General features: G+C 49.2%; 2 protein-coding genes across 2 annotated transcripts; one reads left to right on the top strand and one right to left on the bottom strand.

Annotated features, from left to right (window-relative positions):
* The first annotated feature begins 31,448 nt into the window (after positions 1–31,448).
* sstr1a (somatostatin receptor 1a) lies at positions 31,449–34,507 on the top strand. Its single transcript, XM_038780941.1, has one exon. It carries the CDS (start codon positions 32,215–32,217, stop codon positions 33,322–33,324), a length of 1,110 nt encoding a protein of 369 aa, XP_038636869.1. The 5' UTR covers positions 31,449–32,214; the 3' UTR covers positions 33,325–34,507.
* A 566-nt stretch (positions 34,508–35,073) lies between these two features.
* On the bottom strand, positions 35,074–37,385 carry clec14a (C-type lectin domain containing 14A). The gene has a single exon (XM_038780927.1). The coding sequence runs from the start codon at positions 37,287–37,289 to the stop codon at positions 35,961–35,963; it is 1,329 nt and encodes a 442-aa protein (XP_038636855.1). The 5' UTR covers positions 37,290–37,385; the 3' UTR covers positions 35,074–35,960.
* Between the last annotated feature and the right edge of the window lie 34,704 nt (positions 37,386–72,089).

Raw genomic sequence — 72,089 nt, forward strand, 5'->3', positions numbered from 1 at the left:
TGAACATGAAAAAGAATCTGCTGACTTTTCTGCATATAATTTTCAATCTGTGTACACATGCACATACGTAGATAGGAACTCGGAGCAGGAGTAGGCCACTTGGCCCCTGCTCCGCCATTCAGTAAAATCATGGTTGATCTGATTGTAACTTCAGACTCATATTCTTGCCTACCCCCTTGTTAATCAAGGATTTATCTTGCTCTGCCTTATAAAAATTCAAAGGCTCAGCTTCCACTGCCCTTTGAGGAAGAGAGTTCCAGAGACTCACAAAATGAAAATATTTCTCCTCACCTCTGTCTGAAATGAATAACGCCTTATTTCCAACCAGGGAGCCTGAGTTCTAGATCTGTACCGTATTGGGACGGTTTACACTTGACGTGCTGGAGCTAATGCTCGAGTGAGCCACCTAACTTGGGAAATAGGGAGCGTTTTAAACTCATAGTGGGGAAAGGGGTCAAATTTGGGAAGATGTGGCAAACTGAAGAGTAGAGAGAACGCAGGAGTGAAAACTACTATTGTGGGAAATGATAAACAGACTGTGGGAAGAATGGGAAAGAAAGTACATTCTGAGAGTAAATCAGGTAAGGACAGATGCGATAAAACTCAGAAAAGCACAAAACTAAAGGATCTGTGTCTCAATGCAGGTAGCATTCAAAACAAAACAGATGAACTAATGGCAGAAATAGAAATGAATAACCACCATCTGATTACAGACCTGAGCTATTACAGAGATATGACTACAGGATGACATAGATTGGAGCCTGAATATTGAAGGCTGTGTGACATTTAAGTAATGAGGGTATTAGCACATTAGAGAAGGATGACCGAAATTCACAAAACCAGGATGGAGAAGCAATCTGGGTTCAGATGAGAAATGATAAAGAAAAGAAGTCATTTGTGGGAGTGGTATGCAGGCCTCCTTATTGTAACTTCATATAAAAGAAGAGCTTATGGGAGCTTGTCAGAAAGGTACTGCATGGGGGAATTAATCTGCGTTTAGATTGGAAAAATCGGATGGGCAAAGGTAGCGTTGATGAGGAGTTCACTTTGAGGGCATGAAAGTGGAGCTAGCAAAAGTGAACTGGCAAATGTGCTTCAGGGAACGATAGAACAGTACAGCACAGAACAGGCCCCTCGGCCCTCGATGTTGTGCCGAGCAACGATCACCCTACTCAAACCCACGTATCCACCCTATACCCGTAACCCAACAACCCCCCCCTTAACCTTACTATTAGGACACTACGGGCAATTTAGCATGGCCAATCCACCTAACCCGCACATCTTTGGACTGTGGGAGGAAACCGGAGCACCCGGAGGAAACCCACGCATACACGGGGAGGACGTGCAGACTCCGCACAGACAGTGACCCAGCCGGGAATCGAACCTGGGACCCTGGAGCTGTGAAGCATTTATGCTAACCACCATGCTACCGTGCTGCCCCGATCAATAGATTTTCAGTGGCAGACATTGAAAGGGATGTTTCAGAATCACAGAATTGACACTTTCCAATAAGAAATAAAAATTCTAAGGGTAGTTAACTAAAAAAGTTAAAGATAGTATTAAACCTGAAGAAAAAGCGTGGGCGCGATTCTCCCAGAGGGGGAGAAATCGTAAGGCTGGCGTCAAATCCGGGCGGGTTTGACGCCAGCCCCCCCCTCCCCGACCGGGAACCGATTCTGGTCCCCGGTCGGGGCTAGCATGCCGCCGCCGTAAACTCCGGCATCGCGGGCTTAACGAATTTCGTTAAGCCCGCTTGCCAGAGTTTGAGCCGGCTGACGCGTCATATGATGTCAGCCGCGCATGCGCGGATTGGAAGACTCCAACCCGCGCATGCGCGGATGACGTCATCGCGCATTTGCGCGAAACCCACGCATGCGCGGGCCGGGATGCCCCTCAGCCGCCCCGCGAAGTGATACAGCGGGGCGGCGGAGGGACAAAGAGTGCGCGGGCATCGGACCCGATGCCCACGATCGGTGCCCACCGATCGCGGGCCCATGGCACCCTTGGCACGGCCGTGGTACTGCCGTGCCAATCGGTGCCATGGTTTTAAAAATCGGCACTTTACAGCCGTTTTTACGAACGGCCAGACCAGGTGTGTTTGCCGTTCGTAAAAACAGCCGTAAAGGGCTGGGAACTCGGCCCATCGGACAGCTGAGAATCGCTGCTGGCCGTAAAAAAACGGCGGCAGCGATTCGTATCGGGAGTCGGGCGTTGGGGGGGGGGGGGGGAGAATAGCGGGAGGGCGTCGGACTAGCGTGGCCGTAAAATTTTACGACCCCCGCTATTCTCCGCACCGTCGTGAGTGCGGAGAATTGCGCCCCAAATCTTTGTGCAGAAAGTGGCAGGTCAGAAGATCGGAAAGAACTTAAAGAACATCAAAGAATTTCAAAAAGATTGATAGGGAAGGAAAAACTGGATTACGAGAAAAAGCTGAACCAGTAGTAGAAAGGTGGACAGTAAGAGTTTCTCTAGATATTCAAATAAGAAAAGAGTTAATAAAATGAGCGTTTGTCCTATAGAACGTTCCTCGGGAGAATTGATAATGGAAGATAGGGCTATGGCGGATGAATTAAACAGTTATTTTGTTTGTACCTTCACTATGGAGGACAGCAATAACATCCCAGAAATAGCTGTAAATCAGGAAATAGAAGGGAGGGAGGAATTCAGAAAAGTTACAATCACCAGGAAGTGGTATTGCACAAATTGTTGGGGCTGCAGGTGACAACTCCCTGGATCCGGATGGACTTCACCCTAAGGTCTTGAAAGGAGTGACTGATGAGATAGTTGGTTTTAATTTTCCAAAATTCCCTAGATTTATGGAAGATTCCATTAGCTTGGAAGATAGCAAACACAACTCCTTTATTCAAATAGAGAGGGAGATAGAAATGAAATGAAAATGAAAATTGCTTATTGTCACAAGTAGGCTTCAAATGAAGTTAGTGTGAAAAGCCCCTAGTCGCCACATTCCGGCGTCTGTTCGGGGAGGCCGATACGGGAATTGAACCGTTTTGCTGGCCTGCCTTGGTCTGCTTTAAAAGCCAGCTCTTTAGCCCTGTGCTAAACCAGCTGCTAAATCATGAAACTACAGGCCAGTTAGTCTAACATCTGTCATTGAAAAAATGTCAGAAGCTATTATTAAAGATGTTATGGCAGAGCACTTGGAAAAGTTAAAGGCAATCAGGCAGAGTCAACATGGTCTTGTGAAAGAGAGATCTGTGTACTTTAATGAAAGGGAAGATGCTTTAGACAATGTAAGTGGTGCTTAAATTGGCTGGGCTTCAATAACACAACACATGAAGCTCATGTGTAGAAAACCACCCTTGAAGCATTTCACAATGTCAGTTCATTATTAATCCCAATCTGGGGATTTTAGTTTAATTCAGCCTGAAATGCTTATGCATGTGCCACGGGAACACTGCACTGTTGGAGGTGTTGTCTTTTGGATGAGACGTTAAACTGAGCTCCTGTATACCCTCTTATCCATGTATAAAATCAGACCATCCCTACAGTTTAGAAGAAGGCCATTCGGCCCATTGAGTGTGCACTGACTCTCTGAAAGACTACCCTACCTAAGCCCCAAACCCATCCCAGTAACCCCAACTAACCTTTAGACACTAAAGGGGAATTTAGCATGGCCAATCCACATAACCTGCACATCTTTGGACTGTGGGAGGAAACCCACACAGACACGGGGAGAAAATGCAAACTCCACACAGACAGTGACCCAAGGCTGGAAACGGACACGGGACCCTCGCGCTGTGAGGCAGCAGTACTAACCACAGTCCCACCGTGCACCTGTATGAGATCCCATGACACTGTTTCAGTGAAGAGCAGGTCAGTATTCTCCCACGGCGGCACAGTGGTGCAGTGGTTAGCACTGCTGCCCCACAGCGCCGAGAACCCGGGTTTGTTGATCTCGGCCCCGGGTGACTGTCTGTGTGGACTTTGCACATCCCCCCCGCCACCCCGTGTCTGCGTGGGTCTGACCCCCACAACCCAAAGGTGTGCAGGGTAGGTGGATTGGCCACACTAAATTGCCCCTTAATTGGAAAAAAAGGAATTGGGTACTCTAAATGTATTTTTTTTAAAGGAGGGGATTCTCCCTGTTCCCCTATTTAATATTTTTCCCTCACCCAAAACAACAAAACATGGACTGTCTGTTTATTACCATAATGCTTTTATGTCAGACATTGCAGAGTGCAAAAACAACAGTTTTATACAATTAATTATCTAAGTACTTTGGGATGTGCAGATGTCATGAAAGGTGCTATGTACATGCAGGACTTGCTCTCGGATAGATTGGAAAGATCAGTGCATGGTCCACAACACCAGCTAGTTTCCATGGCAATAGAAATCTTTGGATGCTGCTTCAAATTCTGGAACATAGCTTGGTTAAGAATTTGTGATTTTAGTGGAATATTGCAACAAAACCTAGAAACGATTTTTACTTTGCACAGTCTTATCAAAACAAGTAAACAAAGGACGTAAATGCATTTACTTCCTGAAGAATTGCAATCAACACTAGTGTCAACACTCGTGCCCATGGAATTACCCAGGGATTGACTGCAGTTGGTGAGTCAGCCCTGGCCTTTGGTCATCATTCAAATCGATTTTATACAAAGCTGGTATGTCTTGTTGCAGAATAAAGAGTTATCCAGACTTTCTAACTGATGGTACCATTATACAAATATGGAAACATAGAAAGTAAGAACAGGAGGAGGCCATTCGGCCCTTCGAGCTTGCTCTGCCATTCATTATGATCATGGCTGAACATCCAACTCAATAACCTAATCCCGCTTTCCCCTATATCCTTTGATCCCCTTCGCCCCAAGTGCTATATCCAACTGCTTCTTGAAAGCATACAGGGCTGGATAATCTGTTTGGGAAATTATGGGCTGGATTCTCCGATTCTGAGGCTATGTCCACATGGCGGCGTGGGAACAGTGGCGTTTTACACCACAAAAAATGGCGTAAAGCGGCCACCAATTCCCCGTTGTGCTGGGGGCTAGCAGGAAGGCAGCGTAGTCCCCCCCCCTTCGGCCGGCTCACGGGCCCCGGCCACTCCCCCACAGTGCCCCCAGCCCATATTGAAGTCCCCCCACCCCCTCCCCACCCACGGATCGGCCCTCCCCCAACTGAGTCCACAGCCGCCATGCCGAGTTCCTGACAGGTGAGACCATGAGAGACCCACGCCGTCAGGAACTCGGCCGGTTGGGGGTGAAGCATCGGTAGGTAGGCCTCAGGCAATGTCAGGCAATGTGATTTTGGCATCGGTGACCAGAAAATCTATGTTCTCCTGGCGCAGCTGAATTGCCCCTGGTGGTCGTAATGCGGGATGTAATTCAGCTTTCCACACCATGCATCCCGCCACCGATCCTAATTTTGCCCCGATGCCCGATTCTCTGTCCCATCAGGAAAAGCATTCCGGGCATCCCAGGGACAGAGAATCCCACCCACAGTGTTTTGGCCTCAACTACTTTCTGAGGTAATGAATTCCACAGGCTGATCACTCTTTTTTAAAAATTTTTTAGTGTAGCCAATTATCTTTCGTTTCCAATTAAGGGGCCATTTAACGTGGCCAATCCACCCCACCTGCACATCTTTGGGTTGTGGGGGTGAAACCCATGCAGACATGGGGAGAACGCAAATTCCACACGGACAGTGAACCAGAGTCGGGATTCAAACACGGGTCCTCAGCGCCGCAGTCCCAGTGCTAACCATTGTGCCACATGCCGCCCCAGGCTCTTAAGGTGAAGACATTTCTCCTCATCTTAGTCCTAAATGGTTTATTCCCTATCCTCACACTGTGACCTTCAGTTCTGGACACACCCACCATCGGGAACATCCTTCTTGCATCTACCCTGACTAGTCCTGATAGAATTTTACACATTTTTATGAGATCACCCATCATTTTTCTGAACTCTGGTGAATACAATCCTAACCGACTCAATCTCTCCTCATATATCAGTCCTGCCATCCCAGGAATCAGTCTGGGTAACTTTCTCTGCATTTCCTCTATAACAAGAACACCCTTCCTCAGATCGGTTGTCCTATAAGTTCCTAATAAAACTCTGGCAGAAGGCACAGAAGGCAAAGATTATATCTTCCCTGCTACTTCTCCACTCCCTGCTATTTTCTCACTATAGCAAGTCAAACAGGTGCAGGGATAGAAAAACCCACATTTGACAGGCATTTCAGAGCCTCCAGTATTGGAACACTAATTGGCTCCTTCATCTCCACTGTGAAATGCAGCAATATTTTGCCAGTGTAACACTGTTTAGTGGCTTATTTCATATCTTATTTCTGTCTTGGCTCTGTTGAGAAATGGATGAAGTAACACCTTATTTATAAAAATCAATTCTGAAACCTCTGTCTGCCATTTTGAAATGCTCTAATTCTTACAATATTAAAATTGACTTCCATAAAAAATGTGATATCAGCTCAGGAGTATATCCACTCAGATTATTATTATCTCCACCGTTGCAGATGGGCAAAGGTAATATTTTCACCTGTTTTTTTTGTCTGTAAACAATTTATCTCAAAAAATAATGGATGGATTTCAATGAAACACAGAACACAAGGAAGAATGGATTCATTTTTAACAAAGATTTGGACCCAGATTTAGATCTTGGAATTTTTTTAAAGGATCTGTTAATATTGGGAAATTGGGTGAATTGATTTTTTTTTAAGAGCATTTTGCATTGTTTTATTTAGAATGTTGCTGAAGATTTTCACTTCATTGCAGTGTAAATGTAAGGCTACTTGTGACACAAATAAAGATTATTATTATTATAAGAAACAGCCCCAAAATGTCACTTGCTTAGGACATATGTACGTGATTCGCTGGGCCCCTCCCACACCACTCACACTTATCTTCTATACCCAGAAACAACCAACTCATCTTTGTCCTCATTAAGTGTGCCCGATGCACCAACTTCAGTTGTATGTGCCCAAGCCTCACACATGACAACGTGGCATTCCCTCTCCATAGGGCCTCATACCACACCCCCTCTTCCACTTCACCCCCAGCTCCCCCTCTGACTTTGCCTTAATCCCCTCCAGGGAGGCCTCGTCCTCCACAAACAGCCTGCCATAGAAATTTTACCCTCCTCCAACCCATCCAGTTACACTACCCCCTCCACCAATGACACGGATGGTGCAACCGGAAAATTCGAATAAATCTTCTTTGCAAAATTTTAGACTTGCAGGTACCTGAATGCCTCCGAATGCGCAAGCCCGTACTTCTCCACTAACTCCCCAAACACGTAAACCACCCCTCCTAGAACAAATCCCCCATTACTGCCACCTCCTTATCCTCCCATCCCCAAAACCTGGCATCCACCCCAGCCAGCTCAAACATATAGAACATAGAACAGTACAGCACAGAACAGGCCCTTCGGCCCTCGATGTTGTGCCGAGCAATGATCACCCTACTTAAACCCACGTAACCCGTATACCCGTAACCCAACAATCCCCCCCATTAACCTTACACTACGGGCAATTTAGCATGGCCAATCCACCTAACCCGCACATCTTTGGCGTGTCGCGTCTTTTCGTCCGACGTCATTTCGTCCAACGACACTTCGTCCACGTCTTTTGGTCCAACGTCTTTTTGTCCGCCCGTCTTTTGGTCCAACGTCACTTCGTCCAATTAACCAATTACAAATCAACTCCGTATAAAAGCATTTAATTGATAGAAAGCAGGCACAATACAGCAAGTGAATTTAATTGCTAAAATGCAAGTAAAATGCAAGCTGAAAAATGCAGTTAAAAAGTTAAAAAATCTAAAAATGCATTTAAAAAGATCTAAAAGTTTACTAAGGATGAATTCCCGAAATTACTTAAAATTGATGTAAATTGTGAGCAACATTCCTCAAGAAATCAATTTTCGCTGTAGGAACATATTCAACGACCAATCTTTTGAGGCGTTCAGTTATTTTCTTGTATCGCGTACATGACGTCGACTGATCTCCCCGAAGAATTTGAGCCTTTTTGCCTATTATTAGCCCTTCCCTGAACTTTGCCATTTCTGGATGGGCGAATTCGGGATTAGGAAAGAGACCGATAATATCTATCCTTTAACGAGGCTCGTTAAAGGGGAGAGAACGATAATAACTATCCTTTAACGAGGCTCGTTAAAGGAAAGAGGCTGGTAATAAAGATCCTTTATTGTATATTATGTGCATTTGAGAAGATTTCTATTTACAAAAGTTAAAGTGGAGTGGAGTGCTACTAAGCAAGTTTGGTCATGCTAAATTACTATGCTACTAAAAAAGTCTTTGACAAAAAAAATCATCCGACAAAAACACGTAAAAAGTCACAAAAATTCTTTGACAAAAAAAATCATTCGACAAAAACACTCAAAAAGTCACAAAAATTCTTTGACCAAGAAAATCAACCGACAAAAACACGTAAAAAGTCACAAAAATTCTTTGACGAAAAAAATCACCGGACAAAATGACGTTGGACCAAAAGACGAGCGGACAAAAAGACTTTGGACCAAAAGACGTGGACGAAGTGTCGTTGGACGAAATGACGTCGGACGAAAAGACATAGCACCATCTTTGGACTGTGGGAGGAAACCGGAGCACCCGGAGGAAACCCACGCACACACGGGGAGGACGTGCAGACTCCACACAGACAGTGACCCAGCCGGGAATCGAACCTGGGACCCTGGAGCTGTGAAGCATTGATGCTAACCACCATGCTACCGTGAGGCCCCATTCTCTGGCACGATTCTCTGTCACCAGAATCATGAAAGGCGATTGGGCAAAGAATCGGTCTTAACGCCAAATCGTGGCAAGCGTCGGGTTCACACTAAATCACAATTCTCCAGTGCCTCAACAGCAGCATCAATGCATTCCACTTCGCACATATCATTAGCAGGCCTGACATGGTATTCTCCGCGTCCTCCGCGATGCTCCATCTCCGCTGGGGGGAATCTCGACAGCAAGATTCACTTGTGCTTTTTAAAATCGGTTACAGGCGCTGTGGCTGATGAGGGATAGAGAGGAATTAGGACATGTAGAGGCGCCACCATGACCTGCTGGTCCTGACACTGGCCGGGTTGGCTGAAGGGGGGGGAGATGCCCTACCAGGGCTGGGGGAGGGGGGTTGACCAGGGAATGGGCAGTGGGGGTTGGTGTGACCCCTCACAGAATGGGGCGGCATCCAGGCATGGGCCTGCTGTGAGTTCCACAATATCGAGCAGCAGAGGGGCAGCATGCTGGAGGAGGATTAACGCAGGCCTCATCCGACGGGGAGGTTGCAGGGAGGGTGAGGATGGGCAAGACATGGAAACATCCCACCACCACCCATGCAACCTCACCCCGCTTGCAACCCCCTTCTTGATTCCTACCTGACTCACTGTGAGGTGAGGGCCCTGGGTTGGCAGCAACAGCGGGTCTGACCCATGGGATGGAGGATGGTGACAGCTCGCTTTGCGATGAGCTCTGGTGCTCCGCATCATTTGACAATGTCTGACCCTTGCCCACAGTGGCACTTTCCACTGTCCACCAGCGTGATCCTTGCATGCAAGCTGGACATTCCATCACGTAGTCCCATTGAATCCCTGGGGTGGTGAAGCTGGGGACGGAGGGGGGTGTGGGGTGGAGGTGGGGGATGGGGTGGGATGGGGGTGGGACACCAGAGTGGCGAGCGCTGGCTGAACTGCGGTCCCTGTGACAATCCACTCACAACGTCCATGCTCGCGGTCATGGAACACAACAACCCCCCCAACATCTGCGCCCCCTCTACGACCAACCCATCCCTCACACCCATCTGACAGGCACCAAAGCAGGTTGTAACGTTGTGCAAGGGTGTTTAATATGAACAAATATGTACAGCTTTGTACCCTAGCCCCAATCACTATATTGTGTCATGCACCCATGTCAAAGTAACTGGTGTCTGCTATTCAAGGCCCAAACGCTACGTCTAGGTGGATCCTCAGACAGTACATCAGGAGTGGAGGAGGCACGCAACAATTCCCACTTGTGACCAAGGTCCCCTTTGGCGGCCATCTCTGGGCTGAATGGGTCCGGCCGCTGCTCGGTTGTCTCAGGTAGCAGGTTCTGCTCTGTTCTTCCCACTGCCCATGTGATGCACCAGGGACAGGAGGTGCTGCAGTGTTCTGGTGCCTCCCCTGAGGTGGTCACTGGCAGGGGCCCGATCGCCTCCTCCTCCACTCACAACCCCGGGCTACTCCATGGGACGGGGTTACGAGCGGCACTAACCCCTGAGGCTCCCCCGCCACCTGGCACTGCTAGTCCTGGAGGCCCGGTCTTCTCTCAATCAGGATTTGCATGCTCGCGACCATGGAGCACAGGGAGTGGGCCATCTCCGTCAGGGACTGTGCCGCATCACGCTGGGGCAGTGCCACCACCTTCTGGGTCTGTGCCACATCAGCCAGTGACTGTGCCTTTTCCCTCTGCGACTGGGCCACCTGCCTCTAGGTCTGTGCCACATAGGCCAGTGCCTGGGCAATAGCCCGATGCTCTCAGCTGTGACCTACTGTGACTGGGCCACGCTCAGGAGCGCCGCTGCGATGTCCAGATGGCTCTGGTACATGGCTGCCTGTGATAGGGCAGCCCTGTCCTGGGCCTCAGTCACCGTCTGCACAGATTGCCGCAGGCCTTGGACATCTTGATCCATGGCTATAACCTTTGCCCCAAGGCCTCCACCGTGGATGCCACCTATGTTGTGTTGGTCTGGGTGGCACGCATGGTTGGCACCACCTCCTGCTCCTGCACGTGGTTGGACTCCTCCAACTGCACCTGCAGCTCCTGGATGCTCGCTCACAACTCCTCATGTAATCCCTGGCTCTGCGTCTGCATCTCCACAATCAATGGGTTCATTCCAGATGGGTTTGCGGCATCTGGAATGGACGGCAGCTAGTCCCTGGGGTCGGTCTACCCTTTGACCGTCTGCCCCGTCAGGAGTTCCTCCCTCCACCTGCTGTACCGGAGCATATGTGTGGTGTGCTACAGATCGTGTCCCAGGACCCTCTGGACCCAACCAAGGTGAGTGTCTCTGGGATATGGAAGGTATTGGAGGCAACTGTGACAGGAAGTCAGTGTCTTTCCTGGACTGGTGGTCTGGGGTGTCTCGGGATGCGAGTCGAGGGCTACCGTCGTGTCAGTCTCATCTTCGTTGCTGGTTGAGACATCGGGTTCTGGTTGGAGTTGGGGGCAGGGGCACCAGGACGGTCCGCGCCATCTCTAGCAGCTCCTGCAGGACACAAGACAAGACTCATGAATGCATCGTGGGTCAACGGGGAGTGGGGCTGGTGGGGGGGGGGAGAGGTTGTGTGGGGAGTGTGGGGGGTAAGGGTTGTGTGGGGAGGGCGATGATGGTAGAGAGGCCCTGTGGGGGTGGTGGGGGTGGTGGGGGGGGGGCAGTGACACACATGCCATGGGAACCGCAACTCAGCGGGGTCTCAATTCCTCGCCCAATGCCGGCCTCCGCACCCCGACTGCCCTTTCCTCGGGGCCTCCGGCCACATCCAATGCACTCTGTTCTGGTGCGTTGAGGGGCCGCAGGTCCGACGGTCCCACTCCAGCCTTATCCCACTCCCAACGGTTGTGCGCGGCCTTCTCCTTGGGGAAGGCGGGATGCGGGGGACGGAGCAGAAAATGCACAGTGTTAGACAGTCCGACGCATGCAGCCCAGTGTGTGGGTACCTGATGGCTTCAGTGGCCAGGGTACAAGGCCATGGCAACTGGTATGTGGTGTAGGGTGGGTGTCCGGCTGCCTTCTGGTGCGGGGAGTGGGGTTACGGATGTGTGGGATGAGGTTTAGTGCCTACTCACCCTGGCTGTCCTGAGGAGGTCATGCATTGGCTGGGATGGTGCGTATGGGGAGTGCAGTGTGTATGTGCAGCTATAACTTGTCAGTCTCCTGAGTGTCCATCATGGACCCGGCGAATCTGGCACTGTTTCTCACTGGAATCAATTGTGAACCACATGGCGCTGGTGTTAACCCCTTGACAGTTGTTGAATTGAACCAGGTGTGGAGCCAGTTTTGAACATAGAACATACAGTGCAGAAGGAGGCCATTCGGCCCATCGAGTCTGCACCGACCCACTTAAGCTCTCACTTCCACCCTATCCCCGTAACCCAATAACCCCTCCTAACCTTTTGTTTTGACACTAAGGGCATGGCCAATCCACCTAACCTGCACATCTTTGGACTGTGGGAGGAAACCGGAGCACCCGGAGGAAACTCACGCAGACAAGGGGAGAATGTGCAAACTCCACACAGACAGTGACCCAGCAGGGAATCGAATCTGGGACCCTGGCGCTGTGAAACCACAGTGATAATCACTTGTGCTATTGTGCTGTTGTGGAAGTCCCCTAAACCTGCTCCGGCATCAACACTTAGTATCAGGAACGGAGATTCCAGCTGATGGATGTCCCTGATCGGTATCATCCTCAACACTCAGCCCGCTTTGTGGCGTGCTGCCGTAATTGCTTCTATTTTTGTAGTGTAGCCACCACCACCGGGTTCCGCAAAAAAACTTCTTCGGGAAGAGTGCGAGCCGGCTGTCACCAGCGCCCGCAATCCCGTCCCCTCACATGACATGGCCTCCAGCTTTACACAAACTGACTCTGATCCCTCCACCAAACCCAATACCTTCTCCTCATTCGCCGCCCAATTCTAGCAAAGCAGGTTTAGCCGCCCTAACCCCACTGACTGACAGTCCTTATGTAGGACCACTCTTCTGATTCTCGTCACTTCCCCTGCCCATATAAATGACTCATAGAACATAGAACAGTACAGCACAGAACAGGCCCTTCGGCCCTCGATGTTGTGCCGAGCAATGATCACCCTACTCAAACCGAAGTATCCACCCTATACCCGTAACCCAACAATCCCCCCATTAACCTTACACTACGGGCAATTTAGCATGGCCAATCCACCTAACCCGCACATCTTTGGACCGTGGGAGGAAACCAGAGCACCCGGAGGAAACCCACGCACACACGGGGAGGACGTGCAGACTCCACACAGACAGTTACCCAGCCGGGAATCGAACCTGGGACCCTGGAGCTGTGAAGCATTTATGCTAACCACCATGCTACCGTGCTGCCCCAAATCCCTCAATGACTCAATCATTGCACTTCCGTAACTAACGACAGTGGGAGACTATCCAATCTCTGCAGATCTGCATTCAGTCTGCTCACCAAGCTTGTAAAATTTAGCTTCTGCAGTTGCGTCCAATCCTTTGCCAACTGTACCCCTAATAATAATAATAATCGCTTATTGTCACAAGTAGGCTCCAATTAAGTTACTGTGAAAAGCCCCTAGTCGTCACATTCCGGCACCTGTTCGGGGAGGCTGGTACGGGATTGAACCCGCGCTGCTGGCATTGTTCTGCATTACAAGCCAGCTGTTTATCCCCTAAGTACCTGAAATGTGAGTTTGTCAGCCTGAACAACAACAACCCCAAATTAGTTCCCCTCCTCGGTGTGAAGTGAAAACATTCACTTTTGTCCCAATTCAGTTTATACCCGGAAAAAGCTCCGGTCCGCTTGAGTATCCCCATTATGACCCCCATCGTCGGGAGCGGATCCGGGATGTACAGCAACAGATCATCTGCATACAGAGACACCCTATGCTCCTCCCCACTCCCTCATTCTCCCCCTCCACTTATGTAAGTCCCTCAAGGCAATGGCCAAAGGCTCAATCGCCAACGTGAATAGGAGAGACAACATAGGGAACTTCTGACTCAAAGAACATAGAAAATACAGCACAGGAACAGGCCCTTCGTCCCTCCAAGCCTGTCTCGGTCCCTATGCAGTTAGAAGTAGCCCAAGCTTACATTATTTCGCTGGACACTGGTCTTTGGCTCCGGTACAGCTTAATCCAAGAAACAAACTGCGGTCCTATCCTGAATCGCTCCAGCATCGTGAACAGATATCCCGCTCCGCCCTATCAAAGGCCTTCTCTGTATCCAGCGCCGCAATCATTTCCTGCTCACCCCCCTCTGCCTGAGACAACACCACATTCAACATGTGCTGCACATTGGAAGACATGGCCTACCCTTCACAAATCCTGCCTGATCCTCCCCAATGGCCTGCTGGAAATACTCCTCCAATCTCGGCACCAAGACCTTTGCTAAAATCTTTGCGTCCACATTCAACGAGGTCGGTAAGACCCACATTCTATCGGGTCCACATCCTTCTTCAAAAGAACGTGAAATGGAGGTTTGGCTCATTGTGTCTGGGAGCAGTTCCAGAACCACCACATCCTCAAACGCTTCCACCAGCACCGGGACAAACCTATCCACAAACTTTTTATATAACTCCATTGGGAACCCATCCGGTCCCAGTGTTTTCACCGTCTGCATATTCCCAATTGCCTTCCTGACTTCCTCTACCCCCAGCAGCTCCTCCATGTGGTGAACGTATTGCATTAATCATTCACCATGTATGTTACTGTATCACACTGTTGCCCACCCATGTGGGCTCCACCTATGGACCATTGTACAATATTACATATAATGTATCAGGTTGGTGCTGTGTGGGCTCCGCCCCCGGCTCCTCCCCTTGAGGGGAGGTATAAAGAGCAGCAGCCCTGTCGGCAGCTCTCAGTAGCAGAGCAGTCGCAAGCAGGCACTGTTCTAGTCGATTAAAGCCACAGTTTACATCTACACTCTGTTTCGCGTGAATTGATGGTCACATCAATTTAATCGACTACAACACCACAATGGAATTGGCCCACAAACCTGACTGACTGGAACTCGACCCACAAGCCCCGGAGGCCAAAGGGATTTCTTTGCTTTGGGACTCTCTTGAGGATAAAATGGAGGAATGAAGGGGGTCCTTTTGACCTGTTCTGAGTTCTGCCTGACAAAAAACCTGGGTGACTTGGTTGTTAAAGGTTTTGGTTGGAGAGTTGGGGAGTTGTCTTACTGAGAAGTAGGTGTGAGATAGTCACACCCATAAACAATGTGCTGATGGTGAATAAACTATTAGTCTCCATGTCACAAGGAGGTGTTAGGAATGGCAGGTTTTGTAAATAGTTATACTTTAAACTGTCTATTTAATTCCAAAATATTATGAAGTTGGATGTCTAAAGGATGGTTCATTATTTCTACATTGATACAAGACCCAGGTGATTCACATTGACATGGAAACTGGCTTTAAAAGGGGAAGAGTCCATAGCAAGCTATTTTAGTTTTGGGTTACAGGGTTTTTCTTAGGATGTCCCTGAACCTCACAGATAGGCCAGTGTTCAAGAATCCAAGGGAGAGAGTGTGTGTGAGAGGGAGGCAGCCAGTTTATGTTCTTCATCATGCAAATTGCGAGTGAGAGCTCATGCTCAGATTGAAGAGACCCAAGTTCAAGAGGATTTAAATGAGGCTAAAACCTTTGCCCAGTTTAGGCGAGAGAGAGGAATCTGCAGGGTACCCTCACTCTGAAAGTCAGTTCAGGGTTAGATGTGATCGACTGAAAAAGAAAATGGGAAGCAAGCCAGTGGCAGCTGAGAATAACTCTGGACTAATTCCTGTGGAATATAGTAAAGTATGAATGTGATGGGGGATGTTTGGACATTTAAAAAGTTTTTTATAGAGAATAAGATATCTACAATGTAGTGTTTAGACAATGTTGTTTTTAGTTTGTTTATTGCTGCAAAAGTCTTACAAGTTAGAACCCAATGTCTGTTTGAGACTCCCTTTGTTAAATTGGACTGTCTGTGACAGGGGGCACTGGATTGGCTGCATTCAGGAAACTTTGTAGGAACCAATGATGGCCACCACCAAAAATGTACATTTTACACAAAGAGTACCTGAATGTGGAGCAGCAATCCTCCATGTGCAGTTCGGCAATGTCGGACAGTTGCTGGCCCCCTCCTGTTCACTCGTCCATCCCAACATTGTCACCCACTTTGTTCCATTCACTTCCCCCTCTCCATCCCAGGGCATATCTGAAGGATGGTGATGCAGCTGCCCAAAATTTAAAGCTTCTTCACTTTCCAGCTGCTTTGGGTCCCATATATATGAGGCCCGAGGTCCAATATCATCTGGCCCTCAGGCCGAAACATTTTGACACGGGGAGCATTCCCTCGGTGAGATTTGAGCCAGACTGCTGATTAAATTTTAGGCATGTGCATTTATCAATCATTGCAGAAGAAAGGAAAGTAAAATATCTGAGATGTTTTTAAAGAGGAGGTTTCCCCGTGAGTGCCAGAAATAAATGTCTATTTCAGTTTCCTTACTGTCTGATGAAAGCTTGTGAAATCCTGGATTGGATTAATTGCTGTACATTCGATCCAGCTATTGTTGGCGAATAGCCTGAACAAAATAGCAGCCTGAATAGAACGTGTTTATAATAAGAATATGTGCCAAGCAAGTACCGGTGGTCATTTTTCTGGAAATGACTGAAATATTAGAGGGGGATTTGAGCCTTGAACTCAATACAGTCTGAGTTGAAGGCCATTCCTGTTGCAACTAGTTGCTCCTATTGTCTAGTTATGTTGGTGTTGCACGTTTTACTATGGGCGTAAAACGCGTTTATTGGAGTGTATTAACACGCCTCCGAGTTCGACGTGTGCTTAACACTGCTAGGCTCTGCTCTATGTAATTATTTTAGCTCTGGAGTCGCCAGTTGCCATATAGGCAACGTCACAAGTATTCCAAGGTCAAGTTCAAAGTAATAAAGACGATACACCGATTAGTAAAGTTCAAACGATCAATATTTATTATACAGTTAATAATAAATACTCATGCACACACTAAGAGACTAAGCTACAACTAAACATAAGCAAACAGAATACTTATCTAACAGGAACAGGCAAGGTCAGAGAACGAGGCCTTCGTCCTGGTTTTGTCTGCAGCCTTCAGCAAGCGTTCTGGCACTTGGGAGTCTAGCGGGCTTGGATCGCGTAGCGAGCGTTGAACTTACGGTTTCGGCGGCTGGTGCTCAACGGCTGGAGTCAGGATACCAGGTGTCAGTCGGGGCCGGAGCACGGGTTTAACAGACCGGACAACACGAGGTCCCTATCTTTTATAGGGGTTCCGTTGTCCTTCCCTCTTCTCGGGCGGGCTCTACCTATTGGATCAATTTCTTATCGATACTGGATTAATTCCCCAATGCGAGGGGGTCTCCGTGATGGAGGGGGCGTTTCTTATGTCCTTTTGTTCGGAGGTTTCTGGTGCCTCGATGTCTGGGTCTTGATTGGAATGTGTCCATTCAGAACCAAATGTATCTATTGTGTGGGTGTTCAAGTCTGATGGCCTCATTAGCATGCAAAGCGTTTTGCCATTTGCACCTAGCTAAGGTCTTTTCACCTGAGCCCAAACTGGTTTCTGCTGCTGCAGAATGCAAACTGCTCTTTGCAGACTGCTGTTCTGGCTGAACTGTCTGTTTCTCAGCAGCCTTCCATTTTAGTTTGGCTCAGTGTCCATTTTGCGTGGCCAGCATGGCTACATTCCCTCCTTGTGATCCTCACAATCATACTATTGTGAAGGATCACCTATGTACTTTGCCTCCTTGTGTTCTGACCTCTTGCCAGTTCCTGTTCTACTCTGTTCTAAACTATGGGAAGAAGAGAGAAAAAAATTTTAACTAACATTTCTATTTGGCCCTATGTCAAAAGGGGCATGCATTACTACAACTGGGAACCTCTACCTATCACTATTAACCTTAACTTAAACATTTAATCACTCTAAACCTTAACCATTCACACCACAACATCACACTTCCCAACTCGGCAGTCGAGTATGGAACAATATAATACATGGCTGAATTTTATTTACAGAGTGTTGTAATCAGTGAGGGGTTGAGGGGTTTGGTGGAATCCGAAGATGGGGGATTGCACTCTATAGATGGGTGAGGTGCTGGAACGAGAGGCTCTCCTCTTCCATTTCCTCAACCTGAGGGTCTGCACTAGGATGATGAGGATCGCGATCACCAACAGTGATTCGATTATGTAGGACATGGAGTACCACGTCATGAATTTAGTACACCAGGTCTGAACCTCGCTGATCAGAGCTGAGCACTGGGGGTTTGCTGTAATGGAAACATTTACGGTGGGGGTTGTGGGGGAAACGTGTCTTGTTTCCACACATATACATATGACATTAAACAGTAATAAGTGGGCTTCCATCATCTTGCTGTTCTTCCTCTTTCTCTTCCTTCTTCCTCCGGTATTGACAATCCTGGCTTCGACCTCTGTCTCGTCCTTTGAAACCTTTGGGATCAAGCACAGTATCTGTCAATACACAGTTTAAGACCTTTACTTGTTAGTGCATCTGTCTTTCAAAACCCAATTGACCCTTTAAAATGACTGGCTAAGTCACACCCTGTGACTCCCCTCATTTTTTTTCAAAAAGCGAATTTAAAGACCAGCATACACCTAACAATCCTTCCTTCTGCGAGCCGTCTCGCAGGCTTTGCTGATTTACCATCCGAATGTTTCCGGATGTAAATAGCATGTGGGATGGCGGCCGAAGGGCTACCTAACGTAAAATGAAAACAAACTTGGAAACAAACATCCGAATGAGTTGCGTATGGGCCGCTACGGGTACGAGTTGGATGGGATCCCCGGGTAGGGCGTGCTGTGCCATACCCGAGTTTGGCTGACCAAGGGTTGGTTCTCAGACAGGGCGGGTCCTCAGTGCCGTTTGTCCACTGCCTGAGTAACCTGGAGAAAACGGGTACGAATGTGTTTACCATGACTTGCAGCCTCTATTTCGCCGAATAGAGGGGCACCTAAAAAAAAACCAAGGGAGCCAAGATGCTCCGTTCTGAAAACAGGGAACAAGTCGTGAACCGTGTCGGTTCACCAGAGGATACAACTGAAGTTCTCAGAAATATCTGCAGATAAACTATTTGGCGTGTGGCCTTACAACTTTGGAAAAGATCTCCAATCAAACCGAAGTTCTCAAAAGTATCTGCGGACAAACTAACGTGCATGTGAGGTGGTCACAATCTTTTCAGCTGAAAAGAAGATGTCCATCCTCCAGCTGAACAATGTACAATCCTGAGACAAACAAACATGAAACGAAGACAAACATACGTGCAGGTTCCATCAGAAAGGACATCGTTTCCCTCAAACGATTCCTATCTTACATCATCTGGACACCTCACTTTGATTCTGCCTCTGTGAACAGGGTCACAAAGGGGTTGCCGTGTCGGGAGTCAGACACCGTGTCGTCCTGCTCTCCCGGATCCCACACCCTTGTGTGGATCAGGCATGCTATTTTGGAGTTGTGTGACCGGGGGTCACTTTCATCATTGCGGACAAGTCTGTAGGAATTGTCCCTGTGCCATTGTGTAGCGTCGAGTGTGTTGTCGGGGTAGTCGGGGTCGAGTGGTGGTTCTGGGTTTTTGAGGTAGGTGACTTCCATGGGGTCACTGGAGTCGGGGTCGTAGTTGGTGCAGTGTGGGCTGTATGGCTGTGTGGTGTCGCTGTCTTCAGAGGCAGTGTCTGTCCTACTGTCTCTGCTGTGGCAGCTTGTGGGCGTGTCGGGGCGTGGTCTGTAGTGGTCTGTGGGCGGAGTCGTGGGCGAGTCCGTGGATGAACTGGTCTGTGAGGGGGATGGTGGAAAAGTGTCTCTGGTGGGCGGGGTGAAGTGTTCTGCTGCGTCTAGCAGGACATGGTGGGCATGGTTGGCCTGTGTTCCATATGCCTTTAACTGGTTGATATGGAACCACGCGGTCTTCCCATTAGGATACTTTATTCTGTAAACGGAGGGGCTAATTTTGTCCGAAATTGAGTAGGGACCGGAATATTTTGGAGCCAAAAAACTGCTGGGGTTATAAACAGATAACATTACCTGTTGCCCAACCTGGAATTCTGTGGTGTGTACGGTCTTATTGAAACAGGCAGTACGTTGCTGTCGGCGTTTCCCTAGCTGGACTGCGGCTGCGAGCTGTGCAGACCTCACAGTCTCAACTAGATCTGTAACTGCCTTTTCATGTGTGAGGGCCGTCACTTCGGGGCTTGTCATGTCCAGTCCTAAAAGGAATTCTGTACCTTTCATAGGGCGTCCGGTCATGAGTGTGTGTGGTGTGTATCCTGTTGATGTGGAGACAGTGTTCCTTATGAACATAAGTGCAAATGGGAGCACTGAATCCCATGTGGAATTGTTCTCTTGAACCATTTTCCTAAGGGTAGTTTTTAGGGTCCGATTCATGCGCTCCACAATCCCGCTGGACTGTGGATGATACGCAATGTGGAAGTTCTGTTTGATTCCGAATATTGTCAGGACGTTCCTCATGACCCGTCCTGTAAAGTGAGATCCCTGGTCCGAATCGATACTTCGGGGTAAACCCCATCTCGTGAAGATGTGGTGGGTCAGGATCTTTGCAGCTGTCTTAGCTGTGTTTGTTCGTGAGGGAAATGCCTCTACCCACTTGGTAAAGGTATCTATCACCACCAGAACGTATTTATAGCCATTCCTACAAGGGGGCAATGGACCTATAAAGTCGATCTGGAGGTTTGTCCAAGGGCCGTTAACTGGGCGAGTATGCCGAAGTTGTGCCTTCTTAGAATACCTCTCCGGGTTATTCTGAGCACAAATCAGGCAATTCTCAATGTAGTGCGTTACATCAGTCCTGAGATTAGGCCACCAACAGAGTTGCCTGAGGTGCCTCGTTGTTGCATCAATTCCCTGATGCCCGTGTCCGTCGTGGAACAAGGCAATCATCTGATTCCTGTCCTGCTGTGGGACCACATAAAGTTGGTCCTTAATGATCACACCCTCATGTGTGGTCAGTGCGTGTTTAAAGTGCTCGTAAGCAGGCACAAAGTTTCCCTTGAAAACCTCCCTGAGGTCTCCGTCCTGTTTTTGTGCTGCCACGAGATCTTTAATATCAGTCTGTGAGACTTGGACTGCGCTCACAGGGGCGCTAGCTGGTGCGCTAGCTGGGGGGGTCCATAAGTGTCCTCTCCTGGAACCTGCCTTAGCCAATGCGTCGGCTTTTACATTCCCAGGGGGTGATGACCTATGGTGGCTTCGAACTTTTATAATGCCGAAGGTCCTGTCCTTCGCTTTTGCTAAAATATGCTGGAGTAGAGGGGCTGATGGAAGGGGTTTTCCGTCTGCGGAGACAAAACCTCGTGTCCTCCACAGGGGCAGAAAATCTGTTAGGCTATTGCAGACATATAAGCTGTCTGAATATATGTCTGCTGGGCTGGGAAAAGAATCGGGGTGGTCCACTATGTACGCTATGGCTGCTAGCTCTGCTGCCTGCGCGCCTAAGTGACCTGGTAACTTAAGAGCTATCTCTTCGAGAGCGCGCCCCTGCGCGTCCTCTACATAGATGCCGCATCCTGTGATACGCTCACCATTTAAAACTGTGGAGGAACCGTCTACATAAATCCTCAAGGGGCCACACGTGTCTGTGGGCTGGGGGCTTTGTTTCGGGTTCCCTATCTTCCTGGGGGGTGTTTTTGCTAAAAAGGGTCCTGTGTTATGCAGGGGAGCTACAATTTCACAGTCATGGGGCTGTCCGGGGTATTGGAGGTTGTCTGCTAAGTATGTGTGTGTGCGTGTCCGTTTCACTGTAATGTCCCGTCCTTGTAAAAGTAGGGTCCACCTAGCTGCCCTAATCTGGCTAACTGAACCGTCCTTCAGTCGACCGTCTAGTAGTAGCTGTGTGGGTGTATGTTCGGTTAGGATGGTGATGGGGTTTAGTCCGGTGATGTATGAAAAGTACTGTACTGCCCAGAAGACAGCAAGGAGGTGCCTCTCACAGGCTGAAAATCCTTGTTCTACCGGGTCTAACAGTCGGGAGGCATAAGCCACTGGTCTTAGCTGCTCGTGCCGTTCTTGAAGCAACACGGCCGAGAGGGTCAGATCGGTGCTCGCTACCTCTATTGCGTACGGTGAAAGTTGGTCGGGGACTAGCAGCGCGGGTGCTGCACTAAGGGCTCGTTTCAACTCTTCCACAGCGCCTGTATGCTGCGGAAGCCATTCCCAGGGGGCTCCTTTCTTAAGGAGGTCTGAAAGTGGGGCGGCTTTTGTCGCGAATCCGTCGATGTGGTTCCGACAATAGCCAACCAGTCCTAAAAACGACCGGAGGGCTGATACATTCTGGGGAAGGGGCAATTTGACGATCGAATCAATTCTTTTGAATTCGATCTCGCGTTTGCCGTGCGTGATGACTGATCCCAAATACATCACTTTACTTTCCAATATTTGGGCCTTTTTCGGGTTAACTTTACAGCCAATTTCAGTTAAGAGTTCCAGGAGTTCGGCCAGAAGCGAAATGTGCTCTGCCTTTGTGTCTGTCTGCAGTAGTAGGTCGTCTACATACTGTACCAGACATTCGGGTCGGGAAAATTTCTCTAATCCACTTGCCAGCTGTCGGTGGAAAATGGAGGGGGAATTGTGGAATCCCTGTGGGAGGCATGTCCACGTGTACTGCTGTGTTTTAAAAGTGAATGCGAATTTGTATTGGCACGCTTTTGCCAATGGTATTGACCAGAATCCATTACTGATGTCCAATACCGTGAAGTACTTGGCGTTGAGACCCTGCTTGAGCATGGTCTCGGGACTAGTAGCTACCGTTGGGGCTACTGCGGGGGTTACTTTGTTGAGTTCCCGATAATCGATGGTCAGACGCCATGATCCATCGGGCTTCCTCACTGGCCAAATAGGGGCATTGTTGGTGGAGGCTACCGTTCTCAGTACACCTTGGTCCAACAAGCTGCCTATAACCTTTTCTATTTCCACCTCTGCCTCGAGGGGAAATCTATACTGCTTTTGCGGTCGGGGGTCCTGTCCGGTAACATGAACTTGTCCAGTCATTCTGCCACAGTCATGACGGTGACTTGCAAATGCTGTCCTGTGTTTGTTTAGTAGGGCCTTAATTTGTCGGTCGGTGTGGAGTGTAGTCAGGTCGAATGAGTACTCTCCCACTGCGCTAATCCGATTAGCGTAGTCTCCTACTGTGAGGGTGGCTGGGGCTCTGTCTGATCTCGCCATTCGCCAGACACACTGGTTCACTGGGTCGAACGACAAGCTGTGAGCGTTCATAAAATCTATCCCCAGGATGTGCTCTGCTGTCCGGGGAAGATTTACTAAAACTACGGGGTGTCTTGTGCTAATGTTCCCTAGCTGGATCGCTACGGGTGCTGTGATATGTCCCTGCTGCGAGTGTCCGGTGAACCCGCTAAGTGTGATGGTGGAGGTGGTCGGCCACGTGTCTGAGTGTGCCGTGGTTGTGGAGTTAATGGTGGTGCGGGATCCTCCTGTGTCCCACAGTAACTCTATGGGCTTCCCTTTGACTTTTGCCGTGACTACGGGCCTCCCTGATGAGTCCCATAGTGTGTCACAGACCCAAGTGGGGGAGCCCGAACACCGTCAGTTCGTCTCGTCCACATTAGTGGGTCCTGACTGTACTGCTACATTGTGGATGGGTTTTGCTTTGTTGCGGTTCAGAGTGCCTGTCTGCTGGCCTCTCTGAGATCGCTGGGGTGCTTGGCACTCTTTTGCCCAATGCCCTAACTGTCCACAGTTATAGCATTCCTGTCCTTTCTGTTGAGGGCTGCTCTTGCCTTCATTTACCCATGCGGGCTTCTGGTGCTCTCTGACTGCTTGGATATCTGCAGCAGCCTGAGCCTCTTCTGGGGATCTAACCTTTCCTTTTGCCTGAAGCGATTGCTCCCAAGCGCGGGACAATCTTTTCAGGACCCATTTTTCGTTATGGGCCTCTTCTGAGGGGTCGTAATTATTGCAAGCGCTCTGTCCTGCTTCTGTTGCGTGTGAGATAATTGTGCGCGTCCACTTAACCATGTTTTCGCGGGTTAAATGCGCTCTATCTAGCTGTCCGAAAACTGCGCTGAAATGAATCCACAGCCTTCCTGCGAATGCTGTGGGGTGTTCGGATCTCTTCTGCCTGCACTTATTCAATCCTTCTACGGGGTCACCTCTATTGTACCCGATGGCATCTAAAATGGCAGTGTGCATCTCCTCTAGGCTGCCTCCTGCCACGTTTTGTGGGTCGGGGAGGGCTGCCACTACACTCTGGTCTAAGCTCAGCACTGTGAGCTTAACCTGCTCTCTCTCATCCAGGCCGTACATGGTAGCCTGCTGTTTTACTTTAGCGAAAAACTGGTGGGGGTCTGCGGTGGGGAGGAACGGAGTGATCTTTTCACAAGCGTCCCTTAGCTGGGTTACTGTTAAAGGGGTGGTGTAAGTTATGTCTGGGGCGCCTTCTGATTCGGCTTTCCTCTGTGTGGTTACGGGATTCATGGGTGCGGTTATGATCTGAGCTGTGGGGGGTTGGGGTGCCTGTCGTTTCTGCTGAGCTGCGGGCGCACATGTTCCCTGAACATAACGCTGCGCTGTCTCGCTTAATTCCTGCCAATCTGGGGCATTTTCCCCATCTAACTGAGCTCCAAAGGTGCTTTGGAAGCCATTCTGCACCGAAAGCAGAGATTGCAGTTCCGCAATCTGTTTCCTGCATTTCGCGTGGTCAACTGTGCTTTGTCTTTGTTCGGTCGTTGCAGCATGGAGTGCTCTCAAAGCTGCTTTGAGATCGGAACATTGCCTCTGCAATGCCTCCACCTGCTTTTCCGATTCCTGTCTTATCAGAACGGCACGTTGCACGTCCTGATAGGCTTTCTCATACTGGGTCTGGGAACTGCTCAGATGAGCTAGACAAGACTGGTGAGCCCTCTTGGCATCATCCACCTCTCTATCCTTCTCTGCCAACTTCCCTTTAAGATCCAGGTTTTCTTTCTCGATGTCCCTGACATCGACCTTACTCATTCGGTTCCTTTCCTCTAAATCTGCCCGGAGCGTCCTGATGACCTCCTCTGCGCCTCGCAACTGTGCCAAACAGGACACAATCGCCATCGGCTTGCGTGCTTTACCTAAACTCTTTTTGTGTATTTGAGAGAGGTTCTCCCACCAAGTATGACCTATACTTCCGGGACCTGTCTCCTCATTTGCACAAAAACTCTTTCCAAAGGGGCCATCCCTTTCCCTGCAGATATTTGCGGAGTTCCAGCTCCCACGTGGGACACTGGCCTACTCTGCTACTGCTGCTGGTCGCTGCGACCACAAACTTTGCTGGATCCATCAGACGTTCCATTGCCTGCATGGCCATTTCCTCTGACTCTCTTTTTATAATTTGGAACAGGGGGTTGCTGGGGTGGTGTTTCGTAAAAAGGGTACGGCTTACGCTATTTTCCGATTACAAAACTACCGAAAGTTTGTCGCAACAAAAAGCTTTCAGTTTTACCTTACAGCCCTGTTAGTACGCATGCACTAAACACACTTCCGAATTTCGCTTATTATTTTGAACACCTTGAATACTTGTGATCTCTTTATTTCTCTGCAATTTGGAGTTCCAATTCAAATTTCAGGGTCCTGGACACTGTGGTGTTTCCACTTACAACAGGGTCCCACCAGAGTCGCCACTAAATGTTGCACGTTTTACTATGGGCGTAAAACGCGTTTATTGGAGTGTATTAACACGCCTCCGAGTTCGACGTGTGCTTAACACTGCTAGGCTCTGCTCTATGTAATTATTTTAGCTCTGGAGTCGCCAGTTGCCGTATAGGCAACGTCACAAGTATTCCAAGGTCAAGTTCAAAGTAATAAAGACGATACACCGATTAGTAAAGTTCAAACGATCAATATTTATTATACAGTTAATAATAAATACTCATGCACACACTAAGAGACTAAGCTACAACTAAACATAAGCAAACAGAATACTTATCTAACAGGAACAGGCAAGGTAAGAGAACGAGGCCTTCGTCCTGGTTTTGTCTGCAGCCTTCAGCAAGCGTTCTGGCACTTGGGAGTCTAGCGGGCTTGGATCGCGTAGCGAGCGTTGAACTTACGGTTTCGGCGGCTGGTGCTCAACGGCTGGAGTCAGGATACCAGGTGTCAGTCGGGGCCGGAGCACGGGTTTAACAGACCGGACAACACGAGGTCCCTATCTTTTATAGGGGTTCCGTTGTCCTTCCCTCTTCTCGGGCGGGCTCTACCTATTGGATCAATTTCTTATCGATACTGGATTAATTCCCCAATGCGAGGGGGTCTCCGTGATGGAGGGGGCGTTTCTTATGTCCTTTTGTTCGGAGGTTTCTGGTGCCTCGATGTCTGGGTCTTGATTGGAATGTGTCCATTCAGAACCAAATGTATCTATTGTGTGGGTGTTCAAGTCTGATGGCCTCATTAGCATGCAAAGCGTTTTGCCATTTGCACCTAGCTAAGGTCTTTTCACCTGAGCCCAAACTGGTTTCTGCTGCTGCAGAATGCAAACTGCTCTTTGCAGACTGCTGTTCTGGCTGAACTGTCTGTTTCTCAGCAGCCTTCCATTTTAGTTTGGCTCAGTGTCCATTTTGCGTGGCCAGCATGGCTACATTGGTGCAAAACAAAGTCTGTGTTGAAACAGAATTAGATCATCTAAAGTTATTCTCTATACTTTTATCACATATTGCTGAAAAGAAAGACATAATGCTGTCAACACGTTTTAATCATGCATTCAACAGGACAAATGCAAGAATGCCAAATTTCAAACAACAATTTATACTGCAGGGGAAAAGATGCTGATTGGTTGGCAGATTGCACCTGATTAGCCAATGAGTTGCCATGGAGAAAGCAATAATAATAAACTTTATTATTGTCACAAGTAGTCTTATATTAATACTGCAATGAAGTCGCCACACACCGGCGCCAGTTTGGGTACACTGAGGGAGACTTTTGAATGTCCAATTCACCTAACAAGCACATCTTTCATAGGAGGAAATTGGAGTGTCCACCCAGAGGAAACTCACGCAGACACGGGGAGAACGTGCAGACTCTGCACAGACAGTGACCCAAGCCGGGAATGGAACCTGGGACCCTGGCGCTGTGAAGCAGCAGTGCTAACCACTGTGCTACCACTAGGGAATTATAGACTTTCCAATCCCAGGGCAATCCAAACAAAAGTTCAAGGCTTGAATATATCCCTTTTATTTGTGTGTTCTGCTTCTGGCAAGCATAAAGAAGCCACATTATGGCCTTGGCTGATGAACGTACATTGGATGTTAGCGTGGCTATGGGCACACTCAGGATTGTTCAGCAAGTGCTGCCCAAACACGGAACCACATCTGAAAGCAGACCTTTAATTTTGGGTTTTGCAAGTGGTTGTGTATGGCCTGTACTCAACTTGCAAAGGAACATGGCTATTGATTTGATCAGCCAATCACTGGGACACATACCGCCTAAGTCTCTGATATCACACCAACCACTGAAATTCACAGATGATGTTTCTCAATCAGTGCGACAGGCAAAGAGGTATTTTTCTGGGCTGATGGCAGTATCCTGTCAGTGGAAAATACCACTGGAATAGCCAGTGCACAGCAGCAGCCTGAAGTGGCTTTCTCAACCCGTTCTTTCCAGGGTAATTTGAGGTAGACTAGCCACTTTTTGCGCTCGGAAAGTGGTGGAATTTGGCTCAGTTGCGAATTATAGACAGTGAGCAATTCAGGATAGCCATTATCCTGCAAGATAGTTATCACGTGCCCCATTTCTGGGTCAAGTTTGCAAAGTGGGAGATATCTTGACATTGGCCCCAATAATTAGCACTAAGAATCAAAACGTTTAGAGTGAGATTATGATATATATCACTATATGATTTAAATAAAATGAAAGTTGAGAGAAAGAATAAAGGTAAATATACAATATAGTAATAAGTTTAAAATATTAACACCTTCGGCGCACTAATAATGTGGGGATTATAACAATCTAACATTGTTTTAGATTAAAGTGGCCACATGCTAAATATGTCTGAATGACATGTTTTATTTTAATGCAGGCTTTGATCGGTCTGTTTCTACAAAGGAATTGAATGCGTGTTCGTTACTTTCTACCGGAATCACTTCGAAGGTACGATCATTCTAAATACTTTCAGCAATCTGAAAACTCCCAGCATTTTAAGAATGGATCGCCAAATTTCCCCAAATGTTGGTCGAAAGAAAGTGCAGACTCTCGGCGGAGGAAAACTGGTTATGTACAGACCTCCTAACAGTGGTCAGGACCAGGGGCGCAACATGTACCGGGAAATAGAAAAGGCATGTCAGAAAGGCAAGGTCACGGTGATCATGGGGGACTTCAATATGCAGGTGGATTGGGTAAATAACGTAGCCAGTGGATCCAAAGAAAAGGAATTCATGGAATGCTTACAAGATGGCTTTTTGGAACAGCTTGTCATGGAGCCCACAAGGGAGCAGGCTATTCTGGACCTAGTGCTCTGTAATGAACCAGACTTTATAAAAGATCTTAAAGTAAGGGAACACTTAGGAAGCAGCGATCATAATATGGTTGAGTTCAGTCTGCAGTTTGAAAGAGAGAAGGCAAAATCGGATGTAATGGTGTTACAGTTAAATAAAGGTAATTACGAGGGCATGAGAGAGGAACTGGCGAAAATCGACTGGAAGCAGACCCTAGTGGGGAAGACAGCAGAGCAAAAATGGCAGGAGTTTGTATGCATAATTGAGGACACTGTACAGAGGTTCATCCCCAAGAAAAGAAAGATTATCCGGGGAGGGATTAGACAGCCATGGCTGACAAAGGAGGTCAGGAAATGTATCAAAGAAAAAGAGAGATCCTATAAAGTGGCCAAAAGCACTGGGAATTCAGAAGATTGGGAAGGCTACAAAAACAAACAGAGGTTAACAAAGAGACAAATAAGGAAGGAGAGGATCAAATATGAAGGCAGGCTAGCCAGTAATATAAGAAATGATAGTAAAAGTTTCTTTCAATACATAAGAAACAAACGACTGGCCAAAGTAGACATTGGGCCAATTCAAACTGATTCCGGAAGGCTAGTGATGGGAGACGAGGAAATGGCTGGAGAACTTAATAAGTACTTTGCGTCTGTCTTCACAGTGGAAGACATGAGTAATATCCCAAAAATTATAGAGGGTCAGGGGGCTGAGTTGAGTATGGTTGCCATTACAAAAGAGATGGTGCTAAAAAAGCTAAAAGGTCTTAAAATTGACAAATCTCCTGGCCCCGATGGGCTACACCCTAGAGTTCTGAGAGAGGTGGCTGAAGAAATAGCGGAAGCGTTGGTTGAGATCTTTCAAAAATCACTGGAGTCAGGGAAAGTCCCGGATGATTGGAAGATCGCTGTTGTAACCCCCTTGTTCAAGAAAGGATCAAGACAAAAGATGGAAAATTACAGGCCAATTAGCCTAACCTCGGTTGTTGGTAAAATTCTAGAATCGATCGTTAAGGATGAGATTTCTAAATTCTTGGAAGAGCAGGGTCGGATTAGAACAAGTCAACATGGATTTAGTAAGGGGAGGTCGTGCCTGACGAACCTGTTAGAATTCTTTGAGGAGGTGACAAGTAGGTTAGACCAGGGAAACCCAGTGGATGTGGTCTATCTGGATTTCCAAAAGGCCTTTGATAAGGTGCCACACAGGAGGCTGCTGAGTAAGGTGAGGGCCCATGGTGTTCGAGGTGAGCTACTGGCATGGGTTGAGGATTGGCTGTCTGACAGAAGGCAGAGAGTTGGGATAAAAGGTTCTTTTTCAGAATGGCAGCCGGTGACCAGCGGTGTCCCACAGGGTTCAGTGTTGGGGCCACAGCTGTTCACCATATATATTAATGATCTGGATGAAGGGACTGGGGGCATTCTAGCGAAGTTTGCCGATGATACGAAGTTAGGTGGTCAGGCAGGTAGTGCTGAGGAAGTGGGGAGGCTGCAGAAGGATCTAGACAGTTTGGGAGAGTGGTGCAGGAAATGGCTGATGCAATTCAACGTGAGAAAATGTGAGGTCTTGCACTTTGGAAAAAAGAATCCAAGCATAGACTACTTTCTAAACGGTGAGAAAATTCATAATGCCAAAGTACAAAGGGATCTGGGAGTGCTAGTCGAGGATTCCCTAAAGGTAAACATGCAGGTTGAATCTGTGATTAAGAAAGCGAATGCAATGTTGTCATTTATCTCAAGAGGGTTGGAATATAAAAGCAGCGATGTGCTACTGAGCCTTTATAAGGCTCTGGTTAGGCCCCATTTGGAGTACTGTGTCCAGTTTTGGGCCCCACATCTCAGGAAGGACATACTGGCACTGGAGCGTGTCCAGCGGAGATTCACACGGATGATCCCTGGAATGGCGGGTCTAACATATGATGAACGGCTGAGGATCCTGGGATTGTATTCATTGGAGTTTAGAAGGTTAAGGGGAGATCTAATAGAAACTTACAAGATAATACATGGCTTAGAAAGGGTGGACGCAAAGAAACTGTTTCCGTTAGGCGAGGAGACGAGGACCCGTGGGCACAGCCTTAGAATTAGAGGGGGTAAATTCAGAACAGAAATGCGGAGACATTTCTTCAGCCAGAGAGTGGTGGGCCTGTGGAATTCATTGCCGCAGAGTGCAGTGGAAGCCGGGACGCTAAATGGCTTCAAGGCAGAGATAGATAAATTCTTGATGTCGCGAGGAATTAAGGGCTACGGGGAGAATGCTGGTAGGTGGAGTTGAAATGCCCATCAGCCATGATTGAATGGCGGAGTGGACTCGATGGGCCGAATGGCCTTACTTCCACTCCTATGTCTTATGGTCTTATGGTCTTAAAACTGATATTGGACTAAACTAAAATATATCAATACAAGTGAGAAGCCGTGTTGATGGAAAATAATACATTTTAATCAGCGGTTCCAGGAATGTGGAAAACATCCTGAGGGGAAAGGAAATTCTGGTCAAATAATTCTGACCAGGAAGTTCAATTTCTGAGTAAAATTGTCAATCGATTTACAAATCAAAGCGTTTTAACAGCACAGAAAATATTGAGATTATAATTAATGGGGGCATTGCAAGTTTTGGAACACGAAATTACATTAGGCATTATATAACCCGAATAATCGTGTATGACAAAATGAGACCCACATCAGATGTGTGCAGACAATAGACAGGAATAATTGCTGCCATTTAATCACAGACGCCTGGCCTCCAGCGGAGATCACTGTTTCGAGGGTTCTAAACCCAGTGCAAATTTCCTCGCTTGACAGGCCTGCTGACATTGATGGGAATGTGATGTTAGCACCAATAAACAGCACTTGTGCTGGAAGAGTCCTTGGGGATGGGGGGGGGGGGGGGGGGGAGATCAAACACAAAAGAGCTACATTCAGTCACACCCTCTTTGAGGTGAGGCATCCCCATGGAATAAAGCTTCATTGTATTATGGTGTGTTAATCATGAATGATTGCTATTAGTGCACTTGTAATTGTGTGTAATAGTGCACTTGTAATTGTGTGTAATAGTGCACTTGTAATTGTGTGTAAGAGTGCATGTGTAATTGTGTGTAATAGTGCACTTGTAATCGCGTGTAATAGTGCACTTATAATTGTGTGTAAGAGTGCATGTGTAATTGTGTGTAATAGTGCACTTGTAATTGCGTGTAATAGTGCACTTGTAATTGTGTGTAAGAGTGCATGTGTAATTGTGTGTAAGAGTGCACTTGTAATTGTGTATAATGGTGCACTTACAATTGTGTGCAATAGTGCATTTGTAATTGTGTGCCTGCAGATTTCTGTAAATGCTGCCACACTTGGATGAAACTTTTCCGCTGATGCTGGGTGTTAATGCACAGAGCTGCGTGTATTCCGTGACAAACTGTACACGTGATTGCCAATTTGCACCAATACGTGAGGGAGTGGGGAAGATATGCTTGGTGATTGATAATGTGTATAAAGACGGGAATCAGAGGGATCAGAGCTGAATGAGGTGCGGGCTGTGTGTGTGTGGACTCTGGGAGCAGTGTTGCTTTCTGCTATGTGAGTGACAGGGAGATCAGCTTGGGGCGGCTGCCCGCACATCCGCAATGTGACCGCCAGCCCGCCGCCGCCGCCGCCGTTAATCATTCCGCATTTTTAAAGACAAAGGAAAAGGACAGCGTTCAATTCCTCTGTAGCTGTGTCTGTGAGCGAGAACCCCTCCCCCCTCCCTGTTCCGGGGAGCCATCCCTCTCTCCCAGCTTTTCCCAGTTCACTGGGCAGCTCCATGACCCCAGGAGTCAGGATGCGCCGGGAGGAAGGGGCGAGATGCGGGAGGCAGAGCTCGGGATGGGCTAGCAGCTCCCCGGAAGGGGCGCATTCAAACAACGGTGAAGCTTTGCGCCAGACACTCAGAAGGTAAAGCAAACGGCAGCGGATGCTGGGATCTGACAATACTGGCACAATCTCTGCAGCTCTGCCAGTATCTGGGGAGAGGAGAAGGCAGCTCCCTGGATAACACTTTGTCAAAGCCCCTGAAGATGTTGTTGCCCAATGACTCTACCAAGCCCCTGGCCATTCTGGACGGTGCCATGGACGCTGCCAACCTTACCCGGAATGGCACTGCCAGTGGCACCCAGTGCAGTGCCATCCTGATCTCCTTCATCTATTCGGTGGTGTGTTTCGTGGGATTGTGTGGCAACTCTCTGGTCATCTACGTGATCCTCAGGTACGCCAAGATGAAGACGGCCACCAACATCTACATCTTGAACCTGGCCATCGCCGACGAGCTGCTGATGCTGAGTGTACCCTTCCTGGTAACCTCCACCCTGCTGGCCCACTGGCCTTTCGGCTCTCTGCTGTGCCGCCTGGTGCTCAGCGTGGATGCCATCAACATGTTCACCAGCATCTACTGCCTGACCGTGCTGAGCGTGGACAGGTACATCGCCGTGGTGCACCCCATCAAAGCTGCCAGCTACAGGAGACCCACTATCGCCAAGATGGTCAACCTGGCCGTGTGGCTCATGTCCATCATGGTCATCCTGCCCATCATTATCTTCGCGGACACGGCCACCAACTCGGACGGCTCGGTGGCCTGCAACATGCAGATGCCCAAACCCACCAAGCAGTGGCTGGCGGGCTTCGTGGTGTACGCCTTCCTGATGGGCTTTCTCATCCCGGTGGCGGCCATCTGCCTGTGCTACATCCTCATCATCGTCAAGATGAGAGTGGTGGCCCTCAAAGCGGGCTGGCAGCAGCGCAAGAGGTCGGAGAGGAAGATCACCCTGATGGTCATGATGGTGGTGACGGTCTTCGTCATGTGCTGGATGCCCTTTTACATCGTCCAACTGGTCAATGTCTTCGTGGGGCAACAGGACGCCACCGTCAGTCAGCTCGCCGTCATCCTGGGCTACGCCAACAGTTGCGCCAACCCCATCCTCTACGGCTTCCTGTCGGACAACTTCAAGAGATCCTTCCAGAGGATCCTGTGCCTGCGGTGGATGGACAATGTGGCGGAGGAGCCCATCGATTACTATGCCACCGCTCTCAAAAGCAGAGCTTACAGCGTCGAAGACTTCCAACAGGACCCGCTGGAGTCGAATAGTGTGTATCGCAACGGCACCTGTACCTCAAGGACCACTACCCTCTGAGTTAGCAGCTGAAAAGCTGGGGAGTGTGAGAGAAAACCACGACATGTGTTATTTATTTGTGGGACAGATCTCTGCTCCCTATTCCTGACGTTGCCCCCCTTCTCCTGCTGTCTTAGGCTGCTGCGAGTCTGTCATATATTTGCACAGAAATGTTTCACAACGTCCCATTCGTGGTGTTTGAACCTTTTATTTTTAACCTGTCGGTTTTTTGTGTGTGTGTGTGTGTGTGAATCTGTCTCTCGGTGAAATGTTCTAGCGCCTGAAGCACGCTGAAAGTTTGATTTTTGAAAATGGGTGCCGTGGGACATTTTGAAACTGTTACGTTTCCATAGGTTTTTACGTTTCACATCGCGGAGCAGATGGTGAAAGTCCGTTTGTGAATTTTGCTCCAAATTCACTGAGAAAGTGCAGAATATATCTGCCGGACGGTACTTTTACTTCACCATAGATAGGAAGGATTATTATTACAATTCCTCTAAAATATACTTTAGACAATCCAGAATGGATTTATGTTGTGATTTTCAATGTACTGATTGAAGGGAAAAATTCCCTAATCCCAGCGTTAATTTCACAAGGAATTAACGCCCACATCACTGGAGGAGGATTTTTTTAACTATTCTACATTTTAATGGACATAAAAGTGACTAATAGCAAGTTAAAGCTTTAATCCGCCAGTACAGTCTATGCCGTGTTAATTATCACATGAAAGTATCTCCCCTTTTTAAATGGTAGCATTTACGACAGTTAATGAGAAGGGGATATGTTTCAAATGTCAGATGTAAATCTGTACAAGTGCCAAGCAAGGAGCCAGTGAAACTAAAAACAACCCTGTTAAGTTGCAACATTCAGAGCTCCTCTGCGTTTGAATCTGAATCCAAGAATTTCTATTTCTATTTATAGCTATTAAATATCAGTGGATTATATCATAGCCATTTCTGGTCGGTCAGGCAAACAGCAAGAGGGACACACATGCAAACTGGTGTTGCCAAGGCTGTTGGTTCACACCGACCTGAAGAGAGTTGGCGGATGTGGCAATCTAGTTTTGTTATTTGGACTCCAATCACATTTGGAGTATTGTGTGCAGTTCTGATCACCTCACTATAGGAAGGATGTGGAAGCATTGGAAAGGGTGCAAAGGAGATTTACCAGGATGCTGCCTGGTTTGGAAGGTAGGTCTTATGAGGAAAGGTTGAGGGAGCTAGGGCTTTTCTCTTTGGAGCGGAGGAGGATGAGAGGCGACTTGATAGAGGTTTATAAGATGATGAGGGGGATAGATAGAGTGGACGTTCAGAGACTATTTCCTCAGGTGGATGTAGCTTTTAAAAGGGGGCATAATTATAAGATTCAGGGTGGGAGATATAGGAGGGATATCCGAGGTAGGTTCTTTACTCAGAGAGTGGTTAGGGTGTGGAATGGACTGCCTGCTGTGATAGTGGAGTTGGACACTTTAGAAACTTTCAAGCGGTTATTGGATAGGCACATGGAGCACACCAAGATGACAGGGAGTGGGATAGCTTGATCTTGGTTTCGGACAATGCTCGGCACAACATCGAGGGCCGAAGGGCCTGTACTCCTATGCTGTACTCCTCTATGTCCCCTCCACTGTCGGCCTTTTAGACGTTACATCTGTTGTGGAAGCGGCCCATGGACACCCTTCGGCTAGTTTAGCTGCTCACATCTTTGAGGGACCCCATTCATCACAAATCATCCCAGCTCGCCCTCCAATCAAATCAAAGCTGCAAACCCCAGTTGATTTTGACAGTTCCTTTTTTATTGGCGCATTGATTTGACATTAACCAACAAATGGGGGCCTGTACATTGGCTCCCCGGGAAAAGGAGAACGCGCGGTGTGAACAGATTGCTTTGTAAATGGCTAACAATGTGTTGAGAACGCTGCCCATCGCCAGATATCTAAGCTGTGTCTGCTGTCTAATGTGACACTTCATGTGGGGGCTGCACAGATCTGTGTCATTATTTGAACCAAGTATTATTTAACAGCCCAACGCATTAAAGATCAAAAGTCTGTGTTCGGCGTCGTTGGTGTTTTTAAGATAGAAATGAAAGCTATTTTAAACAAGGCCATGGTACATTTCTTGCCAGATTCTCTCTTCCAAACGCGCGTTTCCTGGAAACGACATTTAGTCATCGGCTCAATGTCAATTCGATATGGTTGAGGTAACGCTAGCTGCACCTCCGATTGCACTGTTTGGCTTGTCATATTTGCAAAGTTAATGACTATTTGACCACGTGTCCTCCTGGGTCAAGGCAATATTTTTCTTGTACAGATTGCTAATAAACACTTCCAGCCGATCATTCACCGGTTGTCACAAAATAATTCACAGCAACAAATAGGCCAGCGGAAGAGTGATTTCGAATAATTCAATATACAATTGAGAATAACACTGTTGTATTAGCGCTCCGCCTGACCTGAGCATTCAAAATGATTCTTGTTTCCCTTTCAACCAGGTGCTGGCTGCAGCCTAAACATCACCCAGGGTTTGCTGTTCGAAAGCCCACCCTCTAACTCACACCAGAAAGGTTATTTTTTTTCCATTCCAAATCTCCATTGAAGTGAACACAGGGGGAGCTGGGGCAGAGGTAAGGCAGTTGTAGAGTGAGCGCCTCCCAGTGGCTCCTCAATGTGCTACAGGCTCGCTGACTTCACCCTGATCCACGGGAGCGTTGACATCGCCTTCACTCGCTGAAGGAGTTTCAACGTAATGATTCTCGTGGGTAACTGTGACCCCGGCGGCTTTTTCGTTGCCTTGCAAGAGAGACTCATTGTGGGCGGGCGCCCCCACGCCGGCTTGGCCGACCGCCCTTTCCTGAGCGTTGACTTTGCCCCGTCCCCTGATCACTATCACCGCGATTGCGACCAGCAGCATCAAAACCAAAACGCCGATAACCACCTGATAGACGAGGTGGTTTGAACGAGCTTCTGCCTTTCCTTGTCCGGAACCCCCCCTGAGCCCTGGAGAAAATGCCAGGGTTGAATTTTCAGCAGGTTGCAGGGGGGTTGTTGGAGGGTTGTTGGTGGGTGTCCAGACATGGAGAGGAGTGATGTTGGCGACTGGACTCTGGGTGCTTTCCAGAGGGGTCCCGGGGGACTGGTGGGAGCCACTTTCTGAAGCTGCCCCGGGAATACACTTGTGTTGCTGATGGTCCACTATAAACCCCTTGTCACAGTAACAGAAAAGGCCTGGGGCGAAGGAAAAGCAGCCAGTTGGACAAGGCCCATCACTCGGTCCCTTCCAGCAGCCAGTACACACAGATTCCAGTCCTCCCGGAGCTGACCACCCCATTCGCCCATTCTGAAGCTCACATCGCAAGGCAACAGACCTGCCATTGGCGCAGCTGATGATAGCGACTGAACCTCGGGATAGGCCAGGGGAGGGGACATTTTCACTCCGGGCTTCCTCATAAACCACCTTCCCAATAGTAGTGTTTAAAGCCTCACACCTTGCGTACTTGCAAATGAAGCCATCGCTTCTTTTGTTACAGTGACAAGTCGTCCACACCAGTCTGGTTGGCTTTGTGAAATCCACCTGCAGTTGCACACACCTCTCGTGGGTGCAGGTCCGCAGAGGTTCCTTCACCCAGGCGCTGTACGTGGAATGGTCAGTCCCACTCACCCAGGAGAATCCGCGTAAGGGTCTGTCCTGCATGTAACATCGCTTGGCCTTTCTCTGGAGTCCTATCCACAGGTGGATCAGCTGCGCCCTGCCTCCCGCGGCCTTTGCCAGAAGCTGCCGAATGTTCTCTGCCTCGACTTGGCTTTCCATCGTGGTCAGCACTCCCTTCCTGTCCTCGCATAGTTTCTTTGCCCGGGGAAAGGAATCTCCCTCCCAGTGCAAACTGTAACACATTCCAGCCTTGCAGAACTCGGGTGCCGTTGCGCCGGACCGAACCCCAGACTTTTGCCAATCGCTCTGGAACCAGAGGAACATGAACACCACACGAAGCATGTTCGGCTTCTCTCAGAAGCGCACTTTTCTCCCAGCCTGTGAAATAAGTTAGCGTTTGTCTAAGCTTGACTCCTACTCCCCCTCTATAGAAGGACAAACTCCAATACGCCCCAGCGACAGGGGAAGTCTGATAACGAATTAGTTATGACTTGTATATCCTGTGGCGTGTTGGTAGGAAGTAGGAACACTTTAAAGGGACATTCACTTCAACAGAGTGTGTCTCAATATGGAGGGATTTTTGTCCAATGTGGGACACTGCGGTGTATCAGGCCACACGGTTTAAATAGGTTTCCAGCACAGCAGGATCGTTACATTATCCTGTAAAGGGACACAGCTTGTAGGCTCCGAAAAGCACACATCGAATCAGAGAGGCCACAGTTTATAGAGTTCTATACACACTCGCAGAATGATTCAGTGGCCTCAAGGTCGGGTATAAGTGAGAATCGGGGCCCTTCTGTCAGACACAAGTTTCCGAGCCAGGATGATTGACAATTTTGTCAAATTCATTTACGGGAGGCCAACATTTATTGCCATCACTAATTCAGACAGGTAGAGAGTATTCCGCCACACTCCTGACTTGTACCTTGTAGATGGTGGACAGGCTTTGGGGAGTCAGGAGGTGAGTTACTCACTGCAGAATTCCTCATCTCTGACCTGCTCTTGTGGCCACATTAGTATTTGTTTTTCGTTGGTCCATTGGTAGACAAATAAACAATATCAGCAGATGTGTTTTAAGAAAAGATCTAAATATATAAACAACTTAGTCAAACACAAGCATTAGCAACAACTGGACTGATGATGCTCTTCTCTGGACCGGGCCGGAGAATCCCCACGAACGGGCCATGTCGCCCCAAGGCCGGCACGCGATTGCAGAGAATCGGTGCCATTGGCACCGGCGTGGTTGGTGCGACGCCGGTCGCGTACGCACTATGCAGCCGGCCCGTCGATTCTCCGGCCCGGACGGGCTGTGCGGCCGTAAGAAAAGAGCCGAATCCCGCCACCGCCATTCTAACCTGCTCTGGGCCGGCGGGACCTTGGCGTGGAAGGGTCGGGTGGCAGTCTGTGGGGGGGGGGGGGGGGGGGGGGTTCCGACCCCGAGGAGGGGCCTCCGATGTGGCCTGGCCTGCAATCGGGGCCCACCAATCGGCGGGCCGGCCACTGTGGCTGGGAACCTCCTTTCCTACGCACCGGCCCCTGTAGTCCAGCGCCATGTTGTGTCGGGGCACAGTTCACGCCGGGATCGGCAGCTGGAGCAGCGCAAACCACTCCAGCACCGTGCTGGCCCCCTGTAGGGGCCAGAATTTGTCCTGGACAAATGGCGCTTACGACGGTGTAGACACTCTGCCGCGGGATTGGAGAATCCCACCCCATATGTCTATTGTTGAATAAAACCCATCAGGTTGATGCGAGTCCTGGGTTTCAATCCTTTATTCTGACTATACTGCCGCCTGTCATTAGCCACAGTCGGTAGGCATCTCTCTCTATTTCACAGAGAGACAAGTGAGGGTTTGCATGGGTTTCCTCCGGCTGCTCCGGTATTCTCCCACAATCCAAAGATATCCAAGCTGGTGCATTGGCTATGCTAAATTGCTCCTTTATATCCAAAGATGTGCAGGTTAGGTGGGATTGCGGGGATGGGACGGGGAGGAGGCTGAGGGAGGATGTTCTTTCAGAGGGTTGGTGCAGAGCCAATGGGCTGAATGGCCTCCTTCTGCACTGTAGGGAATCAGTGCTTCTATGGCACCACCCTGCATCAAGCCTGGCTAACCAGCAATTCTCTGCCAGTCTTACTGCTTGCCCTGGGCTTCTAGGTAGGTTACAGGTTGATTATCAACCTGCGGAGAGTGAATCATTTCAGGTCAGGGATCTTACTTCAGAGCTGAAGGCAAATATAAATATAAAAGGATTTGAACAAGTTGAAAGGGGGAGGGGCATGAAGTATACTGCACATAAACATGGACATCTTTATGATTTTGCGAGAGAGATGATCGGGCCCTAATTGCTCATCAAATATCAAGATGCAGATTCGGTGTTGCAGCCGGGCCAAATATTGCCAGCAAATGCACTTGGCCACACAACTGTTTTTAAAATCATCTTTACCAAGGGCCTCCTCACAGGAAAGAATAATCGTTTGTATAGTCTCCCCTTTCCAGCAATCCAGAGAAATCTTCCTTTGCAGTGCCCCAGCAGCAGTACGCCTGGAGCATTCTCAGTCAAGGAAGAGAGGGTGTTCCTCTTCCTTGGCTCTGGCCATGTTCTCAGTCATCGCTGTCAAAGTAGTAACTATTTATTTGCTGTTAATTTGTTGTGGTGGAACCAGCATTGTTCCATTAAGGCACAGCAGTTTCCCTCTGACTCACACGCTGCATCAATCATTCCTCCCCTGTGGCAAGTACACTCACAGCTCAATCTCTATCTGAAGTCACAAAAAATTAATTCTACAAGTGGAGTTCACTAAATCTCCCAACAGCCACACAACGTGCATCCAGCATTAGATTTCCAGGTGAACTACTGCCATAGGGGGGGCACGACGGCACAGTGGTTAGCATAGTTGCTTCACAGGTCCAGGATCCCAGGTTCGATTCCCTGCTTGGGTTACTGTCTGGGCGGAGTTGGCACGTTCTCCCCGTGTCTGCGTGGGTTTCCTCCGGATGCTACGGTTTCCTCCCACAGACCAAAGATAGAACATAGAACAGTACAGCACAGAACAGGCCCTTCGGCCCTCGATGTTGTGCTGAGCAATGATTACCCTACTCAAACCCACGTATCCACCCTATGCCCGTAACCCAACAACCCCCCCCCCCCTCCCCTTAACCTTACTTTTTAGGACACTATGGGCAATTTAGCATGGCCAATCCACCTAACCTGCACATCTTTGGACTGTGGGAGGAAACCGGAGCACCCGGAGGAAACCCACGCACACACGGGGAGGACGTGCAGACTCCGCACAGACAGTGACCCGGCCGGGAATCGAACCTGGGACCCTGGAGCTGTGAAGCATTTATGCTAACCACCATGCTACCGTGCTAACCACCATGCTACCGTGGTAGCAGATGTGCAGGTTAGGTGGATTGGCCATGCTAAATTGCCCTTAGTGTCCAAAAAAATGGTTGGGTTGGATTGGGTTGGGTGGGGTTACTGGGTTACAGGGATAGGGTGGAGGTGTGGGCTTAGGGTGGATAGGGCCGGTGCAGACTCGATGTAAATTCTATGATCTATGATCATATCCTGAGCAGGAAACCCATTTTGCACAGGGCTCCATCTCATTAATTCACACTGTTCTAATGTATAAAGGATGTACTTCAACAAACAGGGCAAATAGTGGAACAAAGTTCAGAAAAAGTAAAATCCCATGGGACATAGGGTGATGGTGCAAACTGGATAAAAAGTTGACTTAGTAACAGGAAACAAAGGGTAATTATTGATGGCTGCCCTTGCAATTGGAAAGTTGTTTCAAGTGGTCTCAGTGTTGGGACCCTTACTCTTTACGTTATATATTAACGATTTGGACGTGAACATGGCGGGCACAATTGGGAAATTTGCAGGACACACAAAGATTGGTCGAGTGGTGGACAACGTAGAGGATAGCTAGAATCTCCAAAATGATATAGAGTGGGCGATAAAATGGTGGAGTGGGCAATAAAATGGCAGATGGAATTTAACACAGAGAAGTGTGAGGTCATGCATTCAGGGAGGTTAAACAGTTATAAATGGGAAGAAACTAAAAGGGGTAGATGAAATGAGAGATCTTGGTGTATAAGTACACAGGTCCCTAAAGCCAGCAGTTCAGCAGTTCAAATAGACACGGTTGTTAAGAAAGCATATGGAATGCTGTCCTTCATTGGCAGAGATATAGGAAATAAAAGTAAGGATATAATGTTGGAATTGTATAAAACACTGGTGAGGCCATAACTGGAGTATTGTGTGCAGTTCTGATCGCCACATTACAGGAAGGACATAATTGCTTTAGGGAGAGTGCAGAGGAGGTTTACAAGAATGTTGCCAAGGTTAGAAAAGTGTAGCTACGAGAAGAGATTGGATAGGTTGGAGTTATTTTCCTTGGGGTGACTTAATTAAGGTGTACAAAATTATAAGGAGAAGAGATAGAGTGATTATGATAAAATTGTTTCCCTTGGTAGCGAATTCTAGAACTAGGGGACGTAGGGGAGGCAGCACGGTAGCATTGTGGATAGCACAATCGCTTCACAGCTCCAGGGTCCCAGGTTCGATTCCGGCTTGGGTCACTGTGCGGAGTCTGCACATCCTCCCCGTGTGTGCGTGGGTTTCCTCCAGGTGCTCCGGTTTCCTCCCGCAGTCCAAAGATGTGCAGGTTAGGTGGATTAGCCATGCTAAATTGCCCTTAGTGTCCAAAATTGCCCTCAGTGTTGGGTGGGGTTACTGGGTTATGGGGATAGGGTGGCGGTGATCTTGGGTAGGATGCTCTTTCCAGAAGCCGGTGCAGACTTGATGGGCCGAATGGCCTCCTTCTGCACTGTAAATTCTATGTAAAAAAAAATTCAAGATAAATTGCAGAAGGTGTAGCGGGGGCATGAGGAAAAACATTTTACACAGAGGGCATGAATCATAAAAGTTGGTTTGCAGATGCAGCAGGTAATTAAGAAGGCAAATGGAATTTTGTCCTTCATTGCTGGAGGGATGGAGCTTAAAAACAGGGAGGTTATGTTGTAGCTTTATAGGTTGTTGGTGAGGCCACACCTGGAGTACTGTGTACAGGTTTGGTCTCCTTACTTGAGAAAGGATGTCCAGAGTTGAGAGGATTGGTTTATGAGGAGAGACTGAGTAGACTGGGGTTATATTCATCGGAATTTAGCAGAATGAACTGCAGTGTTACAGAAACATATAAAATTATGAAGGGAATAGATAGGATAGAAGCAGGGAGGATTTTTCCACTGGTGGGTGAAACTAGAACTAGGGCCATAGCCTCAAAATAAGGGGAGCAGATTTAGGACTGAGTTGAGGAGGGACTTCTTCACCCAAGGGATTGTGAATCTGTGGAATTCCTTGCCCGATGAAGCAGTTGAGGCTACCTTGTTGAATGTTTTTAAGGCAAAGATAGATTTTTGAGCAGTAAAGGAATTCAGGGTTTTGGGAGCTGAGTCCATAAAAAGATCAGCCATGATCTTATTTAATGGTGGTGCAGGAGCGAGGGCCAGATGGCCTGCTCCTAGTTCTTATGTTCTTATGTGGGTTAGTGGAAGTCTGGAATTCACAGCTCAGGCAGAGACTCTGTTGTAGCTACAGTGGTGTGGACCGGGTGTAGGAAGGTTGGATTAGAAAGGGCACCTGGGTGTCCTCGAGCTGGCATGGACAAGATGTGCCAAATGGCCTCCTCCGTGCTGTAACATTTCTATGGTTCTAACAGGCATGTTTGACATCATGCAAAGTGAGTGAAGTCATTCATAGAGAGGGAGGTCTTGGAAGATGCAGTTCTGCAGAGAATACATAAGTTTGTGATCATTGTGGCACACCTGAATAAGAGGATCCACCAAGGTGCTAAGGTCTATCACCCTTGAATCAATCCATGTTTACAGCTAAGATTTTCCTCTTGCAGGGTCTATTTGACTTGGTATCTGCACATCTGGCTCACCTCTGACTCTGGTGAATTTCACAGGTCAACTTAATTTAAATCTTCTGGAGATGATCATCGGTAGGATTTCCATCTTTGGAAGCTAACCCCCGAGAAGGTGGAAACAAAGTGCTCGCTGTGGCTGGAGCAGGATGCCTGAAGCACAGCAAAGGATCTGATTTCAGCCAGAGTTCTCAGATGCTCTACATCTGGGCATTCTGCACCCTTTCATCCTGGCAAAGAAATTGTGCTTTGGATTTGCTGTGCTGAGTGTGGTAGTATGAATGGGAGCACTGCCATTGGTGCAGAGCGTTGGTTTCCTATTGGCTCTGGCTGGTCATGTGCCTCTCGCCTGATTGGCTGGGACTAGACATGTGACTGCTCACCAATTGGTCGAGAGGCAAGTAGACCCCACCTCCGAGGCGGGGTATAAGTACCCAGAGTTCCCGGCGGTCGGCCTTTCTCTGTAGTCGACCACCGGGCTAACAACTAGCTGATTAAAGCCACAGTTTGGATCTTCATCGTGTCTCGCGTCCAATTGATGGTACATCAATTTAATCAGCTAGAATTTTGGAATGGAGCTACGCATCAAGCCTGACTGCCTCCGCACCAGCCCGCATGCTTCAAATGCGCCTGCAATCTTTAAACATTGGCAGGCGTGTATCAACAGTTGCCTGACAACAGCAGCCAGCAAGCCCACCAAGGAGCAGAAACTCCACATCCTCCACTCGTGCATGGGCACGGCGGTATATTCAATGATTGAGGACGAAAGTGATTATGACGCGGCCATAGATATTCTGAGAGGACACTTTCTCCGGCCGGTCAACGAAGTATACGCACGGCATCTCCTGACTACTAGACAACAGTTCCCTGGTCAGTCACTCGACGAGTTCTACCAGGCCCTCATGGCTCTAGGGAGAATGTGCGCCTGTCCCCAAGTTTCTGCGACTGAGCACATGGAACTTTTAATTAGAGACGCTTACGTTGCCGGCATGCAATCCTCCTCTATCCGCCAACGATTGCTGGAGAAGAACGCCCTCAGCCTAGCTGAGGCACGGACTCTCGCAACCTCCCTGGAGGTCGCCGACCTGAACGCCCGCGCATACGCCCCCCGCCACGCAGCAACCCCCTGGACTTCATGGCACACGCCACCCCCGTCCTCCGCTGACCCCGACCCCCCCCCCCCCCCCAGGCCTGTGCTGCGGGACGCTCCGACAAGCTAACGGGGCCCCGCTGCTATTTTTGCGGCCTCTCCAAACACCCTCGCCTGCGCTGCCCGGCCCGCTCCGCTCTGTGTAAGAGCTGCGGGAAGAAGGGCAACTACGCGGTGGTCTGCCAGACCAAGTCGGTCGCTGCTGTTCTGTGCAGCGACCGCGGATCCCCCCCCCCCCCCCCCCCCACGGGCCCTCCCAGGGCCCAGCGCCGTGCACCAACCTCTCCGGCCCGCCTCCCGGCCCCCGCAACAGGCCCACGGTCCTCCCGACCCCCGCTCCCGGCTGCCCCGACCGGCCCGCAGACGCCGCTGACACTGCCCCCAGCTGCCACGAGGTTCCCATGGGCGGCGCCATCTTGGGTCCCGGACGCCACGTGCGAGTCATGGGCGCCGTCATCTTGGGGCCGCAGCTCCACGTGCGGGTCCTGGGCGCCGCCATCTTGGGCCAACACAGAAGGCCCTGCCAGCGATTACTCTGCCACCGAGGATGACTTGGAACTCTCGCCACGACTTGCTTCCATCACACTCGACCTGTCGCGACCACGCACGCTCGCCAAGACTACGACAACGATCCAGCTCAACGGGCATGAGACGAAATGCCTGCTGGACTCCGGGAGCACGGAATGTTTCATCCACTCTGACACGGTAAGACGCTGCGCGCTCCCCATCCACCCAGTTATGCATAAGATTGAATTGGCCTCGGGTTCGCGCTCCGTCCAAATCACCAGGTGCTGCATAGCGGACCTCACGGTCCAGGGGAGGGTTTTCAAAATCTACAAACTCCTCATTCTCCCCCGTCTATGCGCTCCGGCACTCTTGGGCCTGTATTTCCAGTGCAACCTGCAAAGCTTAACCTTCCAATTCGGCGGCCCCATTCCCCCCCTTACTGTCTGCAGCCTCGCATCCCTCAAAGTGGACCCCCCTTCCTTGTTTGCTAATCTCACCCCAGATTGTAAACCTGTCGCCACTAGGAGCAGACGATACAGTGCCCACGACCGGACCTTCATCGGGTCCGAGGTCCAGAGGCTCCTTAAGGAAGGAGTCATCGAGGCCAGCAACAGTTCCTGTTGAGCCCAAGTGCTGGTAGTTCGGACTGGGGAGAAAAAACGGATGGTCATTGATTGCAGTCAGAGCATCAACAGGTTTACGCAGCTGGACGCGTATCCTCTCTCCCGTATTTCCGACCTGGTTAACAGGATCGCGAAGTACAAAGTCTTTTCCACGGTGGATCTTAAGCCGCCTACCACCAGCTCCCCATCCGCGCGAGTGACCGCAAGTACACCGCGTTTGAGGCAGATGGGCGCCTCTACCACTTCCTCAGGGTTCCATTCGGTGTTACTGATGGGGTCTCGGCCTTCCAACGGGAGATGGACTGAATGGTAGACAAGCACGATTTACGGGCTACCTTCCCGTATCTCGATAACATCACCATCTGAAGCCACGACCAGCAGGACCATGACATCAACCTTCAAAAATTCCTCCGAACCGCGAAACTCCTTAATTTAACCTACAATAAGGATAAGTGCGTGTTTAGCACCGACCGCCTAGCCATCCTTGGCTACATATTGCGTAACGGAGTGATGGGCCCCGATCCCGAACGCATGCGCCCTCTGATGGAACTCCCTCTCCCCAACTCCCTTAAATCCCTCAAACGCTGCCTGGGCTTCTTCTCCTATTACGCCCAGTGGGTCCCCTTCTACGCCGACAAAGCCCGCCCCCCTCATCCAGTCCACCTCCTTTCCCCTGTCGATGGAGGCCCGCCAGGCCTTTAGCCGCATCAAAGTGGATATCACAAAGGCCACGATGCATGCTATCGACGAGTCCCTCCTATTCCAGGTCGAGATTGACGGATCTGACGTAGCTCTGGCGGCCACCCTGAACCAAGCGGGCAGACCCGTGGCCTTCTTCTCCCGGACCCTCCACGCTTCCAAAATCCGCCATTCCTCGGTGGAAAAGGAGGCACAGGCCATAGTCGAAACTGTGCGATATTGGAGGCACTATCTGGCCGGCAGGAGGTTTACCCTCCTCACAGACCAACGGTCAGTGACTTTCATGTTTGATAATGCACAGAGGGGCAAGATCAAGAATGACAAGATCTTACGGTGGCGGATCAAGTTGTCCACGTACAACTACAATATCTTGTATCGTCCTGGGAAGCTCAACGAGCCTCTCGATGCCCTATCCCGCGTTACCTGCGCCAGCGCGCAGATTGACCGCCACCCCCGGGCCCATCTTGCTCTGGAAGCATGTGCAGGTGCACAAGTCCGACCCGTTGGTTGAGCGAGTTCAGTTACTCCACGCCAACCCGCAATATGCGTACGTGGAGTATCCCGACGGTCGGCAGGATACGGTCTCGCTCCGGGACCTGGCACCCGCCGGCGTGCGGCCTTATCCCCCTACATCAACACCTCCCCCCCAACCCCAATTCCCCCCATCACCCCTAGCGCCCCCACGACCCAGCGCACAGACCCCCTCTTCCCCGATTACAGCGTCTCCACCACCGGCCCGGGGTACGGAGACACATCTACGACCGAAGCTCCCGGAGGCAAGGACGGCCATCAGCCCGACGTCACCGGCTCCACTGCGAAGGTCCTCCAGAACACCACGGGCACCCGACAGGCTGATCGTGTCCATCTGATGCAGCCATGGGACTTTATTGGACTCTATTGTAATTTTTTTGCCTCCTAATGTAGTTAGTATTGCTCATTTTGCCACGGGCCAGTGGGCAGCCCCCATCTTCTCTATTGTCTATACTCATACCACCAGTCCTTGGACCCCCCCCAACCCCCCTCTCTCTCTCTCTTCCCCCCTTCTTTCTCTACAAGGGGTGAATGTGGTGGTATGAATGGGAGCACTGCCATTGGTGCAGAGCGTTGATTTCCCATTGGCTCTGGCTGGTCATGTGCCTCTCGCCTGATTGGCTGGGACTAGTCATGTGACTGCTCACCAATTGGTCGAGAGGCAAGTAGACTCCGCCTCCGAGGCGGGGTATAAGTACCCAGAGTTCCCGGCGGTCAGCCTTTCTCTGTAGTCGACCACCGGGCTAACAACTAGCTGATTAAAGCCACAGTTTGGATCTTCATTGTGTCTCGCGTCCAATTGATAATTCATCGCTGAGAGAGATTATTTCACTATGTTTTTCTCAGCAAGACATAAACTGGGGATGTAAACTGACTGGCACACACACTTTATTTCAGCAATTTCAGAGTGAATGATCTTTTTTTACAGAGTAGGTTGTGTGCAGGTTTGTTATCGATTTGTTTCTTTTTCCTTGATTAATTCTGTGCTCCATCATAAAGCTCTTCTACAGGAGAAGCAAGCTATGGCTCATCTCAGATATATTTCACCACTTACAAACTCCCCAAATAATTGTGTATTTCTGAGACCCTCCGACATGATCGAGAATCTTACCCCCTCCGACATGATCGAGAATCTTACCCCCTCCGACATGATCGAGAATCATGAGCTTTTTCCCTTTTGCAGGTATAACGTTACAAGGAAATTACAATCAACTCTGGCAATAGAAGTATTTCAAAGAAACCAACACAGGAGAATCTGGAAACAAATCACAATTCCAAATGGCACACCAGTCTAATATAACGCAGAACCAGTTTCAGTAAAAACAGTTTTCATGACAAAATATTCTTCATAAATGTCCACTTGCATTATTTAGATGTTTAAAATTCTGGCTGTGAATGGGCTCCTTCTGTCTAAAAGTTTGGAGTCATAAACTGGTCCTTTGTGTTTTATTTACACAATTATATTTCTCTCCTAATTTCCTGGAATTGGTATCAATGTAAGATAGGAAAAAGAAGTCAAGTTAAATCCTCGCGCTCCTCATGTCTACGCTTAGCATAGTGGATGGGGGGCCAATTGCATCATCGGGGTCAATGGGGCATATTTAAAGAAGAGCCCATTCTACGGGGCAGGTGCCCTTGCACTTGGGTCAGTGTGGGGAAGAGATGGGTAAGTCACCAGTCCCCACCAACTATCTGTGAAAGGGAGAGTGGTCATATTATGACCTTATTTCTCATAAGGTTTGGAATGGCTTTGAGCGCACAGATTAATTGAGAATAATGATTACAGGAAGACTATGACATGTTAATAGTAGGAGAGTGGGAAGTTTAGAGGAATATTGGTTCAGGGGTCATAGTCAGGAGAAAACCGCCTGCAGCAGTGTAACCTGAATATGCCGAGCAGCCTGCAAGCGTCTTCCTTCCACAATCTCTTCTGGTTGTTGCTGCTCCTGCAATTAATGCAGGTAGAAGTGTTCTCTAATAGTGTCCTCAGACATGGGGTACTTATTGGGAAGAGTACTGTTGACCTGTGTTCACAGGTATGAGGTACCAGCAGGTAGAGTGTCTAATATCTGTGATTTCAGATATTGGATATCAGAATGTAGAAGTGTTCCACAACTGTGTCCTCAGATAGTTGGTGCCAGCCGACAGAGTGACCTATAAATGTGCTGTCAGATAAACGTGGCCTATATCTGCGTTACCACGCATTGGGTATGTTGGTAGTTTCAAAATCACTAATTTTAGTGTGACTATCATTTTGTATCGTATTATTATCTTCTTAGGTATTTTCTGATAAAATAAATAAACCATTTTGATAAAAACTAAACCAGTATTATTAGGGACCAGCCAAATTAGTTAAGTAGACAGCATTAATTGTATAATTCATGAGTAGATGTGTTAGAAAGGCTGGACATGTAATTTGGAACACAAAAGGTTATGGGCGGAATTCTCCGCCAGGCCTGACGCCGTCGTGAAACCCGGAGAGCATCGGAGGCCGCTCCTGGCCCCCTATTCTCCCCCCGCCGGGGGGCTAGGAGGGCCATGCCGTGAATCATGGCCGCCGGGCCTTGTCGCTGGCGTCATGCCATTTGGGGGGGGGGGGGGCGAATCGCTGGGGGTGCCAAAGCGGCCCTCCCGCGATTCTCCCACCCGGCGTGGGAGTGGAGAATCGCGCCCTATGGGCTGGATTCCCCGTTCTTGAGGCTAAGTGTTGACGCCGAGACAGAATTAGAGGAGTTCCACGACAGCAAAAGTGGTGCCGCATCTGGACCGATTCAGCGACTGTTCCGGGGCTATCACGGGCACCACATGGAACACAATCGATTCCCAGGAGAAACGTGCCGGATTCGCCAGATTCACGATTGCCACTCAGGAGGCTGACAAGCTGCAGCCGCATATACACACTGCACTCCCACACACACTCTCCCAGCCAACAAGGTGGCAGCAAGGAAAGCGGCTCCACAATTTACGGGTGCCGAGCTGGAGACCCTCCTACACGCAGTGGAGGAGAGGCGGGTGACCCTGTACCCTGTCCCGAGACAGAGGCTGCCACATGCTGCCATTCGCCGTGCCTGGGTGCGAGTGGCAGAGGCCTTGAGTGCCGTGAGAAACACCATCCAGACAGGCCAATAGTGGGCACCCTGAGGGAGGAGGAGGTGATGGAGCCCATACCGGTGACTCTCACAGGAGAAGTGCCAGAACACCGCAGCATCTAGCACATCTGATGGGCAGTGGGCAGAACAGGGCAACACCACACCACCTGGGACCCCAAACAGCAGCCGGGCCCATCCAGGCTAGGCCACTCCAGAAGACAACATGGTAGCACAAGTGGATAGCACTGTGGCTTCACAGAGCCAGGGTCCCAGGTTCAATTCCCTGCCGGGTCACTGTCTGTGTGGAGTCTGCACGTTCTCCCCGTGTCTGCGTGGGTTTCCTCCGGGTGCTCCGGTTTCCTCCCACCGCCCAAAGCCGTGCAGGTTAGGTGGATTTGCAATGCTAAATTGCCCTTAGTGACCAAAAAGGTTAGATGGGGTTATTGGGTTATGGGGATAGGATGGAAGTGAGGGCTTAAGTGGGTCAGTGCAGACTCGATGGGCCGAATCACCTCCTTCTGCACTGTATGTTCTATATTCTAAGATGCCTGCCGACAAGGACCGTGGTTGCAGGGCAGGCATCACAGCAAACTGCCTCCACTCCTGCTGTACCTTCTGGGGAACCACCTAGATGTAGCGTCAGGGCCTGAAAGGCACCAGTCATGTGGGCAAGGGTGCAGGGCCCAGTTTAATTACAGGGACTAGGTACAGATCTGTAAAACATTGTGCACATTAAACACCTGTGAACACTGTTACAACCTGCCTCGGTGCTCTGTCAGATGGGTGTGAAGGATGGGTTAGTCTGGGCTGGCCATAGAGGGGGTGCAGAGGAGGGCAGGGGGAGGGGGTGCCGATTTTGAGGACATTGTGGGTAGGCTGGTCACCCCATCCTCCCTTGCTCCCCGATCACACCCACCGCCGTCTCCCCAGGGATCCGAAGGGACCATTTGATGAAATGGCCAACTCACATGCGGGGATCACCCAGGTGAGCTGTGGAAAGTGGTAGCGGGGGCAGGAGTCAGACATAGTCAAACGATGCGGAGCACCAGAGCTCATCACAGAGCAGTTTGTCATCATCCTCCATCCCATGGACCAGAACCCAGGGCCCGCACCCTGTCGTGCGGCAGGTATGTATTCCAAAGGGGGTTGCAGGTAGTGGGTGCGAGGGGCGGGGAGTGTGAGGTGGGAGTGGAAGTATGCGGTTTCCATGCCCCTGGCCAGTCTACCCCCCCCCCCCCCCCCCCATTCAGTGAACCTGGAAGCGATCAGGCTGTGCACGTTGGCCTTGGCGCACACGTCATGCGGCCTCCCATACCTGCCTGGGTCCCACTCAATGAACGTGCAGCTGATAAGTGACCATCAGCTGTGCCTGGACAACCCCTGTCACCCAGGACCTAACCCCCCAGCCGGGGGGCATTTCAAACTTGTCAGGAATTGTCGAGTGTGCAAGGATGAAGGAGTAGTGCACACTGCCTGAGTCCGGGCAAAGCTGTGCATGATGCGTGGCTGAAGGTCACTTATCAGCTGCATGTTCATTGAGTGGAGCCCCTTTCGGTTTGTGTAGAGCAGCCTATCATCCGCAGGTGCTCGGGGGGGGGGGGGGACACGCATCCCATTGATCACCCCCAGCACCTGAGGCATCTCGGCAATGGCGGCGGACTCTGCTGCCTGGGCATTCAGTTGGTCTCGCTAAACATTGAAATGGAAGTATTGAGCCACCTGGACATATAGAGCCTCCGTGACAGCGTGGATGGACCTGTGCACCGACAGGTCCCTACTTGGCGCCTGGAAGGACTCTGTGGCATAAACGTTCAGAGCCACCGACCCCTTGATGACCACCGGGAGCGGGAATGGGTGCCTCCCCCCCTCCACCAGTCCCCTGCAGTGCCAGGTGCGCCATGATCTGGCAGAAATGTGGCACTGTCTCTTGCTCGGCCGGAGTCTCCGACGGCATGCGCCATCCGGCAGGTCCTCGAATGACAGGCAATGCCGGTACACACAAGGCCTCTGCGGCACCTCCTTGGCATACACTCTTCCTCGGCCTGTTGGGCGACAGGCTGCCCATCCTGGGCAGCTGCCACCTGTTCCTCTGGGGCAGGCTCGGCTGCTGCACGCTCCACCGCTGCAGGCTCTGCTGCTGCAGCATTCTCTTCCTCAAGGAGCACCAGCTTGTACAGCCGCAGGGCATCCCCCAGGGCTGCGGCAACTAGCAGGAAGGCTTCCATTGCTGGTTTAATTCTAATATCCATTGTCTGCAGGGGATGAAAGGCTGACATGTTAGAATGGTGTGTATCACCGTGCCTAACCAGGTCCACTGGGCTTCATGGTAGCCTTGGTTGGCGTTGCATGCTCTGCCCCTGCATGCCTCTCTTAGCACACTGGGCACGGCCCCTGTATGCCCCCCACATCACCTCACCCCTGGCCCCATTGGTGCCCTGCATCATGGGGGCCTCTGGCCCTGGCGGCTATACCTGATGCCAGGAGTACCGTCGGCTGGTGCTTTCCTTGCCAGTGGTATGTGCGGAGGTTCCACAGGGGCTACAGTGAGTGTGCTGCCCTTGAGTGGGCTATGTGATGCAGCACTTGTGGGTGACGGCTAGAGGGAGGGGTAGTGGTATGGTGGACGGTGGAGGCTGGTGTGATATAAGACACTTAAATCTGCTGATACACAATATTTGTGAACAGAGATATAGGACACTTCAATCTGCTGGTCCAATATCTGATAACACAGATATAGGACACTTCAATCTGCTGATACCCAATATCTATGAACACAGATATAGGACACTTCAATCTGCTGGTATCCAATATCTGTGAACAGAGATATAGGACACTTCAATCTGCTGATACCCAATATCTATGAACACAGATATAGGACACTTCAATCTGCTGATACCCAATATCTCTGAACACAGATATAGGACACTTCAATCTGCTGGTATCCAATATCTGTGAACAGAGATATAGGACACTTCAATCTGCTGATACCCAATATCTATGAACACAGATATAGGACACTTCAATCTGCTGATACCCAATATCTATGAACAGAGATATAGGACACTTCAATCTGCTGATACCCAATATCTGATAACACAGATATAGGACACTTCAATCTGCTGGTCCAATATCTGATAACACAGATATAGGACACTTCAATCTGCTGGTCCAATATCTGATAACACAGATATAGGACACTTCAATCTGCTGATACCCAATATCTGATAACACAGATATAGGACACTTCAATCTGCTGGTCCAATATCTGATAACACAGATATAGGACACTTCAATCTGCTGGTATCCAATATCTGTGAACACAGATATAGGACACTTCAATCTGCTGGTCCAATATCTGATAACACAGATATAGGACACTTCAATCTGCTGATACCCAATATCTGTGAACACAGATATAGGACACTTCAATCTGCTGGTCCAATATCTGAGAACAGAGATATAGGACACTTCAATCTGCTGATACCCAATATCTATGAACAGAGATATAGGACACTTCAATCTGCTGATACCCAATATCTGATAACACAGATATAGGACACTTCAATCTGCTGGTCCAATATCTGATAACACAGATATAGGACACTTCAATCTGCTGGTCCAATATCTGATAACACAGATATAGGACACTTCAATCTGCTGGTCCAATATCTGATAACACAGATATAGGACACTTCAATCTGCTGATACCCAATATCTATGAACAGAGATATAGGACACTTCAATCTGCTGATACCCAATATCTGATAACACAGATATAGGACACTTCAATCTGCTGGTCCAATATCTGATAACACAGATATAGGACACTTCAATCTGCTGATACCCAATATCTATGAACAGAGATATAGGACACTTCAATCTGCTGGTATCCAATATCTGATAACACAGACATGGGACACTTCAATCTGCTGATACCCAATATCTGTGAACAGAGATATAGGACACTTCAATCTGCTGGTCCAATATCTGATAACACAGACATTTCAATCTGCTGATACCCAATATCTGAGAACACAGATATAGGACACTTCAATCTGCTGATACCCAATATCTGAGAACAGAGATATAGGACACTTCAATCTGCTGATACTGAATATCTGTGAACACAGATATAGGACACTTCTATCTGCTGGTCCAATATCTGATAACACAGATATAGGACACTTCTATCTGCTGATACCCAATATCTGTGAACACAGATATAGGACACTTCTATCTGCTGATACCCAATATCTGTGAACACAGATATAGGACACTTCTATCTGCTGATACACAATATCTGAGAACAGAGATATAGGACACTTCTATCTGCTGATACCCAATATCTGTGAACACAGATATAGGACACTTCTATCTGCTGATACCCAATATCTGTGAACACAGATATAGGACACTTCTATCTGCTGATACCCAATATCTGTGAACACAGATATAGGACACTTCTATCTGCTGATACACAATATCTGAGAACAGAGATATAGGACACTTCAATCTGCTGATACACAATATCTGTAGAACACTTATCTAAGACACTTCAATCTGCAGATATACAATATCTGAGGGCACTGATATCGGACACTTCAATCTGCTGGTATCTGTAAATTTTTTAATTAATCTGAGCTATGATTTATGGGGTTTGCCCGTTTAAAATAACCCCTTAATCATAAATGACAAAATGTTCGAGACGCTTAACCTTTTGGCAAGGAAGAGCACTTTAAATGATGTATTCAGAAAGTTTATTAACCATTAAAAAGGTAATAACTCAGAAAAAATGGAGCAAAGTTTCAATTAACAGCAATTATCAGTAATTAACAGGAAGAGGAGAAAGCATAACTCTAACAGATTTCTTACCATCCTTCTCAGACCAAGTCATGAAGAGACAACATCGATGTAACACAATGTAACACAAACAGCCCTCAACAACTCTTCACAAACAGCTCTCTCTCCCCCTCACTGCCCACATTTTTCTCTCAATGTCTTACTCCATCTCTTCCTCTCTGCCCCAAAATGGCTTCTGGGGATCCCGTTCTTGGACCTTAAAATGTTGAATATCCACCTTAGTCAATTATGGGAAAATAGCCAATTGGTCAACAACTTGTCAAATGTAAAATAAGAATTTACCCATTAAAAAAAACATAATTATGCTCATTGTTTCAGCTTTAAAGCCACACTTCTTTTCAAACGATATCTCGTTTTTGGAGGTCGACTGAGTCTCGACCAATAATTGGTTAACACAGCTGTCTTTCAATCAAAGTTGAGACCCATTAAACCAACCTATTCATTCCTTCCCGTCAAACTTAACAAGTCATATTATCTCTTGTTATTCTGTTGGCCTGAGAAATACATAAGCTTCTTACTCCGCAGCATTTTAAGAATCTGTGTTAATAATTAAATATTTATAATATGTTTATAATTTCTTTATTCATTTACGGGATGTGGGCATCTCTGGTTAGGCCAGCATTTATTGCCCTTCCTAGACACCCTTCAACAAGGGCAACAAGATATGGGTTGGGTTCCAAGATATCTGCTGCTCTTGTCCTTCTAGATGGTAGTGGTTGTGGGTTTGGAAGGTGCTGTCTGAGGAACCTTGGCAAGTTCCTGCAGTGCATCTTGTAGATGGTACACATGGCTGCCACTGTTCGTTGGTGGTGGAGGGCTTGAATGTTTGTGAAAGGGGGAGCAATCAAGCGGGCTGCTTTGTCCTGAATAATGTCAAACAAGTAAGAAGTCTTACAACACCAGGTTAAAGTCCAACAGGTTTGTTTCGAATCACTAGCTTTTGGAGCACCGCTCCTTCATTAGGTGAATGAAGAGGTGGATTCCAGAAACATAGATATAGCCAAAGTCAAAGATGCAAGACGATACTTTGAATGCGAGTCTTTGCAGGTAATTAAGTCTTTACAGGTCCAGATGGAGCAACTGGAGAGAGGGATAATCGCAGGTTAAAGAGGTGAGAATTGTCTCAAGCCAGGACAGTTGGTAGGATTAGACCAGATGGTGGGGGGTGAATGTAATGCAACATGAATCCAAGGTCCCGGTTGGTGCCTTACTCATGCGTGCGGAACTTGGCTATAAGTTTCCGCGCATCCGGAAGGTCGCCTTGGAGAACACTTACCCGAAGATCAGAGGCTGAATCCCCTTGACTACTGAAGTGTTCCCCAACTGGAAGGGAACATTCCTGCCTGTCGATTGTCGCACGATGTCCGTTCATCAGTTGTCGCAGCGTCTGTATAGTCTCGCCAATGTACCACGCTTTGGGACATCCTTTCCTGCAGCATATGAGGTAGATAATGTTGCCTGCAGTGTATGAGGTTGACAAAGTTGCTTACAGCGTATGAGGTAGACAACGTTGTTCATCCGTTGTCGCAGCGTCTGCATGGTCTCGCCAATGTACCACACTTCAGGACATCCGGATCCCCCGAAGTGTGGTACATTGGCGAGACCATGCAGACACTGCTACAATGGATGAAAAAGGATGTCCCAAAGCGTGGTACATAGGGAGACCATGCAGATGCTGCGACAACGGATGAACTAACATCGTGCGACAATTGCACGGGTTTGTGAAATCCTACCAACTGTCCTGGCTTGAGACAATTCACACCTCTTTAACCTGTGATTATCCCTCTCTCCAGTTGCTCTGTCTGGACCTGTAAAGACTTAATTACCTGCAAAGACTCAAATTCAAAGTATCGTCTTGCATCTTTGACTTAGTCTGTGTATATGCTTCTGGAACCCACCTCTTCATTCACCTGAGGAAGGAGCAGTGCTCCGAAAGCTTGTGATTCGAAACAAGCCTGTTGGACTTTAACCTGGTGTTGTAAGACTTCTTACTCTGCTCACCCCAGTCCAAAGCCGGCATCTCCACATAATGTCAAACAAAGCAGTGTTGTTGGTACGTCACTCATCCAGGCAAGTGAGGTGTATTCCATTACATTCCTGACTTGTGCCTTGTAGATGGTGGACAGGCTTTGGGGGTCAGCAGGTGAGTTACTTGTCATTGGATTCTTAGCCATTAACCTGCTCCGGTAGCCACAGTATTAACATAGCGAGTTAAGTTCAGTTTCTGATCAATAGTTACATGCAGAATGCTGATGGTAGGGGATTCAGCGATGGTAATGTCATTGAATGCCATGGGGCGATGGTTAGATCCTCTCTGGTAGGAGATGATCATTGCCTGGCACTTGGATGTCATGAATGTAACTTGCCACTGTCAGTCCAAGCCTGGATAGGTTGCTGCATTTGGGTATGGACTGCTTCATTATCTGAGGAGTCGCGAATGGTGCTGAACCTCTGTGAACATCCCCATTTCTGACTCTATGATGGAAGGGAGGTCATTGATGAAGCAGCTAAAGATGGTTGGGCCTTGGACACTACTCTGAGGAACTCCTGCAGTGACCAGCTGGCAGATATGTTTGAGGACATCTTTAACCTGTTCCTACTCTGCTCCGAGGTCCCCACCTGCTTCAGGAAGACCACCATCATACCGGTAAGAACCAGGCAACGTGCCTCAACGATGACCATCCGGTGACTCTGACTTCAGTCATAATGAAGTACTTCAAGGGGTTGGTTATGAAGCGCATCACCTCCATACTCCCAGAATGGTTTGATCCACTGCAATACGCATACCGCCACAACCGGTCCACGGCAGACCCCATCTCCCTGGCACTGCACTCATCCCTGGAGCATCTTGACAACAAGGACTGCTACATCGGACTCCTATTTATTGACTACAGCTTCGCCTTCAACACCATAATGCAGCCAAGCTCAAATCAAAGCTCCAAAACCTAGGACTTGACTCCTCACTCTGCAACTGGATCCTCGACTTTGTGACCCACAGACCACAATCAGTAAGAATAGACAACAACACCTCCTCCACAATAGTCCTCAATACCGGGGCCCCGCAAGGCTGTATGCTTAGCCCCCTACTCTACTCCCTGTTCACACACGACTGCGTGGTAAAATTTGGTTCCAACTTCATCTACAAATTTGCTGACAATACGACCATAGTGGGCCAGATCTCGAATAACGACGATTCAGAATACAGGAGGGAGATAGAGAACCTAGTGGAGTGGTGTAGCAACAACAACCTCTCCCTCAATGCCAGCAAAACTAAAGAGATGATCATTGACTTCAGGAAGCAAAGTACTGTACACACCCCTGTCAGCATCAACGGGGCTGAGGTGGAGATGGTTAGCAGCTTCAAATTCCTAGGGTTACACATCTTAAAAAATCTGTCCTGGTCCACCCACGTTGACGCTACCACCAAGAAAGCACAACAGCACCTATACCTCCTCAGGAAACTAAGGAAATTTGGAATGTCCATATTAACTCTTACCAACTTTTACAGATGCACCATAGAGAGCATCCTATCGGGCTGCATCACAGCCTGGTATGGCAACTGTTCAGCCCAAGATCGCAAGAAACTTCAGAGAGTCGTGAACACAGCCCAGTCCTTCACACGAACCTGCCTCCAATCCATTGACTCCATCTACACCTCCCGCTGCCTGTGGAAAGCGGGCAGCATAATCAAAGACTCCTCCCACCTGGCTTACTCATTCTTCCAACTTCTTCCATCGGACAGGAGATAAAAAAAGTCTGAGAACACGCACAGACTCAAAAACGGCTTCTTCCCCGCTGTTACCAGACTCGCAGACGACCCTCTTATGGACTGACCTGATCAACACTACACCGCTGTACACTTCTCCTGGTGCCGGTGTTATGTAGTTACATTGTGTACTTTGTGTTGCACTATTATGTATTTATTTTATTTTATTCTCATGTACTTAATGATCTGTTGAGCTGCTCACAGAAAAATACTTTTCACTGTACCTCGGTATACATGACAATAAACAAAATGCAAATATCCTGGGGCTGAAATGAAACACCCTTGTTTTAGGAGTCTGCACATCCTCCCCGTGTGTGCGTGGGTTTCCTCCGGGTGCTGCGGTTTCCTCCCACAGTCCAAAGATGTGCAGGTTAGGTGGATTGGCCATGATAAATTGCCCTTAGTGTCCAAAATTGCCCTTAGTGTTGGGTGGGATTACTGGGTTATGGGGATAAGGTGGAGGTGTTGACCTTGGGTGGGGTGCTCTTTCCAAGAGCCAGTGCAGACTCGCTGGGCTGAATGGCCTCCTTCTGCACTGTAAATTCTATGATATCTATGGTTGACCTCCAACCACCACACTTCCTTTGTGCCAGGTATGACTCCAACCAGCAGAGGGCTTCCCCCGATTCCCATTGACTCCAGTTTTACTAGGGCTCTTTGATTCCACACCCATGTGAATCCTGGCTGATAGGAATGGATGATAGGGTTTTCAGCCCTTTAATCAGATGCAAATGCATTCAAATGGCCCATTTACATCCTCCCTCTGACACGGGGCTGTAGCAGGCGGGGGAGTGGAGGACCGGTGCTGACCCCATTTTTAACCCGATGCTCAATTCTCTGCTGCATCAGGAACCCCGCTACCAGTGGCAGGGGCGTAGAATCCACCCCTTGTGTCAGACAGAAGTCTAGCACGGGCGTCATGAAAAGACCCTTTTAAAAAATCCCTTGCATTATCACAATGAATTCAGGAGCAATTAAAAATGCCTACAATAATTAGCCTCACTTTTTCCAGTACTTGAATTGTTTGAAAGGTTGCACGATTTTCTTTTTCCTCTGTGATCTATATCAATTATACCAAGTAATTTATTGTCCTAGCTATCACAGACTTCCACGTGGTCTTGCGTCAATCTGAGGCCAATTATCTTTGATTAGAGACAGATTTATGTTGGCTACCTTTCAAAATTCTAATAATTTTATGTCCACTGTGGGAGTATCATGTCCAGCTTTAGACTTTCTATTGCTCTCACTGAACTGATTGTATCCACTTCTTCCCTGTCTAACCTTCAAGCTCCAATGCTTTCCTTCTCACTAGGGAGAAATTTTCAACGCAGGTGATTGCTTTGGTGCAAGATATAATTGAAAAAGATATTTTGGGACAGTGATGATGCACATCTGAAATCATAAATTCTGTCGTGACATTCAGTGCTTCTAATTGAAGATCCTGATGTCAAGTACCTGATAAAATGGCAGTATCTCCAACAGAAAACTCAGAAAGTAGGACAGTGCTCAATGGTGTTTCCTTGGACTCTACTACAAATAAGTTTCCAAAAAATGTGATGCCCCATTTTCTTTTTTGCAATGTCCCTTTAAGGCCAAAGTGGGTTGGAGAGTCCTCCCAAAGAGGGTTCATTGGCTTCCTGATTATGACATTGTTTACTTCCAAGAAATGCCTGTGACATGAAGTTGAACTAGGGTTGAACTGCTCAGAGTCAAAGGGAAAAAAGGAAGCAAATTTTAGCCAGCGTTTTCTGTTCAGTCATTGAAAAGACACTGCGAATTTGGGTCAAGAGGGAACAAGCAAGGTCCTCTGCAAACGGGCAGCACGGTAGCATTGTGGATAGCACAATCGCTTCACAGCTCCAGGGTCCCAGGTTCAATTCCGGCTTGGGTCACTGTCTGTGCGGAGTCTGCACATCCTCCCCGTGTGTGCGTGGGTTTCCTCCGGGTGCTCCGGTTTCCTCCCACAGTCCAAAGATGTGCAGGTTAGGTGGATTGGCCATGATAAATTGCCCTTAGTGTCCAAAATTGCCCTTAGTGTTGGGTGGGGTTATTGAGTTATGGGGATAGGGTGGAGATGTTAACCTTGGGTAGGGTGCTCTTTCCTGGAGCCGGTGCAGACTCGATGGGCCAAATGGCCTCCTTCAGCACTGTAAATTCTATGAAAAGGAACACTTTTCTGTTTGGCAGTCTTCAAACAGATCCTAATGTTGAAGCAGGTGCCTGAGCAGAAACTGTGGTATTATATGTGTTTTACAGTCGCAAAGAGCTGAAGACAGGAAGGGCAACATTATGGATTGGACAAGAGCCATTGTGTGGCATTTTTAAAGTCGAGGCTTGCAGACCACCAAGGTACAAAATAAACAAGGGCTTCATTAGAAAGGTGCTTTATCACAGGCTGCAAGAATAGACTGACCGTTGGTCACCCAAACTGTCGATGATGCCATCAATACGATGATGCAATCATTATGGCAGCACGGTAGCATGGTGGTTAGCATAAATGCTTCACAGCTCCGGGTCCCAGGTTCGGTTCCCGGGTGGGTCACTGTCTGTGCGGAGTCTGCACGTCCTCCCCGTGTGTGCGTGGGTTTCCTCCGGGTGCTCCGGTTTCCTCCCACAGTCCAAAGATGTGCGGGTTAGGTGGATTGGCCATGCTAAATTGCCCGTAGTGTCCTAAAAAGGGTAAGGTTGGGGGGGGGGGGGGGGCATTGCTGCTGTCTCAGTGTTGCCAGAGTCTTTCAGACTTTCTAAAGTTTTCAGGGAAGAGAGTCTCTTGTGATTCTGTGCCTTCAGGACTGTCATGACAAGAGTGAGAGTGAGTTTGTAGATGTTCACTTGTCAGCGGTAACCGTATCTGGCATCTTCGGGTGGAATTCAGTTGCTGGTGAATACGACCCAGCAATCAAAACTGTGGGAAGTGGTAGCAGGGGTCAAAGTTGAAAGACTGCCAGTGGTCCCTCATTTGTCCAGAAAGTAATGTAAGTCCTTGTAACTATGTGTTTCTTTGTTGTATTATTTAAAGTGAAATTGACCTTTTAGTTGAAATATCCTTCACCTGATATTTATTGTCCCATGGAGTAGCCTGTATGGCACCGGGCAACCCGAGAGAAGAGAGGGTGGTGGGGCCCACGCCAGTGATTCCCACAGGAGTGATGCCAGAAGACCGCAGCATCTCGGACCCCCCCCCCCCCCACTCTCATCCCTGGCGCATTACATGGGCAGCGGGCTGAACGGGGTGGCACCAAGTCAGCTGGGATACCTGAGCAGCAGCCGGGGCCATCCAGGCCCGGTCTCAGAAGATGGCTGCCAAAAGGGACCCAGGTCACAAGGCAGGAATCACAGTTTGTCGCCTCCGATCCTGTTGCACCATCTGGGGATTAACATAGGCCTAGCGTTAGGGCCCCTAAGGCCAGAAAAGTAGACATCAATTAAGTTGATGATGTGGAGATGCCGGCATTGGACTGGGGTGAGCACCAGGTTAAAGTCCAACAGGTTTGTTTCGATTCACTAGCTTTCGGAGCACAGCTTCTTCCTCATGTGAATGAAGAGGTGGGTTCCAGAAACATATATATAGACAAAGTCAAAGATGCAAGATGATACTTTGAATGCGAGTCTTTGCAGGTAATTAAGTCTTTACAGGTCCAGATGGAGCAACTGGAGAGAGGGGGTAATCACAGTTAAAGAGGTGTGAATTGTTTCAAGCCAGGGCAGTTGGCAGGATTTTGCAAGCCCAGGCCAGATGGTGGGGGGTGAATGTAATGCGACATGAATCCAAGGTCCCGGTTGAGGCCGTACTCATGTGTGCGGAACTTGGCTATAAGTTTCTGCTCGGCGATTCTGTGTTGTCGCGCATTCTGAAGGCCACCTTGGAGTACGCTTACGTGAAGATCAGAGGCTGAATGCCCTTGACTGCTGAAGTGTTCCCTAACTGGAAAGGAACATTCCTGCCTGGCGATTGTCACACGATGTCAATTCATCCGTTGTCGCAGTGTCTGCATGGTCTCGCCAATATAGAACGCTTTGGGACATCCTTTCCTGCAGCGTGTGAGGTAGACAACGTTGTCCGAGTCACACAAGTATGCACCACGTACCTGGTGGGTGGTGTTCTCACGTGTAATGGTGGTACCCATGTCGATGATCAGGCATGTCTTGCAGAGATTGCCATGGCAGGGCTGTGTGGTGTCGTGGTCACTGTTCTGAAGGCTGGGTAGTTCGCTGCAAACAATGGTTTGTTTGAGGTTGCGCATTTGTTTGAAAGCAAGTAGTGGGAGTGTGGGGATGACCTTGGTAAGATGTTTGTCTTCATTGATGCCGTGTTGAAGGCTGTGAAGGTGAAGAATTAAGTTGGCAAGGGTGCAGGGCACAAAATAGTGATAGGCGCTAAGGCACAAAGCTGTATATATATTTTCACATTAAACACCTGTGAAAAATGTTGCAACCTGCCTTGGTGCTCTGTCAGAAGGTTGTGAGGGGTGGGCTGGCCTGCTCTGGGCTGGTTGCAGAGGGATTGCTGGAGGTGGGGGGGAAGGAATGGGCGGACATTGGGGGTGGGCTTGGACCAGGGACCGCAGTTCAACCAGCGCCCACCGCTCCAGTGTCCCTGGTCAATGGGACCTTGTGACGGAATGGTAAGCTAATATTCAGGGATCACCCAGGTGGACGGTGTGAAGTACTATCCTGGGCAGGAGTCTGATGCTGTCAAACAATGTGAGCATCAGACCCCATCTTGGTGCATCATCCTCCATCCTATGGACCAGACCTGCTGTTACTGCAAACCTTGAGCCCGCATCCTATAGTGCGGCAGATGGATATCACGGATGGGGTTGCCGGCCGGGGGGGGCAGGGGGGAGTGGCCTTTATGGAGGTGGGATGCAGTGTCCATGCCCCTGGCCACTGTCTCCCTCCCCACAGTTGGTGAACCTGGAGGTGATGCGAGCATCCCGTGTGCATTGGCCCTAGAGCACATGTTATGCAGCCTCCCGTGCCTGCCTGGGCCCCATGTCCTGCTCATCCTCCCCCGCCCCCGCATCCTCCTTGTCGTTTGAGGACTGGCATTCATCGTCCTCCTCCAGCACATCAGCCCTCTGCTGCTCAATGCTGTGGAGGATATAGCAGGACATCACAATGTTGGTGACCCTCCCACTGCTGTACTGGATGGCCCTTTCAGAATGGTCTACGCATATGAACCGCATCTTCAGGATGCCGAAGCACCGCTCTGTCACGACCCTGGTCTTGGCATGGGTGTCTTTGTAGTGGGTCTCTGAGTCGATCTGTGGCCTTCGGATAGGCGTTATCAGCCATAGCCGCAGTGGATGACCCCTGTCACCCAGGAGCCAATCCCCCTGCTGGGGGTGTGCCTCGAAGAGGCCAGGAACCATCGAGTATGCCAGGATGAAGGCATAGTGCACATTGCCCGGGTATCGGATGCAGACGTGAATGATGCACAGCTGATAGTCACATATTAGCTGCATGTTCATCAAGTGGAATCCCTTTCAGTTTGTGAAAACTGGCCTGTCATCTGCAGATGACATGCACCCCGTCGATCACCCCCTGGACCCAGGGCATCCCAGCGATGGAAGCGAACCTCTCTGCCTGGGCATCCTGGTGGGCGCAGTCCACATTGAAATGGATGTATTGTGCTGACTGGGCATATATGGTCTCCGTGACGCCGCGGATGCACCTGTGCACTGAGGTTTGTGAGATCCCGGACAGCTCCCCACTCGGCGCCTGGAACGACCACATGGCCCTCGATGGCCACCGGGAGCGGGTGTCCTCCCCCATTCCCCTCGGTGCCAGGTGTGCCATGATCTGGCAGATGTTTTGCACGGCTCCCCTGCTCAGCTGGAGTCTTTGACGGAATGCCTGGTCCAGCAGATCATCAAATGACATGTGGTGCCGGGACACACAAGGCCTCATGCACCACCTCCTTTTCACCTCCTCCTCCTCCTTGGCCTGTTGGACGGCCAGCTCTCCATCCACAGCGGCTGCCTCCTGTTCCTCTGGGGCACGCTCTGCAGCTTCCTCATCCTCGAGCAGCTCCAGCTCATACAGCCACAGTGTATCGTTCACGGGATGTGGGTGTCACTGGCTGGGCCAGCATTTATTGCCTACCCCTGAGGGCATTTAAGAGTCAACCACATTTCTGTGCGTCTGGAGTCGCATGTAAGCCAGACCAGGTAAAGGTGACAGATTCTCTTCCCTACAGGACATTAGCGAACCAGATGTTTTTTAATCATGAACACACGGAAAAGCTATGGCATTTTTAAATAGCTTTTCAGTGCGTTAGTGAATGAGTGTGCCTGAGATAAATGGGTACGGTGGGAAGTGGGGAGGCAACTGGGCAGGGTGGCAGGCATCAAAGGGGGTAGGAGGGGGAAGGTGCCAGCTGGGTAGGGTGATGACATTTGGTCAGGTCAGGGGAATCAGAGGATCAGGAGGTTTGAGAGTAAATGGAGTGTCGGGGGTGATGTACCATCGATTGTACGCGAGGCGAGTGATTTACCAAAGTCTGGCTTTAATTGACTAGAACACAGCTCTGCGATCGTCTACAGTGGAAAGGGACGATCGTCAGGCGTCTGAGCATTTATACCTCATTAATAGAGGCGTGGTTAACTCAGCCTCTCGGCCAATCGGTCGAGAGGCACATGACCGACCAGGGCCAATGGTAAGCCGCCGTTCTGGCCCTATGGCAGACGAGTATGCAGATCATATCACCACAGGGGGGAAGGGAGTTGGAGAGATGGAGGGTTGCAGGTTCAGGTGGCGAGTCCTCCTATCGACTAGGAGGGCTGCTACCATTGGTAGCTGTATTCCAAATTCCATTATGTGCAGGGGGTGAAATGTTGACATATTAGCATGGTGCCTACTCCCGTGCCCAACCAGCTGGTGGCACTCTGCAGATCCAGGGGCCAAGGTAAGTTGTCAATGGGGTGTGCAGCAAGATGGCTGCTTTGCAGGCCACGGCAATGGCAGTCCTCTCCATGTCCTGCCTCCTCTCTCTTCTTCACCAGCCACGGTGCCTGTTTCCCAATTTTTAAAAGCACAAGTGAACCTCGCCCTCAGGAATTACCCCAGTAGAGGTGGAGCATCGTGGAGGCCCTGGAGAATATGGGTCAGGCCCGGTAGCACAGTGGTTAGCACAGTTGCTTCGCAGCTCCAGGGTCCCAGGTTCAATTCCCGACGAGGGGTGCAGGCTCTCCCCGTGTCTGTGTGAGTTTCCTCCGGGTGCTCCGGTTTCCTCCTGCAGTCCAAAGGTGTGCAGGTTAGGTGGATTGGCCATGCTAAATTGCGCTTAGGGGTTATTGGGTTATGGGGATAGGGTAGAGGTGTGGGCTTAGGCAGGGTGCTCTTTGCAAGGGCCAGTGCAGATTCGATGGGCCGAATGGCCTCCTTCTGCACTGTAAATTCTATGATTCTATAGGCCCGCTGATGATAAGCAAACAGCGTTTATTGTACGTGCGGAGTGGAACGAATTGATGCCGATGTCGAGTCACCAGAGAATTGCGATTTGGCGTGAACCCAACGTCCACCATGATTTTGGAGTCAAAACCAATTCTCCGCCCAATCATCTTAGCCGATTTTGGCCCACCCAAAATCTTGCACAGTGCTTTTGTTTGTATTGGTGTCATGGGAATTCCTTTTGTTTAAGAAAAGCTATTTGTCTCACTGTGGTTTGGCAGAAATTGGGGGCTTACCTGGGATTTCAAAATATTGAATATTCTGAAGTTTTCCAGAACGTAAATCAAAAATATTTCACATTTACTGCTCCATCCAGTGGAATCAATGTTGCTACTTTTAGTGCTCAGACCTTTCTGGAGAGAACACATTGATCACTTGGTGCCCTGGAACATTTAACAAAGGATAACTTGAAGACTGCGGCAGAGGAGTTAAGGGTTGACTTGGCACTCGGAGCTAGGAAAGCAGAGAGAGTGACTCAGCACTTGAATGTTTAAGGAAGGAAAGGCTGGCTTTACAAAAGCTCAGGTCGAATTAGCAAAAGGTGAATTAGAAAAAGAGAGAATGAAATTTGGAAGGGAGAGGGAACAGCAAAAATTTGAATTTGAAAGAGAAAGCCAAATGAAAAAGGTAGAATTAGAAAGGGGGGAAGGAAAGAGAGAGGGAAATTTTTTAAAAGTTTGAGATCGACAGAGAAGAAGGAACAATTTTAAAACTCGAATCAGAATTGGAAAGTGAGAGGCTAGAAAGTGAGGAAATTGGAAAGGGCTCGGCTTAATGCCCATGTATTGGAGGGGAATGCTAAGAATGGCTCAGAACCAACAGCTTGCACTTTTGATTTGGCAAAGAAAATTCACTTGAAATGAAATTAGCTTATTGTCACAAGTAGGCTTCAATGAAGTTACTGTGAAAAGCCCCTAGTCGCCACATTCCGGCGCCTGTCCGGGGAGGCTGGTACGGGAATCGAACCATGCTGCTGGCCTGCTTAGTCTGTTTTAAAAGCCAGCGATTTAGCCGATTGAGCTAAACCAGCCCCACTTGGACCTTCACTTTAATGAGGAAGGATCAGAAAAATAGGGCTGAAGCTGCCAAGGAGGGGTAACCATTCAGATTGTCACCCCACTCCCATTTTCTACCTGGCATCAGAGCTCTGTATTTCTGGCCCAGGCCTCCAAGCCGAGCCTCTTCGGGAATGTGGAGCGGACCTTCTCTGGGTGTCCTTCCTCATTTCCCAGGATCTCCAGGGGAAGCTAAGCCACGCCTTCCTAGCATGGCATTAGCTTCCTTCTTTTGGTAAGTTTTCATTCATTGTTCTACTCGTTCACGGGATGTGGATGTCACTGGCTGGGCCAGCATTTATTGCCTATCCATGAGGGCATTTAAGAGTCAGCCACATTTCTGTGGGTCTGGAGTCACATGTAAGCCAGACCAGGTAAAGGTGACAGATTCTCTTCCCGAAAGGACATTAGCGAACCAGATGTTTTTTTATCATGAACACACGGAAAAGCTTTGGCATTTTTAAATAGCTTTTCAGTGCGTTAGTGAATGAGTGTGACTGAGATAAATGGGTACGGTGGGAAGGGAGGCAACTGGGCAGGGTGGCAGGTATCAAAGGGGGTAGGAGGGGGAAGGTGCCAGCTGGGTAGAGTGATGACATTTGGTCAGGTCAGGGGAATCAGAGGATCAGGAGGTTTGAGAGTGAATGGAGTGTCGGGGGGAAGGGAGTTGGAGGGTCAGGCAGTGATGAGAGAGTTGGGGAGGGTTGGAGGTTCAGGTGGCTAGTCAGGTTAGGTCGGTGAGGAGTCGGAGGTTCGGGGAGAAGGGACCTGTATTATTAAGGTGGGGGGTGGGGGGGTTGTGCTGACTGGAATCCAGAAGGGAAGAGGTGAACTGAGACACATAGCTGGGATGGGGGAGAGGTTGATTGAAGGAAGAACAAAGAATGAGATATGTCTGGGCAAGCCTGAGACAGTATGCACCAAGTAGTTAGAGCCAGAAAGCAAAGTCAGACCCTGGGCAGTGTGCACCGTGCTACAATGCCTGGCACCCATGTCCTGTACCCAGTCCAGGGAGGGGAGGGCCTGTCTGCGCTGTGTCAGTTGTGCATCGCAAGGTGTGGTCAGTCCCGCACACACTTTGTTCCTTTGAGTTGGTGGCTTAGTACTAGGTTGCAGGTGACACAATTGCAGTCAGGGATGGCATCTACAGCCTGTCATGGGGGAATTGGCAAATGAGAGGGGGGCATTTGATAGGCTCATGGGGAGGGTTCTCGGTTGGTCACTGTGCATAGGGCTTAAAAAAGAGAAGGGGTAAGGTCAACATGGGGCATAGGGACATCCACAGAAAATGGTTCAGGGGATAGGCCAAGGGTATCTACGAGAATAATGATGGACTCCAGGGTTAAGGGAGGAGGCGGAGAGTGATTGGAGGGAAGGGAGCTTGCACATAATGCTCTTCCAGGATGGACTTGGATGTTGAAAGGGAGGGGAGATGGGAAGCTGGTCTCGTAGTAGAAGCGGAGCAGCACTATTTTAACAGCCGATGTAATTATACAGTTGAAACATACCTTTGGAAAATAATCCCTGGGCATGGAGTCCGAGGCTGTGTGAGAGGAGTTGGCTACTGAACCTTTGAGCGGACTGAAGAGGCTCCTTATTAATTTCTGATTCAGCACATGGAGAGCAAGACTCAGCTGAGACACGTTGGGAAGACTCAAATGCCTGTTGAAGGATTTGGACACTATGGGGATAGGGTGGAGGTGTGGGCTTAAGTAGGGTGCTCTTTCCAAGGGCCCGGGCAGACTTGGTGGCCTCCTTCTGCACTGTAAATTCTATGATTCCATGATGACCTCAACTCATGGTGCGCATTCTTGAAGAATTCATCAGGACTTGGGGCCAAATGTAGTTTGAGACCATTCATCCCCCTCATAGGCACAAAGGGTAGAGGGTCCAACTATAAAGGAGCCAGGACTCAGGCACATTCACAAAATGCTCCAAACAACGTCACACATTGCAGCTGAGAGGTTCAGGCTTTTCCCGGTCAATGATTAAGTGCACGGTAGGACACTGGTTAGCACTGTTGCTTCACAGCGCCAGTGTCCCAGGTTCGATTCCCACTTGGGTTATTGTCTGTGTGGAGTCTGCATGTTCTCCCCATGTCTGCGTGGGTATCCCCCGGATGCTCCGGTTTCCTCCCACAAGTCCCGAAAGATGTGCTTGTTAAGTGAATTGGACATTCTGAATTCTCCCTCTGTGTACCCGAACAGGCGCCAGAGTGTGGTGACCAGTAGATTTTCACAGCCATTCCATTGCTCCATTGCAATGTTAATGTAAGCCTACTTGTGACAATAATAAAGATTATTATACATTAGAGCAAGGCTGGACTCCAGTCTACTCCAAAGAAAATGCCCTGACTGAGGTTGATTGCACTTGGCCCATTCATTCATATCCAATCACCTTTGCGAATGTGCTGACATGCCTGATGTGTGGGGGAGGTTGGGCTCAGCAACCAGTAATCCTTAAGGCTACACTCCAGCTGCAAGGGAGGATCTGGGGCTGAAATATCTGGGGCGGCATTCTCCCCTACCCGGCGTGACGGAGGGTCCCGGAGTAGGGGAGTGGTGCCAACCACTCAGGGGTCGCGCCTCCCCAAAGGTGGGGAATTCTCCCCACCTTTGGGGGCTAGTCCCGCGCCAGAACGGTTGCCACCAGAATACCGGCGCAAAAAACCGGCGCCCCGGCAGCGGGGCTGGCCGAAAGGCTTTCACCGGTCGGCGCATGCGCCGGCAGTGACGTCAGCGGCAGCTGGCAGCTGACGTCACTGCCGGCGCATGCGCGATGTAGGGTTCTCTTCCGCTTCCGCCATGGCGAAGGCCGTGGCGGGCGCGGAGGAAAATAGTGCAGCCAGGGCACAGTCCCAGAGTCTGAGCGGGGGGCACCGATCGCGGGCCAGGCCACCGTGGGGGCACCCCCGGGGTTTGATCACCCCCCGCACCCCCAGGGCCCCGGGGGCCTGCTCGCGCCGCTGATCCCGCCGTTCCAGAGGTGGTTTAAACGTCGGCGGCAGGAGAGGCCTCCCAGCGGCGGGACTTCGGCCCATCCGGGCCGGAGAATCACCGCAGGGGCCTCTCCGATCGGAGTGGCGAGATTCCCGCAACCGCCACTTCCCAGGTGGCGGCGAATCTCTGCCACAGCGGGGGCGGGATTTTCGGCGGCCCCAGGCGATTCTCTGACCCTGCTGGGGGTTGGAGCTTTCGCCCAAAGAATGAGAGCTGCCCAAGGGCTTCATAATGGATCCCTAGCTTGGCAATGGAAGGCGATTATTGAAGGGTCATGTTCAATCATGTCTCTCAACTATTTTTCCACAGACACAAAAGGAGGAGTGTGGAATGTAGGGAGCAACTAGCAGGCAACATGGCTTCATGCAACTGAGGAGGAGAGGCCAATTCCACAAAAGTATTTGGCATGACCAATGTGCCCCTCATATTTGCATTTGAATGCATCAGACGTTTCTGCTTGTCAAAGGATGTGGCGGCTCACATCTGCCACATTCTTCAGGAGGATCCGGCACCACAGGAACGAGAGGCCATCCATCGAGTGGCCCGAATGGTGATCATCATACTCAACACTTTTTTGTGAGTGTTTCGTTCCAGGGCTCCAATAGGGGCCTCTGCGAAATATCACAATCCTCCATTCATATGAGAGGTCACTGATGCCCTATTCAGTCAGGCAACCAACTATGTTCAGTTCTCCCTTGATGAAGCCAGTCAGGTTGCCGGAGCAGTGGAATTTTCAGTGCTCTCCAGCTTCCAACAGGTTCAGAGTGCCAGTGTCTGGACACTTGTTGCACTAAGTGCTCCCTGGCAGCAGCAACTCCAAGTTAGCAATCGTGAAAACCTCTACCTCATCGAGCAGCTGATTTGTGATCACTAAAAGCAGATTATGCTGATCTGTGCAAGATACCCCAGGAGCTCACTCGACTTTCGCATATTGAGTCACTTACAGGTACCTCAAATCTTCAAGGACCCTCAGCAGATTTGGAGTTGGCTCATCAGTGATAAAGGCCAAATAATGTGGCTAATGACAACCCTTTGGAAGCCATAGAATGCTTCCAAGGACAGGTACCATGCATCGCATTCTTCAATAGGCTCCTTGATTGAGAAGACCATTGGCATGATGAAGAAGCATTTCAGATGTCTGGACCATTATGAAGTGCTTTGTGAGGTTGGTCCTGAGGCACATCAATTCCACACTCCCAGAATGCCTTGACCCACTGCAATTCGCATACTGCCACAACCGGTCCACAGCAGACCCCATCTCCCTGGCCCTACACTCATCCCTGTAGCATCTCGACAACAAGGACTCCTACATGAGATTCCTATTCATTGACTACAGCTCCGCCTTCAACACCATAATTCCAGCTAAACTCATCTCAAAACTCTAAAACCTAGGACTTGGCTCTTACCTCTGCAACTGGACCCTCCCCTTCCTGACCCATAGACCACAATTAGTAAGGATAAATAACAATAGTCCTCAATACCAGGGCCCCGCAAGGCAGCTTACTTCGTCCCCTACTATTACATAGAATTACATCGAATTTACAGTGCAGAAGGAGGCCATTCGGCCCATCGAGTTAACACCTCCACCCTATCCCCATAACCCAGTAACCCCACCCAACACTAAGGGCAATTTTGGACACTAAGGGCAATTTATCATGGCCAATCCACCTAACCTGCACATCTTTGGACTGTGGGAGGAAACCGGAGCACCCGGAGGAAACCCACGCACACACGGGGAGGATGTGCAGACTCCGCACAGACAGTGACCCAAGCCGGAATGGAACCTGGGACCCTGGAGCTGTGAAGCGATTGTGCTATCCACAATGCTACCGTGCTGCCCTCCCTATATACATACGACTGTGTGGCAAAATTTGGCTCCAACTCCATCTACAAGTTTGCTGATGACATGACCGTAGTGGGTCGGATCTCGAACAATGATGAGTCAGAGTACAGGAGGGAGATAGAGAACCAAGTGACATGGTGTAATGACAACAATCTCTCCCTCAATGTCAGCAAAACTAAAGAGCTGGTCATTGACTTCAGGAAGTGAAGTATTGTACACACCCCTGTCTGCATCAATGGTGCCGAGGTAGAGATGGTTGATAGCTTCAAATTCCTAGGTGTGCACATCACCAACAACCTGTTTTGATCTACACACATTGACGCTACGACCAAGAAAGCACAACAGCGCCTATACTTCCTCAGGAAACTAAGGAAATTTGGCATGTCCACATTGACCCTTACCAACCTTTACAGATGCACCATAGAAAGCATCCAATCTGGCTGCATCACAGCCTGGTATGGCAACTGCTCGACCCAGGAACGTAAGAAATTACAGAGTCATGCACACAGCCCAGTCCATCACGCGAACCCGCCTCCCATCCATTGACTCTGTCTATACCTCCCACTGTCTGGGGAAAGCGGGCAGCATAATCAAAGACCTCTTCCACCCAGCTTATTCACTCTTCCAACTTCT

The sequence above is a fragment of the Scyliorhinus canicula genome, chromosome 2 (genome assembly GCF_902713615.1).
Source record: "Scyliorhinus canicula chromosome 2, sScyCan1.1, whole genome shotgun sequence".
Lineage (NCBI taxonomy): Eukaryota > Metazoa > Chordata > Chondrichthyes > Carcharhiniformes > Scyliorhinidae > Scyliorhinus > Scyliorhinus canicula.

Excerpts from the sequence above, each read along its gene's own strand:
- sstr1a (XM_038780941.1), top strand. The coding sequence starts at position 32,215 with ATGTTGTTGCCCAATGACTCTACCAAGCCCCTGGCCATTCTGGACGGT.
- clec14a (XM_038780927.1), bottom strand. The coding sequence starts at position 37,289 with ATGCTTCGTGTGGTGTTCATGTTCCTCTGGTTCCAGAGCGATTGGCAA.